Source organism: Pinus tabuliformis, chromosome Q, assembly GCF_031772625.1.
Source record: "Pinus tabuliformis cultivar Carrire ecotype Pingquan chromosome Q, CPIR1, whole genome shotgun sequence".
NCBI classification, from domain to species: Eukaryota; Viridiplantae; Streptophyta; class Pinopsida; order Pinales; family Pinaceae; genus Pinus; species Pinus tabuliformis.
The window spans coordinates 160,877,688-160,949,776 of record NC_142296.1 but is presented as its reverse complement, the minus strand read 5'-3'; positions in this window follow the sequence as shown (position 1 = coordinate 160,949,776).

The window sequence follows — 72,089 nt, the reverse complement described above, 5'->3', positions numbered from 1 at the left end:
AGCCCCCTATGTGTGAATGTGAACCTTGTGACATGCTAATTCTGCGCACACCTCCCTTAATGCACAGCTCCCAAATAGACTCTTTTATAGTCCCGCACTCTCTTTCAATTGCTTGGAGCGCTGAGGTTGTGCTTCCTACGGCTAGTCAGGTGGTCACACCACGTATGCGAGGCTTCAACTCACCTTCTGGTATAGTCCGTGGAAAATCCTCAATTGTCCTTGCGACAGCCGATGCCGTGTGTTCTATTGTATGTAGTGCACTTCCCTGGTTACCGCATTTGATGAGATGCGGTCGTAGCCATGGCAACAAAGTCATAGATTCTCGACAACAGTTTTCTAATTCAGTGGTATGATCATCCACACCTTGCTTTTTCATCCTCGGTTTATCAAAAGGACATGCTTGCTTGATTTCGTGTTCCAGCGTCTTGACCTCGGAATAAATTAAAATGCTTTTCTTCCTCAATCGTACCCAGTCTTTTTTGAGTTCGTAAAGTCTAAGGTTCCCTCACCAAATGGCTTCCTGAATCCTTATGTGTTCGACCTCGTGTAGCTGTGTGATTTCTTTATCCTGGTCTTCACACACTGTCACATCTGCAGGTGCTATCATGTGTTGATTCCACTTTGCATTATCTTCAGAAATTACAATCTCTACTCTATTCCACACTTTTGGAATCGTTTCCATGGTCAGGGTTTTGCACATGGTCCTATAGGCCCATCGAACCGCTAGTACGTGCAGGTCCCAATCAGTGTGTCTTGCCTGGTGAACCTTGTTTAGTACTTCGCACACCCTATCGAATGCTTCTCCATGGATAATTGGTAGCACGCGTCGCCTTTCCTGCTGCTGCAGTTTGTTCCGATTCTCTATTCTGGGAGTGGTGTGCACTTGTGCAGGCTGTACAGCATATGTTCGTATCCATTAGGAAAGGTGGGTGCACAAGTTGTTCCACCCCTGCTAACTGGTTTTCATTCTGAGCTGGGATTTTCCAAAGCATAGGTGCATCATCCTTCTACATCCACACTAGTCCTCAAAACTTCCTTGATGTGTTCCCCACCATTGTGCAGGCGTTGCGTGCAATGCCCACTTCAGAGCATTGAACCGTTATTGTTCTGGTACTACGCTTTCAAATTTGTTCAGGAATTCATCCACCACTGTCAACCCATCATATGTGGGTAGATCCCTTGCTTCTGTTGTCATGCAATCCAGTGATCTAACCATCATGTTGCAATTAAGCGTTGTTACTTCGTGCAACCGATTCTACCATCACTCTATCTCCTTGTCTGAATCTAAAGTGTAGGAGCTTTCGTGCTCCCATGAAATCCTCCCATTTGTAGTCGAGTTCACCCAATCCTCTTCTGGCGCAGTTATCCTGTAAATACAATCAAGATTATCATCACTATCATCATCGTGCACTGGTTCAGTGTATCGCACTCCTTCGGCAGAATCTAGCGATACTACTACGCGTAGTCACTTTTTCTCAAAGATCATTTTGCGCTTCTTTAGATTTATGACTCCATTCATATCGGTGGCCTAGTCTATTCCTAGTAGCATGGGATAGGGATTACTTTCATTGACAATCTCTATCACTTCAAAATCCGCCTGCACGCTCACACCTTCAATATCTACTGTTACCCCTTACAATCTTCCCATGGGCAAGATCTTCTGTTGGTTCGCCATTCGTAACTGAATAGGAGACCACTGTAGCACAGGTCTGCCCATGCATTCCCATGTTTGTTTTGGCAGTACATTCGCATCCAATCTGAGATCCAGGATTACCTGATCCATTTCATACTCGCCGATTTGTGCAGTCAACCTCATTTCCCTTCTTGTGCGCAATGCATGCTTTCAAAGTTTTCAGACCACGTGCAGTTCTCCTGACCCCGCACCTAGTGATAAGTTGTTGTAGTCCTTTTACTGCCTTGTTGTCATGTAATAGTTTCATTCATGTCTCCAGAAAGGTAGGGAACATTGAAGAATCCATCCCTAGTTCTAGTTGATCCTTACTACCTGAAGTGGAGGCCTCCGTGAAGCTCTTCTTAGCTTGCATGAATGTCTCCTTCACGCATTCTAAGTCAAATTCGGCTTCCTTTGTAGGAGCCTTGCGAACCCACGCACTTTCTTCTGACTATTTCACTTTATCATTGCCAGTGGTCATACTGCTCCTGAGCATCATGTTTACATTTGGGTCTTCTTTGCACGGTTCAGACCTCATCATCTACAAATTCTGAGTCAGAGGGGGCTGAGGTACCCCTTTTTTGTGCAGTCTTGCTATCAATGTAGGGCGGTCTTCTGCCTCATGATCAAATAGAGTACAGTACAAACATGATGTCCTTGTCGGGTTTGTACAATCACAGGCATAGTGTCCTAGCCCTCCACAATTGTAACAAATTAATTATCCGCGACCCCTTCCTAGTCCCATTCCACCTCGACCTCGATCGCACACCTGAAATCTAACACACACCATTCTTGCATTTGGGTCAAGGGCTCGCGTTTTGGTCCACACCCTATAGGCAGGAGTCTGATCCATCATTATTTTGTAGCTTCTGTAGGTGTGTTCATCATGGCCTACCGACCTATATAAATTACAAAACAATTGTTGGGACATCTGCATATACTTCTACAATAGATGACAATTATCCGTAGTGTGCTTTCCTCCTATTTGAAAAATTGTGCACCATAATGTAGGTGCCACGCTTGGTCCTGCCTGTGCCTCAGGTCTTAACGGCATCGACCCTCCTCCTGCCAAGTAATTTGCAAACACTGGACAGTGGTCCTTGTCATGTCCCCTGCCTTTGCATTTTATGCACCATACCTCCTCGTGCGCCTCTGGCCGAGGTGTCCTATCTTGTTTCAAACTCTGCATATATAGAAACAGATTTTGTAATTGCGCGTGGATTTGTTGGACTCCCAGACCAGGGTCTAGTATAGGGGTCTCATGTAATCTCATTTCCATCTCCAAAGCTTTGGCCTGGGTGGAAAGTTTTTGTTGTGACAACATCGTCCTTAAGTGCGGTGTCAGTGATGCTGAAAACCATGCACGGTGTTGTCCATCCGTCAACATCATGTTGGCTTCACGGATCATACCCTTCATTCTTTGCTCCAAATCCCAGGGAGTCTCACCCAGGAGCATCGCGATCTCCTTAAACTCGATGATTGATTATGTTTCTGGCTTTGGCCTGCTAAATTCCCTATTCAACGCAGTCTAGATTTCTACAATTCCTGCATTTGGATGGTCATTAGAATTCTTGATGTACCATGTTAATGCGCAATCCTGCAACGCGCTCACCGGTGTAGCCTTCTTGATATTGTCATCCACTACTCCTTGTGCTTCCCATACTGTTCTTACCATGAACCAAAATTGGTCTAGGTCTTCATTCCCTACTCTTATGAATACCGATAGTTTGATCGTACTCACCATACTGAACTGTGGTGGTGGCAGAGGTGGGGTGGTGGTGTAGGTGGAGGTGTTAAGCATAGAATTTGCTGCCTTATCAGACTGACCGTGCTTCTAGGAGAAACGTTTGCAAGCTCCTCCTTGCTTTTCCGCGAGGGGGAAATTAAGGGACTGGTTTCTAATTCTTCACTATTTCCGCTTCTATAGATCTTCCCACTTCGCATAGTCCCAAAAATTAATTGATTCACATAACGCGCTTTTCACACAATAGAATATTAATCCAAGTGTTCAAAGATTTGATATACTTACCTTGCAGTCCCTTGAGGAAACGTCGCTCCGCCTCACTGTAGCTGATGGTCGTATCTACCAAAAACTCAGTGATAAATCCTCCTATAATTTGGTCGAGCCAATGGTCCACAGCTTGTGCGATATTATCTCTTGACGCTTCTAGTCTGTGCATTAATTCTGGAGTCCACACAATTGGTTTATCGAGCCTACACCTTCCCTAACTATCTGATAGATTTGCAATCCACTCATACAGCTCAGAAGGAAAGGATGCAAAGAAAATTTTGTGGATTTCCGTATACAAGTAGCACTCCAACCACTATTCCTTAGATACTCGTGGATTTCTATTTTCCTGCACCGTGAACTCGTGAATTTTCTTGTCCAACCACTCTTCAATTTATTTCTTTAATGGATTCCACAGCATTAGACATCCCTTATGCTGATCCCAGTCCTGGCAATGGAACCATTTGTTGGCTTGTATGGCCCTGACCCAGGTTCAAAGGTGATTTAGCCAAACAAATCTCGGTACTACTAGCCCTTTTGGCAATAGTCTGCAAAGCGCAGACTAAGGTCTCACCCTAAGTAGTATGGGAGGGTGCTAGAACCAGGTTTCTGCACCTTAGGGATGTCTAATGGGCTTTTGGCGGCCGGCAGTTTGACCCTGCATGCAGGTCACTACATGCATCTATTAGTCCCTCGCAACCTGTGATGCTGCCTTTGCACAGCCCTACTCAGGGCGCGATCTGTATTATACCCAAGTTCCTCACTATTTAACCTATTATTACCCGATTACTTAACGTATCTGTGTAAGACTAGTGATAATTAAGAGTATATCCAGCAATCATATAAGTGCGCACGATAAACAAAACAGTATAAATGAATAGACTGCAATACACAAGCAGATGCACAAAATTTGGAATCAACTTCTCTTTATTATTTTTAGTTCAAGGTTACACACTCGACACCGCCCTGTGCACTCAACTGCAGGGTTCTGTGTAGTCAACTGCAGACTCTATTAGGCTTCTGCACAGTCATCTACAGAGCCTCTTCCTACTAATCCGACCCAATACACCTAGACTCTTCCTCTATGCTCTATCTCTTATCCATTCCTTCGCTCCTTTTTTTCCATCTTTACAACTTAGAGCCTCGCTCTATTTATACAATCCCATGGTCCACGAATCATGGGTAGGCCAACATGACATTCTATTACATTACAAAACTTAGGGTGGACAGCCCTATGACTCAACCTATACTTCACACTCCGCGCCAGCAATTCATGGAGTCTTACAATACATTTAACGAAAACTTGGGCTTTGAGACCAAAAACATGCTGTGGGGGGATTCGATGCCCAACACTATCTCTCTACTACAAGTACATAGGTTGACCCATAAAAAGTAGAGGTAGTTATGAGATTTGCCACTCCTAAGACACAGAGGGAGGTACATAGTTTTTTTGGGCAAGCAAGTTATTGTAGACTATTTATAGAATTTTTTTCCAGTATTGCATTCCCATTGTTTTCCCTGTTAAAAAAAGATAAAGATTATGTGAGTAACAAGTGTAACGACGATTTTACAGAGTTAAAAATGTGTGTAACGACAACTCCCATTTTAGAAGGACCCAACTAGAGTCTTATGTTTCACATCTCCACTGATGCATCTAATACAACCATTGGAGATTTTCTTAGATAACAAGAGGAAACTAAATCGTATGCCATCTACTATATTATCAAGAATTAGACCCTTGCAAAGGTAAATTATACAATGATAGAGAAGGAGTTTATTGTTGTTATTCATGTTATCAATAAATTCAAGCATTGCATTAATGGTTATCAAAATTTTGTTCATACTAACCACTCTGTTATTTCTCCTTTACTGAATAAGTAAGTCACTAATGCCAGGGTTACTAGGTGGTTGTTGTTACTCCAAGAAATTAATATTACTATTATAGATAAACATGGGAAGGACAATGTTGTTGCAAGTTTTCTTTCTAGATTGACTAATGTTACGATGATCTACCTATTGAAGATTCTTTCCCAGATGAGTATATTTTTGCAGTATCCACTTATTCACCTTGGTATGCAATCATTTCCACTTACCTTGCTGTAGGAAAGTTTCCCCATCACCTTTATCCAATTGGAAAGAGAAAAATTATTAAGAAAAATGGTCAGTACTTTTTCTTGGATGGTTATGTCTTCCACATTAGTTTTGATAATCAAATTAGAAGGTGTGTAAGGGAGGAAAAAATTCATGATATCATCAAGGCTTGTCATGATGGGCCTTGTGGAGGGAATTTTGTAGACAAGAGAATAGGTCATAAAGTGATACATATGGGTTATTTGTGGCCTACTATGTTCTAAGATGCAAGAAAATATGTGCAAGGGTGTGATAGCTGTTAGAGGATGGGTCAACCTACTCAGTCAAATGAAATATTGTTACAGTCTCAACTGGTGATGGAACCATTTGAGAGATGGGTGTTAGATTTTGTGGGACCAATTAATACCCAATATCAATAGAAGACCTATATTCTAGTATGCACAGACCATGTCACCAAGTAGGTGGAGGATAGAGCACTCACTAGGGCATGTGAACATATCATTTTAGACCTCTTTATTTGAGGAAATTTTTGCCCAGTATAGAGTGAAAAAAGAGATAGTTGCATATGTAGGAGCACAATTTACCTCTCTGCTAATACAGGACCTAGTTAGAAAGTATAAGATTCATCACCGGGTCACTTCACCTTATCATCCGTAGGTGAATGAGAAAGTGGAAAGTACCAATAAAGTTCTTGAATCTACTCTCACAGAGACTATGGAATTCCACCTAAGAGACTAGGTTGAAATACTTCTAGAAGTGTTATAGGCATATAAAACTACTTGGAGGAATAGGATTCTCCCCCTATGAATTGGTATTTGGTAAGAATCTTATATTTCCCTTTAAATCAGCAATTAAAACACTTAGAAAATTTTTGGAGGTATATTTAGAATTATATGAGAAGTGTTTGGCTATTGTGCAATGAACACATATCAGCTAGAAATATCATGCCAAGTGGCATGATAAATTTATAAAGAAGAAGGTGTTTCAGGAGGGTCTATGGTCTATGTTATATGACTCAAGATTTAAATATTTCAAAGGGAAGTTGTGCACCAGGTGGCTAGGTGATCAATATTTATGAAGGAAAAAAATTAAATATATATTTAAAATAGAAACATAGATATACAATGAAACTGAAATTCAATTAATAAATAGCAAATACTGAAAATTATTTACATGTAGAATGAAAACAAACTAGCTCAGGCAGTGGTAGCTTATCTTTGAGAAGAGATGTGATGGCTACATGCGTTTTGAATTGTCTTACAATGAGGCTCTATGGTATTTTTATCATAAAGAAATAATGAGAAACCCTAAACATTAAAAAACCTAACCCTAGGAGATGAAGTGCCAAAAGCTCAAGGGCCCCAATGGGGTTAATTCGAACATCAACTTCCCAGGGTTGTAACTTTGGAATATGATACTTTTTTGGTGCACACAATAGCCTATTAGAAAGGTCTATCTAAGGAAAAAAAAATTGACTACAAACTTAGTCTTTCACTTATTTTTCTTGTATTTAGGTCCTCGAAACCACTCTAGAAGTTCAAAACCTGGAAAATTGCCAAAATAGAAAACTACGAGAAAGCGAACTATGCTGGAAAATAGGAAACTGATAGAAAAACATATTGGGGGTCCAAGTGGAATAGGAGGGTAGCCACCAATATCCAGCTATATCACTAGGTCATTATGAGGTAAAAGTATTCTTAGACAATGGACTATGAAAATGATAACCATTGATGGGCCTCATAAATATTTTCTTGTCAATGGACACCATCTATGGTTGTATCACAAACTTACTTCTAAGGATTAATTTATCAATATTGTCTAATATGTAAGTTCAGACCTTGAAGTTGTTGGGGCAAGAGAAAAAAAAATTGCTCTCCCATCCACTTCATTCTTTTTCTATATTAAATAATAATAATAATAGGAAGAAAAAAGATGAAATAATTATAATAATAAAATGTCTAATGGTGAAAACCCCTCTGTGGCACCATTGGATGATTGTGGTGGCTGAAAACTAGCTTGCTAGTGGTCAACACATCGTTTTCTTTTTTTTGTAACAACACTCTAATATTTCTTCCTTGTCCATAAATGCTTCATTATTTATCTATTTTGTTGTTACAAATTAGTGTTTATAAGCTAATACACTTATAACAGGCTTTCATGCAACAACATTAATTGCTATAATTATTCATATCTTTGTTGATATAGTTGTGCATATCTACAAGCCACTTCTACAACTTCCTATAGTTATGTTGATACTGACCAAGGAAATCTTCATTTGTTCACCATCACATGATTACATATGGTTTTTTTATTCTCATGTTTGTTAGTTATAATTTTGAGTTGATACACTTGGTCTTGCTAAGACATAAGTTTTTCCCTCACCACATCATTCCAATGGAGAATTTCACCAACATACATGTGCCTCGAATGGAATTGAGGATGTTAAACAACATTGATAAAGTCATCACATTGTTATAGTTTCCACGTTAGCATAATATTAAGTCATTTACAAGTACACTTTTTGTCATTTACTCGCATTTCCAAATTTAAGGATGATATGAATTCATGTCACACATGCCAAGGATGACGATTACCATTAAGTTGGGGGAGGAGGTGGATCATATTTGTCATATGATACACTGTATACCTATCATAATTTAGTAATGACTAAATATGTATCATACGATACACCACACCTCTATCCCAATTTAGTACTTAATGATTAGAACCTGTTTTCATAATAATAAGCTATCGTTACTCCCGCCATTGCTCATGAAATTTGATGTGACTACCCAAAATTATTTCTAATAACTATCAATTATGACATAGAGTCAGAAGTTCTGAAAAGGAAAACATTGCTGATTCTAGTAGACCAAGTGTTAACCCTGTAACAATTTATGAGCATCCATGGATGTATCAACGATTCATCATGAACCCAATTCTACTAATGTTCTATTACACCATTTGGAAGTTTTAGATATATTTCAAAATGCAGATTGAATAGCCTATTTCGAGAGGTTGCATGGATTTAATGAACAAGTTACCTTGGAGTTTTCATAATCCCTGAATACACAAGATTTAGTGGTTATAGGATTTAGGATTGTTATCGTAGAAGAAATAATTGCTAGGGTGATGGATTTGCCTCATACAGGAACACTTTATTTTTGTAGGAAATTAGTAATCCCAATGACTAAAGCTACAATTTTATAGCAGGGTGAGGAGGTAAGAAATAAGGGAAGGGGGATTGATAGTACATCCATTCCTCATCCTTGGGATGATGCAACCTATTTTATTCAAAAATTTATCACATGTGATGGGTGCTTTGGGATTGTATTTCATACCACATTCATCTTCTTGCTCATTTGTGCAACAAGAAATTAATCAATATGAAATATTATTTGCTAAAATCGTTACAACATATGGAAAAAGTTGTATATATGGTGAAGCATCGAAAAACATGATTAACTAACTATGCACTAATGAAATTAATTATAATTGATTTGTTGCAACAACAAGAAAGCACATGGATTAGATTTATAGCAAGACTGCATGCTCCAACCCTTGAGGAGGAAAAGAGTGAATTTGAATAACAAGAGGAAAGGGATAAAATAGTGTTTGAAGATAGGGTAGGTAAACCTCCTAGGCCTCATTGGATTGGTCTTGAAATCAGGTGTACTATGAATAGGGCTCGTATTGAAGAACTAGTGGGTGTATCTTGTGGAAAATATGAAAGAACTATGAATGGATGCCATATTGAAGAGGAACCACTTATAACAAAGGCACCTAAAACAAAGGAAACCTAAGAAAGAGACACCTACAAATGTACTTGAGAAAGAAATGTATTTATAAAAAATAGTAAGGAAGAGGTTGTTGTAGAAGGCATTGAGGGCCAAAAACCCTAAGAAGGGAGTGTGAGTAACATGTATACCATTAGCTGCCCCAATGCTCAAAGTATGTGCTATTATAGTAGAATCAAAGGAACAAGAGGAACAACTGAGTGAAGGACAAAAATAAGAACCCATGATGGAACAAGAAAGTATTCCTTTACTGGTTAATTCTGAAACTAATCCTCTTAATCAATAAATTAATGAATCGATGGAGGAAAATGAAAACCTAAGGAAACAACTAGATATGATCAAGGAAAAAAATCAATTTAAGAAACAAAACATGATTAATATCCATATATGAGGTGGAAGAAATGGTGCCACTATTGACATAGCTAGAAAAATATGCAAGGATATGTAAAAAAATACTCAAGGAGGCATGTTGTGAGGAGTCAACCCATGTTTAAGTTGGGATTCAAGTGGGATAATAGGATGAGGAATTTCAAACCACTATTACATAAGAAGTTGATGATGATGATGTTGTTACACAAGAACCAATAGCCAAATTGGAGCAAGATAGAAAACATCAATAAGTTGTTCCACAAGAACCTATTAACAATGCTAGTGCTCCATAAAAACCAGTAACTAAAATAGAGCAGACTGAAAAAAACCAATATGTTGCTCCACAAGAACCTATCAATGATGATGTTGTTCCACAAGAACCAACAATTGAGATAGTGTATAATAGGATGAAGGGAAATGAAGAAATATTGTAGGAATTTGTTGAGCCTACCACTTGATCCAAACGTAAACAGGAACGCTACAACTTACATATATAATCATAAACATAGAGATGCTATAGAAAAACACTTCATTTCATTAATAGAAAAATATTGAACTATGCTTACAAACATAATTGAAATAAGATAAGTTGGGCAATGGTAACTTATCTCTAAGAAGAGATGTGGCGGTTACATGCCTCCGAACTGAGTTATAATGAGGCTCAAGGGACTTTTTATTATTGCACATTAAGAGAAAAACCTAAACAACCAAAACCCTAACCTAAGGAGATGTACACCAAGAGTTTATAGGCCCCATTGGGGTTAGTTGGGCAGCCAACTTCCCAAGGTCGTAACTTGGTCATGTTATCTTCATTTAACGTGTATGATACCTTGTTGGAAAGATCTCTTCGAGCAGTGCAACTACCAATGTGATTGACTTACAAATTGCTAGAGGAAGTTTTCCCAAAAAATGTCATTTAGGGCCTCAAAATGGCTCCGGAAGTTCAGGACCCAAAAACTGTCAAAAATAGTAAACTGTGCTACAATTAAGGAAATTGAAAAAGTGAAAGAAACAATGGTGAGGATCCAAGTGGAATATGCAGGTCGCCACCAATATCCACCTGGATCAGTCCTCCCCCCTTAACAAGCAATGGTCCCCATTGTGTTGAGTTCCTCAATGAGATGAGGAAACTTCTACTGAACTTGGTCCCTGGTGAGCCATTTGCCTTGGTGAAGGAGTTGTCCTGCTTTGAAAACTCGATATAGTTGTATCCTCTATTACCGGGTGTTCTTGATCTATGTGTCCATCATCTGATTAGTTGTGGCATGTTCCATGTATTCCAAGTTGAGCTCTGTTGATTTGAGTTGTTATGTAATGTTAGATGTGTCCAACAATGGTGGAAGGTATGGCCGAAGGTGATCTACATTGAACACCGGGTGCAGACCAAGGAACGATGGGATGTTGAGCTTGAAGTCATTGTCACCACAGGACTTGGTGATGGTGTATGGCCCATATTGGAGCAAGTGAAGCTTGTGGTGGGGTCCAGCAAGGTGCTCGTTCTGCAAATGTAGCCAAACTTTGTCACCCACGTGGAAAATGTGTGGCACTCATTGTTGGTCATGGTGTTTCTTGTACTTAGCATTAGCTATGTCTAATATATCATGGACCTATTGGCAGATGTGTTGAATGTGCTCAATGAAGTTGTTATCCCTTTCAGCTTCAGACTGCACGTGAGATGAATCTACCTGAGTGGCTACAAATGGTATGGCCACATCAATGCATCATAATGGCTGAAATCCCAACCCTACCTGAAAGGGGTTGTGGTCTGTTGAGCTATGAAGAGATCTGTTGTAGTTGTGTTGGACATAGGGGAGACTTTCATCCCATATGCGTGGATGCTTTGAGTTGTACATGCATAGAATGTGTACGATCATCCTATTGACAACCTCTGTTTGGCCATTAGTTTGGGGATGGAAAGTTATGGACTTAGTAAGTTTTGTATCAAGCATCAACTAGAGATTTGACCAAAATGCATTTAGTAATATGTTGTCTTGATCTGAGATAATTGACTGTGGGATCCAAAAGTGTACCCACACTCGGTCAAAGAAGAGCTTAGCAGTGGCCTCTGCTATGATACTCTTCTTGTAGGCCACCATGATGGCTATCTTAGAGAATTTGTCGACGACCATGAAAACACAATCGTTTCTGTGCTTAGTAGAAGGAAGGCCTGACATATAATCCATGGAGACAGATTCCCAAGGTCGACTAGGAGTAGGTAGAGGAGTATACAAGCCTTGCTTCTTGATGGTTGGTTTGGCAATGGTGTAGGCAATGCAGGATCTAATGTACTTCCCAACATTCTGACGAAGTTTCAGCCAATAAAAATACTTCTGCAATACCACCACTATTTTCTCTACTCCAAAATGTCTAGTGACCCAATTATAGTGTGCCTCCCAAATCATCTTGGCACACTCACTTGAAGGAACAAATATGTGTCCCAAGTGGCATAACAGTGAAAATTTGGAACTTCATTCCTGTTGAGGAGTGTCTGGTATATATTTCTGAATTCTTGATCACTCTTGTAAAGATGCGGCCATCCCGATGTCTCATGCCCACAGGAGTCGAGCACAATGATTAGTGCCATGACGGGTGGTTGGCTGAGGAAGTCAATGACATTATTGGTGCTTCCCTTTTTATAATTAATGTTCAAATGGATCTATTGCAGATAGGTGGACCATTTCTAATGGTGATTGTTCTGCAACTTACCTTGTGTCTGTATGAACTGTAGAGGTTGGTGGTATATGTGGATCATTGTTTCCTTCCCCATAATGTAATGCTTCCATTGATAGAAGGCCTGCACAATGGAATACATTTCTTTGTAGTAGGTGGGGTACTTTCGGATTCTGTCTAAAAGTGTCTCACTGTGGGAATCCACTGGATGCCCATGCTGAGTAAGAACTGCATCAATAGCATAGTCAGAGGCATCTCTCTCAATCTCAAATGGTTGTTGCATGTTTGGTAATGTGAGCACTAGTGTAGAACAGAGGAAATTCTTCAACTCGAAGAACACTCTTTGTTGGGTTTCCAACCAAAAGAACTTTTCTTTCACTCCAATATTGGTGACTTGAATTAAAGGTGAAGCGATATGAGAGAACCCCAACATGAACCTACGATACAAAATTGGCAAGACCCAAAAATATGCGGAGCTCTGTTAGAGTGGTTGGGTCTGGCCAATCCCGAATTACTTGTATCTTGGATGGGTCCACATGTACACCTTGCTCATCATTGATTCACCCCAGATATTGAACCTGGGTCAGGCTAAAGGTGCATTTCTCCAAGGTAGCACACAACTTATGTTGTCGAAAGGTTTGAAGGACCTATCGAATATGGTGGAGGTGCTCTTCCCAACTTTGGCTGAAGATCAAGATGTCATCTAAATAGACCACCATGAATGCATTGGTGAAGGGTCACAAGATGTCGTCCATCAGTCTCATGAAGGTTGCAGGGGCATTAATCAATCCGAACGACATGACCAACCATTCAAAAAGGCCCTCCTTGGATTTCAAGGTAGTCTTCCACTCATCAGAGGGTTCGATAGGCACCTGGTGATAACCTGACTTCAAGTCAGTATTGCTAAAAGATTTTCCCCCCTTGAGATGGTCCAGAAGATCATCAATTCGTGGGATTGGGTACCTATTCTGGACAGTGATCTTGTTTAGTGCTTGATAGTCAATACAAAGCCTCCAGGTCCGATCCTTCTTCTGTACCAATACAATAGAGCTCCCACAGGGTGATGAGCTTGCCTGGATGTGCCCTTTCTACAGTTGTTCATGAATTTGCATCTATATCTCATCGTTCTCTAGAATAGAGTGTCGATAGATCGGTCCATTGGTAGCAGCGCGCCTGGGGTCAAATCGATGGAGTGCATGACATAACAGTGTAGAGGTACCCCTACGGGTGAGGCAAAAATATCCCTATAATCCTCCATGACCTTGTCCATCTACTGTTGCTGTGCAGAGGAACCTTGCCTAGAAGCCGTGGCCACAACCTTCTTCTTGCATTGGGGGTGAATCATAACAAAAACAAATTTCCTGGTTTGGGAAATGATCTTACTGCATTTCTTTGCAGTGATAAAAGAGATGGTGGTAGGCGGGGCTACCTCCAGTATCCAGTACAACTTATTAGCCAAAGTAATAATCACATAATGATGTCTAGACTCATATATAGCATGTCACTTCCACAAGTATGGTTGTCCTAACAGTACATTAGAAACTTCAAGAGGAGCAACGTCACACAATACCTCATCCTTGAAGGGCTTGATGCTGTAGGGAAGGCGACACTGCTAGCTGACGCGAAGATCTCTTCCTCGGTGAAGCCACTCTATGGTGTATGGTTGTGGATGTTTTGTAGTCTTTAGGCCCAACTGCTTCATGACCTCTGCTGAAATGAGGTTCTTTTGGCTCCTGTTGTCGACAATGAACTACAGCAGAGAACCCTTCACCCACATCTGTAAGTGGAAGATCCGTTCCCCCTCCTCTGGATCTTCAAGCTCAATTTTTTGGATCTTTTTGGTCGCCACAGTGGCACTGGGTGCCACATCAATGATACGATTCCCTTTTTCAGTTCCCTTATCGAGTTATAATTCAGAGTCAGAACCTACGTCTGATTCAGAAGCCTTCAGCTTGACCACTAATGACTACTTTTCCTGACACTCACTTGTATTGTGAGTTGAGCTCTTATGGAACTCACACCATTTTATCGTGTCCTTCTTTGTCTTCATGGAATTTTTCTTTTCTTGCAGCTTCAGCGTCTTGTCCTAGGTAGCCCCACCTTGGCTTGGTCCTTTGTTTTGTGGTTTGGAGGTGCCTTTTCCTTACTTTGGATTCGCAGATTCAAAGTCCTACTTCTTCTATTTAAACATATGCTCAATCTTTACAGCGTACCAATACGTCGTGCCGAGGGAGGAGATGTCTAGGAACTCCATCTCATCCTGGATGTACTTGTGTAGGTAGCTGTGGTACTTGAGCACCAAATGCCACTTGGTATCCTTGATACCCAACTTCGTGTGAAGGGTATGGAAAGTATTTTTGAACTCTGGCACATCTTGGTCCCTTCCTTGCCATAGTGCGGTACACTTTATGTATTTATATTCATAGATCCTGATAGGGTAATAATGTTCCTTTATGTCATCTTGGAAAGAATTCCAAGTGGTTGCAACTGAAAACAATGAGGGTTCACTCTCATCCTTTTTTTCATAGTAGGTTTCACACCAGTCCTTGACGTGTGGGGTGGCTTTGAGAAGTGCAAAAGTAATCTTTTCCCAATTGGAAAAGCCATGAACAGAAAAATATCCTTCCAATAGATTTAATCATTTATCTATGGTGTCTGCATCTATCAGGCCTTCAAATATGGGAATATCGAAGTTAACTTGTACCTTAAAAGGAGTATCACCTCCAGAGTGGCTGTTGGATGAAGATGCATCGCCTATGGGTAGTCATCGAAGGATCTGGGAAAAAGTATCCATCATCGTGTCCCTCTGTCACTCAAGGGCTTCCTCGAGCAACATTTTGAAAGAATCTCCTACCCCCTCATCTTTATTTTCTTCCGCCATGGGAGGTCGTCGGGTTTTGTGAGGCTGATCTTGTAATGGTTCAACCAGATCAAGCCATAACTCCTTATAGCCTAACTGTTATAGACATTTTTGTGCCTTACGGCATTGAGCATGAAATGTCCATAATCTAAGGGATCCAAAGTCCCTAAACATGTTGTTCCTACCCCTAGAGGAACAAGACTAACAAACCACAGCAATTCATAGAAGTTCTCCACCTGAAACTGCTCAAAAACAAGTCAATTCAGGATCATTTTAGTGGCTACACTAGCTGTTTGCGCTGAATGTCAAAGCCAACACTGGCTACCTGCATTGAATGTCAACTGGAACACTGGCTACCTGTGCTGAATGAGAATGGACAAGTGGCAAGCTCATTTCTCAAGGTGTCAAAACCCAGGAAGCTTCCAAAATGACACTTGCCTCAGGGAATTCGACTGGTGATGAGTAAGAGGTTCCAAATCTCCAAGTGGAAGCAAGAACCTCCAAGTGGACTCAAGGACTGACAGAGGGAGAGGACACTAGTCAGATCTCAAGCTGACTCATCCTCTCTCCAAACATCTATATATGGATCTCTCCTCCATGAGATCTAGAGGCTGGAATTTTGTTATTGCAAAGAATTGTTGTTGGTTTGAGATTGGAATCATTGGGTGCTTAATGCTTTGAAGGGGGTGAAGATAGGAATTCCATTTGCTGGGAAGGAGATACTGGATTGGAGCCCTCTGGGTTGTATCTCTTCCTGAACCTTGTTATTCATCAATAAAGATATCTTGGTTTCTCATATATGCTGATGTATTCTTGATGTATGATTGCATTAGTACGTTTAGTTTATTTCTAATCCTGAACTAGCTATGAATATGAATCCATGTCTTGTGTAGTGTTCTCTTCTTGTGATCTTGCAGAAACCTCTTGAAGCTGGGCGAGCGGGAAGGCAAGTAGCTGGGAATCCTCCAAGAGAAGAGAGACCGGATCGAGGGACAAACGGAAGACACTGGTTAGTCCATCTATCTCTCTTCATTCTTAATTCATAAAGGAAGAAATATTAGAATAGCTGTCTCTGTTTGTTGCTAAGGCACTGTCACACCTTAGGTGGATAGGATCGTCCTGCATAGGCATTTTTCCCCACAAAAAATTGGCGACTCCATTGGGGAGATCTGTTTAGTCATTTTATTTGTGTTTCCATCATTGTTTGTTTCATAGACTTGACAGCAACAATCGAACTGAATCTGCTTTTCCCGGATGCAAAGTAGATAGTTGCTGCTTTGATCCAACCACTGGACTTGTCTATGATCTGAACAATGGACTCACAAATGATTTGATGATCCTTTGTGATAGATCTTAGTACTCCCTCAAAGCATCCCTTTGATTGTACCTTGCTTGTTGCTTTTATTTGGCCTGAAACAGTGAATTAAATAGCAATCTGTGACCCAGAACCAGTGAGAAACGAGAGTTTCTCCTTCAGCGCAGACCCAGTGAAGGGATTCTGCATTTCAACGCAGGTCCCGTGAAGGCTACCTGCGCTGAATGTCAAAACCCCTGTGTTGAGGTTGCGCTGAACCAGTTTTCTCTTGTGCAGCTGGGGTTCTCTGCTCTGTTTTGCCTTGTTTTGATCTCTGATTTTTGCAGCCTGTAACCAACATAGGTACCAATCTGATAACTCCTTTTCTCTGCTTAGATTCCGCCTCCTTTTGCACAAAAAGACTGTGAGTGTTTTTATGTGTTTGTGGCATCATTTGCAATCTTCCTTTGCATGAGTGAAATAATCATCCTGTAGCCCTTGATTCAGATCTGTTGATTGTGATCTTAGGAGAGAGTTCATTGGCTGTTTGCAGTTGATTATACATTTGTTTTTGCTTATTGGTTTGAGTTTGGGTCTTTTAAAGTGTCAGAACAAAAGTTTATTTTGAAAATCGTTAAGTGTTGTAATCTCTTCTACCCTTTCTGATTTCGAAAAAGTAAACTTGTTTGTATTTGTCATTTAAAAGCAAATTCAAAGTTGTGCAAGAAGCTTTCTTTGTAGGCATCAATACTAAGAAAGCGGAAAACAATCACTTGCATTGTGCATTTGCATCTTAATAGTTTGCATGTTTGATTTAGGAAAAGTGCATTAGAGTGTGCTGATTGCTCTTTGAGAAAAGATGGTGTCTTTCTTTTCCCTTAGTAGCTAGGATTTTCAAAGTTGAAAAGATAAAAATCTTGCTTATCATCTTTAGACTGCATTTAGGAATTTGTATCATACATCTCGTGGTGAACCTTGAAAGGCAAACTTTAAAAAGATCAACCTAAAATAAATTGAATGAACTTAACAATGCTTTGCAACATATCGCACAACATAGAGGTCTAGGCTAGAGACGTGTTCCGGCATCGTTAAGCCTGGTGACTGTCAATCTCGTGGATGGTGGGTGATTCCTCCTGAGGGATGATAGCGCCAGTATGGATTGTGCTCCCACGTACCGTCGTGTATATATTGGGAGACCCCTATAGGCATAAAACCTTTATCCTTAGGAATCCGTGTCGGCCGCCCTACTGATCGCAATGCACTGAACACAGCATTCAGGAAGATCGACCGCCCGTACCCTAAAAAGTATTCTGCGGTTTTGTGAAAAGTTTGGCGCACCCTCTGCCTAGAACTCCAGAGCAGTTCCTTTTGGCCTTTTTCAGACTCTATAACGGAAAAAGTCCATCCGAGCATTTGTCACTTCGGGCTCGTTAAAACATCGAGGGAGACTAGAGTCATCTTTAGCTTTTTCTCGACTCTTTAAAAGTGAAAAAGAAAGTTGTGTCTAAAGCGTCGTTAAAATTTATTTTAAACGGAACAATCACCCCTATTCCTGCGTTGATCTTTAGGTTGAAAAAATGGAGCACACCAACCAAGGAATTCCCCTTGGTGGAAATCCTAGTCCCTTCTCCTCTTGGGGAGATGTTGGTGCGCCCCACATGGCCACATTGTCGCTTCCAGGACTGGCAATTGGCCTGCCAGTCTGGCTCTTTTCAACCAATGTCGTTCAGAACACCACCATTCCTGAACAGTAGAGTCAACAGTTAGACCAGACCAGAGTTGCCAACCATCCTTCTACTTCATCTTCCGCTCCTCCTTCCTCTTCGCTTGACGGAACTGGTAAAACAAAAAACCAAGTTCCTAAGGAGAAGAAGGAAAAGAAGAAGAAAGAGAAGAAGAAGAAGGAGCCAAAAGCGACTGGGGGCAAACAAGTGTCGTTTGACAAAAATCCACACACAGCACTGACCAGGCCTAAATCGCCATGTGTCATATGCAAGGGAGACCACTTCCACAGAGATTGTCCCTGTATCCCTTGGATACTAAGGGATTCGTCTCCCCGTTTGCACAATTCGGTAGCATCAACCTCTGATAGCCATGTTGACTGCTCACCGTCGACTAGTGAAAGTGAAGTCCTAGGACAGAGAGGGAAATCTAGATTTCCCTACAAACTGTGTGAAGGCGATCACGCCATCCACCGTTGTCCCTTCTTAGACGAGGCTAAAAGAGTTCTGGAAGATCGCCCGATTTTACGAGCGCAACTTCCTCCTGGATATCAAAAACTCCTGCCAAGTCCTTCACTAGTTGACAACCCGGCTGGCCCACTCAGGTGGTCAGCCGAAGCACCATCATTGAAGATGAACCGTCTGGATCCATGCCTGATGAAAGTCAAAAGGTTGATACAGAAGTTGACCCGGTTTTGCCTTCAGAGGCTCTATCTTCGAATGATACCATCACAGAGGAGAATAAAGACGACACCGTCCAAATTCTCTTCATCAACACTGACTCTGATGAACAAGGGGGCAATGCCCCCATTCCTTTATCGCAGGAAGGAAGTTCGTCAGAGCGATATCCGGCCGTCTATTCGGTCCCACCACCAAGCAACCTGGTTGTGTCCTTTGACTGGAACCAACTAGGCAGACCCCGGTTGCCAGCAAGCATACCATTCAGAATTATCGTTCAAATATACAGAATGGTGATGGCTGGCACTATCATTGATGAGGGGGCATCTGTGAGTATCCTTTCCTCTATTGCTTGGAAAGCGCTTGGTTCGCCTGCGCTTTTGCCTGAAATGAGAAATCTATCAGGCTTTGATAAAGGAACCAGTCGACCTTTAAGGATCCTCCCCAATGTGCCCATAACATTGAAAGGGAAGATCGTTCAAATGAACGTGATGGTCGTTCAAGGACCCTTGGATTATAACCTACTCCTTGGATGAAACTATATATATTGCATGGGAGCTATAGTCTCCTCACTCTTTAGAGTAATGTGTTTTCCGCATGAAGGAAGAATGGTCAAGCTCGTAGACCAACTTTCGTTTCCCGGATCACGCATCGCAAATAGTCATGTACCATCCCTAAATGGTCTATTCACGCAAGAAGTGTCTCAACCCACGGTCCGTCCTCCTGATGAGCGCGAGTAATCCGGGAGGATATGACTGGAACCCAGGGGGCATGCGTCCTGGTCTGCTTCGGCAGGGAAACTTTGGGTATAGAGTAGGTTTCCGCGGGAGAATATGACTAGTCTGTACCCCGTCCGTAGAGGAAGAGGGGTTATTCTAGAATAAGATTCTCTTGTCAAAGTTATGTGAGTTGGTGGGCATCGTCGCTCACCTTTGTCTATTTTGGTAGACATTGTTGAGGAAGTGTTTTGTTTGAAAGATTAACGAGACAATCTTTGGGTAACCTGAAAGAGGTAAGCCTCTCTCTTTAAAACAATTGTTTTGAAGGAAAAGAAGTAGAGGTAACCTTGAAATCGTACTTTATACCTGGGGGCATGCAAACCTTTTGGAGTGCAAGCAAAGAGCGGTTATTTATCTGTTTTTTGGGTTAGCCGTTTCCTAACTTGCATAAAGAAAGGATGCGGGGCATAGCTTTGTGAGATGAAGCTCCATAAAAAATAGAATCTCAATGAGACACTCTTATCATATGACTGGGTAATCGAGCAGTTTTAGCACAAAGTTCATGCTCGTTAAAAAATAAACGCAAGATCCGAGCAGTTTTAGCACATAGTTCATGCTCGTTAAAAAATAAACATAAGACCGAGCAAATGTTTCCACCCGCATTTAAGCTCGTTAAAAAATGAACCATCCTGGTAAATAACCACTGTGAATGTAATATTATCAGCCATTGAAGCCTTGGTCGTGTTTGCACCGTCACCTCCACTTTTCCATTGGCCAATCGTCCACCTCCATATGATTGTTTACCCATTTTGAGGAACAGCTGCGAAGAGTGATTTCACCTAGCCATCCTTGTGACACTGCTGTGATTGGAAAATTCCAACCTGTACCTGGAATCAGCTGCTAACCCTGTTTATCACTCGTTCCTCAAAAGACGAGTCTTCTTTAAGCTCTTTTCAACTGACTCGTAAAATATGAAAAGATTGCCGAGTCCTTGGCCTTCCAGCTCGTTAAAGGGACAGGAAGTGCTATCCCTCCTCTAGATTTTAATCTTTTTGGACCTGAGGGATTATTGCACAAAAAGATCAAGTGCTTATTTTATTCGGCTTGTTAAAACTATCGAAAACTCATCCCTTCTGTATTGTTTTATACTTTTTCGGACTTAAGGGATTAGATGACGAAAAAGGACTTTTGGAGTTAACTTTATGTACCTTTTCAGACTCTCTAAAAATGAAAAGGGCCGAGTTATCCTTGTCATTAGACTCGTTAAAATCACTAAATAGCGACAAACTTGTCTTTAGACGAGAACGAGTTTCACTATCGCTAGGCTCGTTAAAACATAGCGATGGGCTTGCCCGAAGGGCAGGTTATAGAACAAGCATATGTTATCCTCCTCAAGCTTGACAAAAATAAAGAGGTACTGGTCAGCAATCACTGGGGAAAAATTGGGAGAAACTAAAGAAAAATTTGATGGTGGCAAGTCGCTCTTGAACATGACACTTTTCCTCCGTACCACATTCGGGTTGGGTTGTTTCATTCACCGGTCACATCCATGGTCTCGCCATACCATCCATATTTGGGGTAATGCTACCGATCCATCGTATCAGTGTCACCATATGTTCAAGAGAAGTCGTTCAGAAAAGTCAACCGTGTCCCATCCACTGCCATACATTATCCTTCATCCTTTCATGACTGCCACCCTGAATCATATGTCACAGATCGTTTTCACCTCCATTAAAATCATTAGCTCCGTTCCACGTCACTGATGTGGGATTCATTAAGGCCCTCCTTTGACGAATCGCTTCTTGTCAATATCAGCTCATTATCCAAGAAGTTGATCTAGGAACAACCCCTTCAGTACTTTGAAGCTTGCATGCCACAATGGCAAGTTTCTCACTTCCGGCGATAGGTATACATCAATGACCTTCGACCAAAAGATTTTGCGTGGTGTTCGATGCCAAGTCCTTTATTCACACCACGTGAATTGTACTGCAGTACCTTGAGGGTCATTATCATTATCGGTGATTCCTCTCGCGCTTGTTAACGGTTTACATCATTGACCGGTAATAAAGCGATGTCTTTCCATGTTCGACTTCAGAACAATTCTCACATGGATCGGCTTGTACTTAGAGTGAAGATCGAACGAGTTTGAAGACCCCGGATCTAGTTTCATCCATCCGGGCTGCAATATATATTCAGGAAAAATAAAGACATTGACATGTACATCATTGCAGCAGATAATCATCCTACTCAAAGGATGATAATTTCATCAAAATTATCAGTCTACCATCAGACGATTGTCTGTTCTATGTACAGAAAAATGAATTTATAAAGCTGAGCATGGGAATGCCCGCCTCAGCTAGATCATGAAAGCAGTATGAAAAATAATGTATTGTATTGTACCTTATTACAGGTCTCCTCTCAGCATTGGATGAACTTCGGATCCCCCTGATAAAGCATTTCGCCCGATAAACAGCCTCATACTTTAGGGGGCAACTGTTATAGACATTTTTGTGCCTTACAGCATTGAGCATGAAATGTCCATAATCTAAGGGATCCAAAGTCCCTAAACATGTTGTTCCTACCCCTAGAGGAACAAGACTAACAAACCATAGCAATTCATAGAAGTTCTCCACCTGAAACTGCTCAAAAACAAGTCAATTCAGGATCATTTCAGTGGCTACACTAGTTGTTTGCGCTGAATGTCAAAGCCAACACTGGCTACCTGCGTTGAATGTCAACTGGAACACTGGCTACCTGTGCTGAACGAGAATGGACAAGTGGCAAGCTCATTTCTCAAGGTGTCAAAACCCAGGAAGCTTCCAAAATGACACTTGCCTCAGGGAATTCGACTGGTGATGAGTAAGAGGTTCCAAATCTCCAAGTGGAAGCAAGAACCTCCAAGTGGACTCAAGGGCTGACAGAGGGAGAGGACACTAGTCAGATCTCAAGCTGACTCATCCTCTCTCCAAACATCTATATATGGATCTCTCCTCCATGAGATCTAGAGGCTGGAATTTTGTTATTGCAAAGAATTGTTGTTGGTTTGAGATTGGAATCATTGGGTGCTTAATGCTTTGAAGGGGGTGAAGATAGGAATTCCATTTGCTGGGAAGGAGATGCTGGATTGGAGCCCTCTGGGTTGTATCTCTTCCTGAACCTTGTTATTCATCAATAAAGCTATCTTGGTTTCTCCTATATGCTGATGTATTCTTGATGTATGATTGCATTAGTATGTTTAGTTTATTTCTAATCATGAACTAGTTATGAATATGAATCCATGTCTTGTGTAGTGTTCTCTTCTTGTGATCTTGCAGAAACCTCTTGAAGCTGGGCGAGCGGGAAGGCAAGTAGTTGGGAATCCTCCAAGAGAAGAGAGACCGGATCGAGGGACAAACGGAAGACATCGGTTAGTCCATCTATCTCTCTTCATTCTTAATTCATAAAGGAAGAAATATTAGAATAGCTGTCTCTGTTTGTTGCTAAGGCACTGTCACACCTTAGGTGGATAGGATCGTCCTGCATAGGCATTTTTCCCCACAACACTGATCTCACTGGGGACATGCAAAGAAAAATAGAGAAAGAGTAGACCGCTCTGATACCACTAATCCGAAATTAAACAGGAATGCTACAACTTATAGATATAATCATAAACATAGATATACAATAGATTTGAGAAGAGATGTGGTAGCTACATGCCCCCAAACTAAGTTACAATGAGGCTCAAGGGCCTTTTTATTATTGCACAATAAGAGAAAACCATAAACAACAAAAACCTTAACTCGAGGAGATGTAACACCAAGATTTTGTCGGCCCTGTTGGGGTTAGTTGGGCAACCATCTTCCTGGGGTCATAACTTGGTCATATTCTTTCCGTTTGACGTGTATGCTACCTCCTCGGAAATATCTCTCTGAGGACTACAAATACTGACTTGATTTCCATATAAATAAATGAAGGAATTTTCCCAAAAAAAATGTCGTTTAGGGCCTCAAAACGTCTGTAGAAGTTCACGACCAGAAAAATTGCTAAAATTAGTAAATTGTGCTACAATTAAGGAAACTGAAAAAATGAAAGAAACAATGGTGAGGTTCCAAGTGGAATAGGTAGGTGGCCACCAATATCCACCTGAATCACCACTATAATAGCAGTGGATACAACTCAATCAAAATTTGAAGGGTTGTTGAAATCAATATTTCTGCTCAGGGAATTAGATAAATGGAAGATATTGGAAATATCAATGAAAAGTGAAGTTATCCCTCTGAGTAAACATAAAGATATTTTTGATAATATTAATTGGACTTGGTCTAAAATCTTGTTGGTTCAGGACTTGGTAAAGATTAAGGAAGAAAGGAAATAATGAATATTGTCGGTAAGAGAATTTCAAGAAGTAAATATTTTACAACAAGAAAAGGAGTTGATGTAGAGATTGCAAATAATTAATTGAGGCATAGGATTGCTTGTCCTTCCTACCCCCTATATCTGCAAGAGAAAATATTCATCTTTAAATTAACAATAATTGAAGGGAAACAACCTTAAGTAATAAGGGAAGTTTAAGCCTTCTTGGAAACTTTCCAGAAGGCCAACTTTTCAGAGCAACATCTGTTGTGTGAGTTGTATCTACATGATTGTGGTTGTTTTGGAGTGAGAAATTTTAACATTACACCCTACATTGGAGATATTCAGCTAAGGGCCTTTGTGTCATTTGTGCATAACCAAGTTAGCTGGAAGGTTTCTCATGAAACTGTAACAACAAATGAGGGAGTTACGAAACTGCTTATTTGGATGATCCAGAACCCACCCAAATATTTTTTGTAGCATATAATAGGATATGGCAATACAAAACCATTAAAAAATGTTTATGGAGTTCAAGAACATGGTTATGAAATGTTGTCTCAAAAGCATCAGGGTGTTGAGATATAATGCACTACAAGGAAGTAAGATTAGAGCAGAAGCCTACAGAGAGGAATTAAGGAATGAGGACCATTACTAATTTCAAAATTTTGTACATGCACTTTCCAAGGCATGTTAATATGTAGAGTGTATCAGAAAAAGTGGGTTTGGTTGATATGGGACCATGTTTATATTTCCTCTCATTTGGCTTTGTTGGGTATGTGTTATATTATTTCCATGGCTGGCCCTAGAATATATTTTTTTGGGTTCAGGGCAACGCCCTGGAAAACATATCTGGGTGGTTTTACGCATGGCTTTCGTGCATGGTTTTGGGAATGATGGTCTTTTGGCCATGGTATTTTGTAGATCCAGTTAAAGGAACTACGTTTATGTTCTAATCCAATCTTAATGGATTGGGGCTTATGAATGCTTTGGCATGTATATGTGTGTGTGTGTGTGTGTGTAGTGTAACATTGAAAGGAATATAATGAAAAATCAATCTGATAGTCACGGTATTGAGATCCAGGGGAAAATCATTGTGTATATTTGTTTTATGTTCTTGCCATTGTATAATCTTTTTGTTTGAAGAATTCATTTGAAGGTAATTTCTGTACAGGTTTAAAACCTACATTTGCTATCAGATTTGTTTTAGCTTCAAGGGGATGCCTTTGTTGTTAAGGGATTTTTCTCAGGCCTATTGTAGACCTTATTCAGTGGGAGATATATGGGATCGATTCTTGTGGTGAAAGGAGATCGTGAATAGTGGAAAGATAGAGATAGAAATATTTAATGGTCAAAGTTTTAAGCTATGGAAGCTCAAGATAGAGGATCTGTTGGTGGACTGAGATCACTAGATTGTTATAGATCCAAACACAACACCAACAGGAATGTCGACAGAAGACTGGGCAAAGTTAGATCGGAAGGTGAAGAAAAAAATATGATTTTGTCTCTTAGATTTAGTATTGTTGAATGTATCATGGGAAGATATAACAAAGGCTTTGTGGATACGTTAGGGACTTTGTACCAATCTAAGTCTCTAGTGAACAAACCATTCATGTAGAAAAAGTTGTATAACCTGTGGATGAAGGATGGAGACTCAGTGATAGAGAATTCAAATTTCTTAAATACTATGGTAAGCCAGTTGTTATCTATTGATATAAAAATTTCATATGAAGACAAGTGCATTAGTTTGTTGTATTCTTTACCAGATTCATGGGATAGTCTAGTTGTTGCAATAGGTAGCAATACACCTACCTTAACGTTTTATGAAATAGTGTCATCCTTATTGTTGAAAGAGATGAGACGAAAACATATGGAGAGACAAAATGGAGTTTCCTTTGTTGTAAGAGCATTGTCCTAGAACAAAAATAGAAATAAATCCTCAAGTGGGAGATCTAAATCTATAGGGAGATATAAATATCCAGGAAAATTTATAAAGGTATGTTGAAAATGTGGAAAAGAAGGGCACTCTAAAAAGGATTGTAAACATAAAGCTACTGAGAAAGGAAAGGGATCTAATGATGCTCCTTTTACAGAAGTGAAAACCACCTTAGATGAAGGTAGGGATGCGTACTTGGATCCTTCTTCAAGTACACATATAGATCATGAGGCATGGTTTATTAACTCAGGTGCATCCTTTCACTTTACTCCCCATAGGGAGTTGTTCTGCAAGTATGAGAAATATGATTGTGGAGATGTATTCTTAGGGGATAACAGGAAGGGAAGAATCATTGGATGTGGAAAATTCAAGCTGAAGTTGCAAGGTTGAAGGATTAGAGCACTTCCTGGTGTTTTGCATATTCCGGGATTGGCTAGAAATCTAATTTTTGTAAGCGAGATGAATGGTGCAGGTGTAAAAAAAGGGTTTGAGAAGGATACCTACAAGATGGTTCGAGGAGCACTGGTATTGATGTTGGGAGTTAAAATTAGAAAGTTGTAAAATCTTTTGGGTAGCATTGTTATTGATGGGTACAATATTTTTGTGGTTCCTGAAAGTTGAGCTGAAAATCTAGTGGTCTCTAGAGAAAACACCATGTTGTGGCGTCAAAGACTTGGACATATTGGAGAGAAGGACCTTTGAATACATAATGGTAATGGTATGGTACAAGGTATGTCTAATTTCTCTCTAGATTTTAATTTATGTGAACATTGTGTATATGGGAAGAAGAATTGGGCAAGTTTCCCCTCTGGTGCCAAGAGGGAAAAAGGGATATTATAGCTTGTGCCTAGTGATGTGTTTGAACTTGTGTCAGTTACATCAATGGGAAAGTCTGTGTATTATGTATCATTTATATATGACTTCTCTATGAATACATGGGTATGTTTCCTTCGGAATAAATATATTGTCTTTGACAGGTTGAAAGAATTTAAGGCTTTGGTGGAAAATCAGACAAAAAGGAAGATCAAGGTTTTGAGGGTAGATAATGGTGGAGAGTTCTACACGAAGGAATTTGAAGAGTTCTGTAAGAAGTGTGGTATAGCATGACAAAATACTACTCCATACACACCTCAAAAAAATGGAGTTGTAGAAAGAATGGATAGGATGTTAATTGAAAAGGAAAGAAGCATGCTCAGTGGTGCGTGTTTAGGACAAGAATTGTGGGCAAGGGTAGTGGAGACTGCACGTTACCTAGTTAATAGATCACCTTCATCAATGTTGGAGTATAAGACTCCAAAAGAGGTATGGACAGGTAAGAAACCCTTTCTTTCACATCTCAGGGTATTTGGCTATGATGCATGTGTACATGTTCGAAAAGAGAAAAGAACCAAGTTGGATAGTAAATTTGAAAGGTGCATCTTTATTGGGTATAAATATTGTTTAAAAGGTTATAAGCTTTGGAACCCAGAAACAAGGAAGGTTTTGTACAACTAATATTTCTATTTAGAGAGGTAAAGGATGTTATTAAACATGAAATCCTACCAAAGGAACTTGAAAATATAGAGTTTGATTGAAGGAGGAGGAATCAAACTCTACAACATAACGAGATTTAGAAGAGGAAGAACCACAAACACCAATTTTTAGAAGCTCAGTTTGAGAGAGAAGGAAACCAGAGAGGTATATTCCATATTATTTTTGTTTAAATTTTAATTTATCTATTATTGACGATGATCCAAGAATTGTCCGGGAGGTAGTGGATTCAAAGGATGGAAAACTCTAGAAAGAGACCATGGTTGATGAAATGACATATTTGGACAAAAATGAGGCATGGGATCTGGTGGAGTTGTTGGATGGAATAAAACCGATTGAACATAAATGGGTGTTTAAGAAGAAGATGAATGAAAAAGGCAAGGTGGAGAAATACAGAGCTCAGTTAGTAGCAAAAGGTGTTGGGACCATGGTATTGTAATAGAAAATAGTATAAAATGGTGTCTTAGCGGGTCTAACAGGATCAACCACTGGATGGATGAAATACTTTTGATTTTTATTTTGTAAGATCTATCTTTATTCGAGTGAAGGGGAAGGCTCTTGTAGCTCTGTGCGTAAATACCTTGGTAAGTCTGCAACTGAGTGTACAGGCCCCTGGAGCTATGTGCGTGGGGTTTGGAAGGTTTGTATGAAGAAGATCTGAAGTAATAAAAGATATTTGAAGCAATTTTGTGTCTTTTTTATGCACTTGTGTATTTTTTGTATTTACACACAACCAAATAACATATATCTATATTTTATCTTAAGAAATCCGCAAAGATCTGGGCCTACTGTTATATGTTAATTTATGCATGATTGGATGTTTATGTGAATTTTACAACTTTCTTTAACTGAAAATCACTTAAGTTCATGAATAAGGGTTCGCGAAGGCTAGATCAGATCTGACACTGCAAAAATGCCTTAACCACAACATATAGCCTTCTGGATGTAGAAGCCTCGTTATAGCAAACCCCAATACTACGTCGGGTGAGACTGCAGCCTGCACTATGCGATTTGTTGCCGAAAGGGCTAGTAGTGTAGGGTTTTGTTGGTTAGAAAAGCTAACTATAACCATGGGTCCAAGCCCTTTCAAGCCAAAAATTGGCTCTGTTTCCAGGACCGGGATCTATCTGAGGGATGTGTGATGTGGCATAAGTGGATACCGACTAAGAAGGAAATTGAGAAGTGGATAGATCGAAAGTTGCATGAATTTGCAGGCTAGAAGAATAGGAACCCATGCTTATAAAAAGAGAAGTGGTTACAAAGGTATCTCTACATGAAAGTACAAAAAGTTTTATTTTCATCATTCCCTTCTGAATTATATGAGTGGTTGTCCAAATTAGCAGATAGCGAACCTACCTGGAAGCAAGAAAATCCTTGATGTGTGGACTCTAGAATTAGTCAAACTTCTTGAAAGATATGATTATTGTTGGAAATAATACTGAGAGGGGGGGTGAATCAGTATTATCAAGTCACTTATTCTCTTTTTCAAACCCAGATCATATACGCTACTTAAGTTAGATAAAACCACGTATATACGCAACTACAGAGAAGGAAACCCGCGTATGCAATGCAGACTTATAATTTAATTTATCTTACTAATGTTGATCATTAATTTGCGTATTAGGATCAAATAAACAGTAACCAGAAACAGTAAAATAGATCTGAAGACAATCACACACACAAGAACACAAGATATAAGGTGGAAACCCAATGTGGGTGAAAACCACCTGCTGCAATTCGTCTCTATCTTCTTTTAATTAGAAACTTCTTTTTACAATGTACTGGTGCAGTCCTTTACCAGTACGTAGGCTACAACTTGCAGAGAGCTACAACCCTCTCTCGTTCTCCAACTTCTCCTGGAAGGGAGCTACAACCCCCTTAGCTCTTGTACTAGCCAAGATACTAGTACGTAGGTGCTGGCCTACAGAAGGCTACAACCTTCTCTTTCTTCCAGGGACCACGTTTCATAAATTTTTAGACTAGATTCATGAACATCAAGAATTTTTGCATCAAAAAATCTCCTTTTCACCAATTAGAACTAAATCAAGTAGATACTTCTCTGACAGTTGTACCCAAAACACAGAAACAGTAACCACACACCAAATTTTGAACCCAGAACACTGCTGCAATAAATAGAAGCAGCTAGATCACAACTCAAAAGATATACGCTACTTCAATAACCTGAAACCTGCGTGCATATGCTTCTGTGTTTGGACCAACCTGCGTATATGTTGTTTGTATTCACTGAACTGGCATGTATACGCGCCTTCACTTCTCTGAACCTACGTACAGATCTATAAAGGATAATTCACTCTTTCAAATATTCAGACAGTAATTAACCCAGATTATCAGATTTATAGATCAAGCCTGCGCCACATATAACAGACCAAAATCATGCAAAGATACTATCATTCAAGCCTTAAGATTATAACCCATCAATAGAACTTATCCTTCTCTTTACGCTAAGGTTCCTCCTTCATTCAGATCCAGATCTGCACCATAACCCCAATCACCAATTTTTTAGATCTAGCACTTATTAGATATTCAATTAATTCAGATGATACTTTGCCAAATGATCTCCTCCCTCTTTTATAGTCTTAGGCCTTTCACAATACCACAGTCCAAAACCATAATTAAACAATACCATGGACCCAATACTTGGGATCAACACTTCTGACAAAATACCATGGTCCAAAACCATAGGTTCAAATACCAAGGACTAACTACCACAGACCAAAAGTAAGTTCTCCAACATATACGCGCTTTTCCTTGCGTGAAAGTGCGTGTATACGCATACGCACCTTTGTAACGTCTAACCCGCATGTATACGCGCCTTCGTCTAGGTGAACCTGCGTATATATCTTTTTCCTTCATTCTGAGAGCCTGTACTGAGATCTGTCACCAAAGTGAGTTGCCATCAAGGACAACACCTATGCCATAGCTCTAAATCAGTGCCACAATGCCAACAATCTCCCCCTTTGGACTTGATGGCAACCCCAAGATCCTCAAATTCATTCTCCCCCTTTGTCATCAAGGGCAAAGGGTTGTGCTCCCCCTGGGTACTTGCTGAAATCTCTGCCCTGCAGTGCTGACCATGATCCCCCTGACTATAGGCAAGATCTGCAAAAAGATGTTCTTCAAGAAGAACCATGACTTATACATCATAAAAGACCTTCCTATCACCAAAAGACTCAATACATACATCCATCACCCAACCAAGTGGGGATCATCCACCCAAACAAGTGGGGATACATCAGAAATTTACATATGACAACCAAGTACATTACATCTTCATCCCAGGCATAGTGGGGAAACCAAAATAGGCCGTTGCATGACCTTGACACCAAAAAAAAAGATACATGACATAGAGACGAAATATCTAGAGCAAGACTTATGAAAGTCACCAATAACTGATATCAGCAGCATCTGTCAATCACCATTCAGATTAGCAACCATGATTTCCTTCTGTTCTCCCCCTGCATTTGTTCCACCTGAAACCAACAACAGTTGTGAACTAGATCCAAAAGCTTCTAAGATAATGCCAATCAATGCATCATTAGACATTTATTTGCTCCCCCTGAACCTATGTCGGATGGTCTCTGTTAGACCCATATCAGAATATCTTCATCCAGCGCCTGTCCCTACTGATATCCATCAAGCCTCCATATACGCAACTGTATCTGCATAAAATGGTGTATATACGCAGATCCTCTTCATCCAACTCGTGTACACCCATTTTTCTTTGAAACAGACAAGTTTCAACAGCAAGATGATGCATCAACTACTCCCAGCTTCTGTCTGAGGTATTCAAAAGTTTCCCTAGGTAGTGGTTTGGTGAGAATATCAGTAACTTGTTCCTTAGAGGGAACATATTCCAATTTGACCTTGTGTTCCAACACTTGTTCCTGGAGAAAATGATACTTCATCGGTATGTGCTTAGTCTTTGAATGCATAACAGGATTCTTTGAAATGCTGATTGCACTTGTATTATCACATAAGATGGAGATAGGTGGTGTACAAGTGATTTGAAAATCCTACAAAGTTTTCATCATCCGAAGGAGTTGAGTGCAACAAGATGTAGCAGCCACATATTCTGCTTCAGCTGTAGATAAGGCAATCAAACTATGTTTCTTACTGAACCAGGATACTAATCTGGAACCCATAAAGAATGCACCACCACTAGTGCTTTTCCTATCATCCACGCTTCCAGTTCAATCTGCATCTGTGTAAGCATGGAGCGTGAGATCTATATCTCTAGGATACCATAAGCCATAGTTTTGAGTTCCTTGAAGATACTTGAAAATTCTCTTCACTGCCTGAAGATGAGTTTCCTTTGGATTTACCTGAAATCTTCCAACTATTCCCACTGCATGCATAATGTCTGGTCGGGTACCTGTCAAATAAAGTAGACTTCCAATCATGGATCTATAGGTTGGTTGATGCACTGCTACTGATTCATCATTTGCACTGAGGTTGCATCCTATAACCATAGGGGTACATATTGGTTTTGAATCTTCCATGCCATACTTCTTCAAAATCTGCTTGAGGTACTTGGTTTGAGATAAAAAGATACCACCTTCATTTTGTTGGATTTGTAGACCAAGAAAATATGTCAGCTCTCCAAGTAATGACATTTCGAATTCTTTCTGCATCACCAAGGCAAAGATTTGACTCATAGATTCTTCATTGCTGCCAAAGATAATATCATCTACATACACAACAAGTATTAGCAATTTGTCATTTTCAGTTTTTATATAAAGATTGCTATTTGCTTATCCTTTTGAGAAACCTTGTTGATGAAGATATTTTTCTAAACGGTAGTACCATGCCCTTGGAGCCTGTTTAAGACCATAGAGATCCTTTTTTAGTCTGCATACAAGATTTGGATCATTCCCAAGAATGAAACCATCTGGTTGCTCAATGTACACTTCTTCTTCTAACTCTCCATTCAGAAAGGCTGATTTCACATCCATTTGAAATACTTTGAACTTCTGAAAGCTAGAGAGAGCAAGGAACATTCTGATGGCCTCAAGTCTAGCAACGGAAGCAAAAGTTTCTTCAAAGTCTATTCCTTCTTGTTGAGCATACCCTTTACAGACAAGTCTGGCCTTGTTTCTAATCACTTCCCCATTTTCATTCAACTTGTTTTTAAAGATCCATTTTGTCCCTATGACATTCTTATCTTTTGGTCTAGGAACCAACTCCCAAGTGTTATTCTTTTCTATCTGCTCAAGTTCTTCATCCATTGCCTTGACCCAGCATTCATCTTTGCATGCCTCTTTTACATTTTGTGGTTCGGTGGAGGAGAGAAAAGCCAAATAGCTTGAGGCTTTTGCAATTGTTCTTCTTGTTTGTATACCTGCCTCTTTTTTCCCCAAAATTTGAGATTCTGGATGATTCTTCTGAACGTACCTGGATGGAGTCTTCTCTTCTATTCTTATCTGTTCTTCTGGTGCCCCTTGAGCTTCTTCTTCATCACAATTCTGATTTGATGTTGAAGGATAGTGCTCATCATCTTCGAGATCTTCGGAATTCACTTGCCTAGGAATGTTTCCTTCTTCATCAACCACTACATCAATGCTGTCAAAAATTCTTCCAAGTCTTTTTTTGTAACACTTATATGCTTTGTTGTGAGGAGAATAACCAAGGAGAATGCCTTCATCTTCTCTAGGTCCAAACTTGCCTAGATTTTCATCATTATTTTTAATATAGCATTTGCTTCCAAAAATTTTGAAATATTTTACCGAAGGAGTCTCACCATACCAGAGCTCATGAGGAGTTTGAGTGTTGTTCACCCGGACATTTGTCTTGTTGAGAATAACAAATGTAGCAAATGCAGCTTCACCCTAGAAAGTTGCGGGAGTTCCAGACTCATCAAGCATTGCACAAGCCATTTGTTGAACCGTTCTGTTCATCATTTCCACTACTCCATTTTTCTGAGGAGTCCTAGCTGTAGAGAATTCCCTTCTTATTCCATGTTCTTCACAAAAATAGAAAAATTTATTCAAGGTAAATTCTCCTCCTCGATCAGACCTGAGGCATTTGATCCTGAGATCTGATTCGTTCTCCACCAAGGCTTTGAATAATTTGAATTTTTCAAAGGCTTCATCTTTGTGCTTCATAAGTCCTATCCAACACATCCTGGAATAGTCATCAATGAATAATATAAAGTATTCTTCTCCTCGAGGTGACCTTTTCCTAGTTGGACCACATACATCAGTATGGACAAGTTCAAGCGGCCTGCTGGCTAATCCTTCCTTCTCAGGGAAGTTAGTTCTGGTTTGCTTACCAAACTGACATGATTTGCATATTGTATTGTCTGGGATTCTGATGTCTAGAAGACCACGAACTACCTGGTATTTGCATGCTTTCTTTATCTGTGAGAAACTAAGATGCCCCATTCTTCTGTGCCATAGCCAGTGTTCATCATTCTTGCTCAAATAGCATTGATGCTGTCCTTCTTTGAATATGTATAGATTATTTGGAGTCCTTACGCCTTTGATCACTGTTTTTCCTGTATCAAGATCACGAACACTACATCCATTTGATCGAAATATTACCTCAGTTCCTTGATCACACATCTGGCTGACACTTAATAGATTATGCTTTAAGCCATCAACATACATGACATTTCCAGCTTTGACCCTTTCTTTCAACTGAGCAGAACCTTTACCTTTTATGAGTGCAGGGGTGTCATTTCCAAAAGAAACCTTCTTCTCCTTCTCTAAGGCACTATATGACTGAAGTTTTTCTTTATCACCTGTCATATGTTTCGAACATCCACTGTTGATGTACCATTGATTTTCTTGCCCTTCCACATATGAGGCTATACCACATCTTTCTTGTTGGGGTTATTTGATTCTCCATGATTTGGCACTTGAGGCTTGCTCCTTCTGAGTTGTCTGCCGAAACCTGCTCCTGCATTCAGAATCTTCATGACTGAAATTGTTACAAATAGAGCATTCTATTTCATTTTCAAGAGCAAAGAAGTTGTTGTAGGTCCTTTTCATGCTCCCAGTCATATTCTTTTGTTTATGAGCTTCTCTAGTCATGATTGTCTTATAGGCAACACATTGAGCTACTTTGTGACCAAAGTTATGACATGAAAAACATTGGCCATTGAAGAACCTCTTGTGATTATCAAATCTACCAGCCAAATGATTGTAGTTCCTATTGACATCCATTCTTGAGGAAAATTGAGAAGGTTTTACCTGTGGCTGGTTGTAGCTTCTGTTTGTCCTTAAAGTAGATTGCCCTCGATTTACCTGGTAGTCTTTGTTCATTCTTGAGGTAAATTGTCCTTGATTTACCTGGTGATTTCCATTGGGTCTTTGTTCACTTCTCCTTGCAGCGTCAAGATAACTCTTGGAGGTAGATGGTTTCTGCTCTTGAGTTGTTTTTTCATTATATCCCAGACCTGTCTTGATTAGTGGAGACCGTTGCACTTTGATAATCTCATTTAACGTGTCATATCCTTTAACAAATCTAAGATTAAGAGATTTTGTTTTCTCAATCTCTTTTCTTAGTCCCACAATTTCACATTCTAACTTTTCATGATGTTTTTCCTTTTCAGCAAGTTGGAATTATAGAGTATCTATGATCACATTCTTCTCTTCTAAACAAATTTTGAGTCTAGAAATCTCTTCATAAAGACTTTCTTAATCTATAGCATCCATGAAATCATCATCTTCAAAAGCCATTAAGAGTTTATATTTGTTACCTTGTTCATCTTTGTCACTATTTGAAAGTCCATCACTATCTTCATGAGTGTAATAGCTTTTCTTATTTACATTCTGTTTCTTGTTCCATCTAACAGGTTCCTTCCCCTTGTCAATCTTATCCTTATGAGGACATTTGGTATCATAGTGACCGACTCTTCCACAAGTAAAGCATTTGAAAGGTAACTTACCTCGGAATCTTCTAGCACCCCGTTGAAGGTTCTTGACAAAATTTGATTCTTCTTCTTCTTCTGACATGTGTCCTGACTCATAGTAATCTCCTTTGCCTAAAGCCTTGAAGGCAGCTTCTCTCTTGTCTGATGGTCCTCCTTTCCTCATTTCATAAGAAGTCAGAATTCTGTGCAGCTGTGACATGGTAAGGTTTCGTAGATTCTCTTTTTCTTCTATTGCAAAAACTTTAGATTCAAACCTAGGGGACAAAGATCTTAGAACCTTTTCAACCACAACAGCCTCTTTTATTTCTTCACCCAAGTTTTTCATACAATTAACAATCTCATCTACACAAAGGAAATAGTTAGCCACACTTTCATCATTGCGCATTCTGAGATTTTCATACTAAATTCTGAGGGTTTGAAGTTTTGCTCGTTTTACCTGTTCATCTCCTTCATAGCTCAGAACAATCTTGTCCCATATTTCTTTTGCGGATTTATACTACATAACCTTGACGAATTCTAATTGAGATAGACATCCTAATAGAGTATTGACTGCCTTTGCATTTGTTTCATATTTCTTCTTACCAGCCAGATCTGTAGGCGTTGCTGAAGGAAAAGCGTACCCTATATCTATGATATCCCAGACTTCAGTACCAAGAGATTGAAGATAGGCTGTAACTCTTACGTTCCAATAGACGAAGTTGGTCCCATCAAAAATTGGTGGCCTGATTGATGCTTCTCTCTTGTAGTTGCTCATGATGATGGATCTTCCTTCAAGCGATCAAGCTTCTTCAGAAGGACCTGCTCTGAAACCAATTGTTGGAAATAATACTGAGAGGGGGGCTGAATCAGTATTATCAAGTCACGTATTCTCTTTTTCAAACCCAGATCATATACACTACTTAAGTTAGATAAAACCACATATATACGCAACTACAGAGAAGGAAACCCGCGTATGGAATGCAAACTTATAATTTAATTTATCTTACTGATGTTGATAATTAATCTGTCTATTAGGATCAAATAAATAGTAACCAGAAACAGTAAAACAAATTTGAAGACAATCACACAGACAAGAACACAAGATATAAGGTGGAAACCCAATGTGGGTGAAAACCACCTGCTGCAATTCGTCTCTATCTTCTTTTAATTAGAAACTTCTTTTTACAATGTACTGGTGCAGTCCTTCACCAGTACACAGGCTGCAACCTGCAGAGAGCTACAACCCTCTCTCGTTCTCCAACTTCTCCTGGAAGGGAGCTACAACCCCCTTAGCTCTTGTACTAGCCAAGATACTAGTACGTAGGTGCTGGCCTACAGAAGGCTACAACCTTCTCTTTCTTCCAGGGACCACGTTTCATAAATTTTCAGACTGGATCCATGAACATCAAGAATTTCTGCATCAAACAATCTCCTTTTCACCAATTAGAACTGAATCAAGTAGATACTTCTCTGACAGCTGTACCCAAAACACAGTAACAGTAACCACACACCAAATTTTGAACCCAGAACACTGCAGCAATAAACAGAAGCAGCTAGATCACAACTCAAAAGATATACGCTACTTCAATAACCTGAAACCTGCATGCATACGCTTCTGTGTTTGGACCAACCTGCGTATACGCTGTTTGTATTCACTGAACCAGCGTGTATACGCGCCTTCGCTTCTCTGAACCTGCGTACAGATCTATAAAGGATAATTCACTCTTTCAAATATTCAGACAGTAATTAACCCAGATTATCAAATTTATAGATCAAGCCTGTGCCACATATAACAGATCAAAATCATGCAAAGATACTATCATTCAAGCCTTAAGATTATAGCCCATCAATAGAACTTATCCTTCTCTTTGCGCTAAGGTTCCTCCTTCATTCAGATCCAGATCTGCACCATAACCCAAATCACCAATTTTTCAGATCTAGCACTTATTAGATATTCAATTAATTCAGATGATACTTTGCCAAATGATCTCCTCCCTCTTTTATAGTCTTAGGCCTTTCACAATACCATGGTCCAAAACCATAATAAAACAATACCATGGACCCAATACTTGGGATCAACACTTCTGACGAGATACCATGGTCCAAAACCATAGGTTCAAATACCAAGGACTAACTACCATGGACCAAAAGTAAGTTCTCCAACATATACGCGCTTTTCCTTGCGTGAGAGTGTGTGTATACGCATACGCACCTTTATAACATCTAACCCGCGTGTATACGCACCTTTGTCTAGGTGAACCTGCATATATATCTTTTTCCTTCATTCTAAGAGCCTGTACTGAGATCTATCACCAAAGTGAGTTGCCATCAAGGACAACACCTATGCCATAGCTCTAAATCAGTGCCACAATGCCAACAATTATAAGGTGGCGAGAGTTTTTGTTTACTGGATTGATAGTATTTTGGGTGGTTTTATCACCGAAATTTCAATAGATACATCAGTATCTTATAGCAAAGTTGAACGACAATTATTCAATGGTCCGAGAGGTAAGTACTTGAAATCATTAAAAACCTGGATTAAAATTATTTTGTGTGAAAAGGGGATTATGCCTTTACCTTAATGTTTAAAAGGGGTCCAACTAGATCTACACGAAGTGGAAAGCGATTCAGATTACATCAAGACAAATTTTTCGAAAGTGAATACAGTCCTTTATTGGGAGAGTCTGAAAGTGAAGAAGAATGAAGTAGCCCTAGTACGCCCATAGGTGCGGTGTAGACTATAGATTAGGGTACTTATGGAATTCAACATCCAACCACTCCACCTCCACCTTCGCCTCCACCTCATACACCTACACCTACACTTCCACCTCCTCCTCTGCCTTTGATATTTAGTATGGAAAATATAGTGAAAATCCTTGTATTTAGGGGTAAGGGATTAGAGGATCCCTAACAATTTTGGTTCGTCACAGAAGCTATGTGGAAATCATAGAAGATCAATGATGATGATATTAAGAAAGGACAACTAGTTACACTTCTACAGGATAGCGCGCTTACCTGGTATATCAGATACAACATGACTCACTTGACTGATTCATTGGCTAAGACACAGGATGCACTAAATGCGGAATTTACGAAGTCGAAGTCAAAAGCTTTGTGTGTGACTAAAATCAAGGAGAACAAGCAGAGGGTCAATGAATCTGCGTGGGATATAGATCAGTGACTGAAGTTCTTACTGAGTCAAGCTAACCTTCATATCTTAGATGAAAAACATAGGGACTGTTATATAGCTTCATTATTACCTCACTTTAGATTACCATTATCTCAACAGAAGATTGGGTCTTAGGATGAAGCATTGGAAATCACAATGAAGCTAGAAGCTTCGCTGATCTAGGATACAAATGTAGGATTTCAATAGATCCAAGCGCAACTAGCATGCCTGCATATCGAGTTACAGGATTTTAAGAAGGGAAAGGAGGTTAAGGCAGAGATACATTCTGAAGTTTGGTGCACAAAATGCAACGTTGAAGGTCATCATAAGGATCAATTCCCTATATTCCGAGATTATATCGTTGTGGGAGGTCCTAACCCGTTAAAGCCAGAATATTCTGTTGGATCAAGCACTAGTGCAAGTACCTGGTGTACTATCTACCAAGTATTGGGATAACATTTGATAGATCATTGCTCCGTGTTACAGAAATTTATATAGTCTCTGAATCAACTCTTCTGCAACTTCTATAAATCGGTTGGTCATGATGAGAGGAATTGTTGAAGCTATGAACTAATGATGGACGAAACTCCACTGTATAGAATGGAGGTTGAAAACTGCACATAGAACGACCAAGGCTCACCTAAAACTCATGGAAGATTTCAAGGACAGGGAAGAGGACGTGGAGGAGTTGGAAGAGGTCAGGGCTAGATTATTTGTTACAACTACAGAGAACCAGGAAACTTTGAGTGTGACTGTCATAATCTAATGCACCTGTTATCACCCTAAAAGTTTTTAAAAACTTTGGAAAGTTTGCCTTGATTCTAGTCATGGTCTTATAATAATTTTTGAGTCATCGCTTGCTTAAAGGGATAAGTGATAGGATTAGAGTCTCAATAGTGTCATTCTCATTTACAAACCCTTCTTCTAGTCATGGTGTTAAAGGGTCTCTAGGTCATTTCATGCTTAAAGGGTTAGGTCATAGGGTTAGAAGTCTTTAAGGTCATATTTCATTTCCAAACAAAGTTTGACAACCTTATTCCATGTCTTAGAAGTTTCACCTTGTGTTTAGAAGTCATATCTCAAGTCATTTTGAAAAAAATTTGAAATTAGCTACAAATCCACGTTTTCATAGCGCAGACAGTGTAAAAAACCTGTTTTGCGCTACGAAATCACTGAAGAAACCTTTTTCAGCAGAAAAAACTCTGTTTTTTGTTTTAAGTAGTCAACTTCCAAGGGGTTTCTTGAGCAACTGAAAGCATATTTTAGAAAACTGAAAGAGGTTCTTCTTCCTAACATACCTATCTACAAAAATTTCTTTCATTTTCTTCAAATTCATCACGATCTGGGATAAGTTGATGACTCAACTTGCACTACAAAATGGCTGAAAGTCATTGAGAGAAATATTCTGCTTTCTGGTTTTAGTAGTCTTTTTCAAGATCCATTTCTGGCTACATGAAAAAGTATTTTGGAATTTTGAAGGAGGTTTCCCTTCATCAAATATCCAGATACAATAACATATCTCACTTTTTTCATAAGTGTTAACCGTTGGGAGATACAAGGCTTTCTTTGAAGCCATATTTTCAAAAATCAGAATTTCCCAGTTTACACCTAATATTAAAAGACAGTTTCTGGGTAGTAGGAGAGGTATTGCAAAAACCAAAGAGATGTTTTTGTTCAGAACAGAGTGGTCTCAAAAAGCCTCCTTCAGTTTTGCAAAATACATTTTTGATGAGGAGAAAAAATCTCTGTCCAAACACCTATTTTTCAGCTAGAACAGAACAGTAAGTTACAATTTCTTGATGCAGTTTTGTTGAGGAGAAGGATTTTATTTCTTGAAAGTATTTCAAAGATGATATAAGTTGATTATTAAAGCCTATAGATATCATGGAAAAAGTGAAAGAAGTTTTGAAGACTGAATTTTTTTGAAAAGTGTTGTGTAAAAGACATACACAACAGTTTCGTAGCGCGTTACGAAACTGCTGTAGGTGCAGTTTTTGAGCAGCCAGATCAGTTATCATTATACTCCTTCAAAGGTTTTATTTTTGTATAGGTGGAAGAGAAAAGTTCTATGGAAATGATAACACATATCACTTGTCTCAAAAGGTCAATTTGGCCAGCAAATGGATTCAAAAAGCATCAATGAAGGTTAAATCTTAAATGCAGGAAACAGGCTCCTAGTTTTCAGGACAGATAAGGGATGAGTCAATAGAATCTAACAACAAGGTTAAAGGCTTCATCAAATTTGAATTCATGGAGTTATAGGTGTCAAAGAGAATGTTTAATTCCTAGATAAGGTTGTTTTAATCATAATAAGGAGTTGTACTCCTAATTGTATTAGGACTCTAAGATAGTCAGTTAACTGTCACTTGTATTTAATAGTCTATTTTAAGGTATGAATAGGTGTCAAGCTAGGAAATTCGAATTCCCCTCAAGTTGAATTAGGGAATCCAAGATTGTAATAAAAACTCTATAATGGACAAGAGGTGGAATTCCTCAACGGTTGGAAAATGGTTATAGAAAAAGACTACTTTTGTAAATGTTGTGCAGGGACTGATATATACAAAAGCAGTTTGACTTTTCTGAATCTGAGATTCTTAATGTACTTTAGTGAGCTTTATCTTTTATCTTTGATATGTTTTACTTCCATAGTCTTAATGCTTATTACATAGAATTCATGGAGGAACATGCTCTGACTTCCTTTAAGTGTTAAACTATGGTTAATTGAGTTCTTGGGTCCTATCTTTGGATGTTTTTATTCAATGGTTTAATACTTATTACTTAGAATTCATGGTTACTCATGCTCTGACTTGCTTTAAGTATTAAACTCTGATGAATCACTTTAAATACTTTCCTTTTGAATACCTTGATGTATCATTACTCAGGATTCATGCCCACATGCTCTAACTCCTATGAACTTCAAGTTATTGAGACTTTCCTAAATGTGTTACTCTTTCATTGAAGTATATACAAGCCTTAGTTTTATAAGAAGAGCTATTTGTTATCTTTATCTCTATCACTGACTCCATAGCCCAATGGTAGCAAGTCTCCATCTTTCAACCTATAAACATATAAAATCACAAACCATAGAGTTAGCCATCTATCTATATCTTTAATCAATATCATTAACCTTTGAGAGAGCCCTCTCAGGCTGAGGAGGCTAAGCCTCAGCCAAAAGATTGGTTTGAAATAGTTACACTAAGATTGACTTGATGAGCAGACTATCAGGGTCCTATTTTGGTGATAACAACACCCTTCGTGTCAATAATGTCATTAATTTGATCATGTTATAGAATATTTTCAAATCTTAATAGCGAAGATGCAGGAGAAGAAGATCCAGTAGACAAAGAAAAATATTTAAATGATGAGATTCAAGATGTGTGAAGATTACCCTAGTATCAATATTGTCATGAGAAGTGGTGTAGCCATTAGCGAAGACAAGGTCAACGGAAAAAATCCAGAATTAGATTCATAGTTCCGAGAAGCCAGTGAGAAGAATGTTGGGTTCGATTTACATAGAGAAATGAGACATTAAGGGAGGAAATAAATAATTTTATGAGTCTAGGTGCTTCTACGTCTCAAAACGAGATGCCAATAGTCTGACAAAAGGAGAAATTTGAAGATGCTATTGCAACAGAAGATTCAGATCCCACAATGTTGAAATCATTTCTGCAGGCCTGCATGAAGTTACTACAGGATCAAAAGGTAGTAGAGGGACTGCAAGAAGTGATAGATAATTATGCCAACAAGGATAAGCTATTACAAGGACAACAGACATTCAATAAGGTGAACCAAAGCAAGAAGAGAACCGGTAGGGATATGTGGCTAACTGCGTAGATTGGTGATTTCGAAATGGATCAAGTAATCCTAGACTTGGGATCTGATGCTAATGTATTGTCGAAGTAGACTTGGGAATGTATGGGAAAGCCTAAATTACAGTGGTCGCCAATTCAACTACGCATGGAGAATCAACAAAAGATAAGTCCAATGGGGCACCTTCATGGAGTAACTATAGATATTGAAGGAGCAAGGGTATTAGATGATTTTTAAGTTATTGAGATTGTCGATGATAGTAATCCCTACCCAGCTCTACTCAGGTTTGATTGGGCCTTTGACATGCATGCAATCATTAACTTAAAGAAACGAAGCATGGTCTTTGAAAATAATGAACTTCGAGTAATTGTCCCGTTGGATCTAGCTGAAGTTGTGCGATACATAGAACCAAACTATGACTATTATGAAGATGATGACATTGAGCACATCTATAAGTTAACTGCACTAAATGAAGATTGTATCAACCCTACTGTGGATGGAAGGATTAGATGGGAGAAGGACAACTCATGCCAATCAAATTCAGAAAAAGAGATAGAAAACCGGCAGAATCGATTGCCTGAGGTCTCTACACTGATATGTAATCTGCTTACAAAATCATTATGATTTGTATCCACTGAGGTATGCCAATTACCCTATTATGATGGTTTGGCTGATGTCAATATATTCCTTGACCATTTTGAAAGGGATGTGCTAGAGGAACATCAGTTCCAAGCCTTAGATCTAGCATTAAAAGCTACCCCTGCAAGATGGTGGGGTACACATAGGGATAATTTTGTAGACTGGAAGGAATATCATAGAATGATGTGATTAATATTTATCTACGTGAACACCCATCTCACTGAAAAATTGTTGTCTTGTATGGGCCTGACCCAGGTTCAGAGGTGATTTAGCCAAGAAAATCTGGGTACTACTGGCCCTTTCGGCAACAGTCCACGGAGTACGGACTGAGGTCTCACCCGAAGTAGTATGGGAGGGTGCTAGAACCAGGTTTCCGCACCCTGGGGATGTCTGATGAGCTTCTGGAGGTCCGCGGTTTGACCCTTCGCACACGTCGCTACGCGCACTTGCTATCCCTTCACAACCTATGATGTTGCTTCTGTGCAGCCCTACTCGGGGTGCAACCTATATAATACCCAAGTCCCTTGCTATTTAATCTGTTATTATTCGATTACTTAACTTGTTTATGTAAGACTAATGATTATTACAGCATATTCAACAATCATATCAGTGCGCGTGATAAATAAAACAATATAAACGTAAAGAAGGAAATGTAAACAAATACACAGAAATTAGAATCAAATTCTCTTTATTAATCTTCAATCCAGATTATAGACTCGACACCGCCCTACACACTCAGCTGCAGGGGTCCACGCACTCAACTGCAGGCTCTACTAGGCCTCTACGCACTCAACTGCAGAGCCTCTTCCTACTACTCCAACCCAATACACTTAGACTCCTACTCTATGCATGAACTATTCATACTCCTTCCTCTTCTCTTCATCCCCTTTACAACTTAGAGCCTCGCTCTATTTAGACAATCCCATGGTCCGCAGACCATGGGTAGGCCGACAGGACATTACATTACATTACAATACCTTAGGGCGGATAGCCCTATGACTTGACCTATACTTCGCACTCTGCGCCTGCAATTCGCGGAGTCTTACAAAACCTTTGACCAAAACTTGGGCATTAAGCCCCAAAACATGTTGTGGGGGGATTCCATGCCCAATAGGCCCCCAACACAATCATCGGGACTCGTCCTGAGTCACTCTACTCGTGTGACGACCTTGGCGCAAAGCCCCTCCAACTGGTCCCATACTGCTTGGAGGTCTGCAGCGCACTGTTATGCGGTTTGTTGGACCTGTTGCATGTGCTCTTCTGATGCTTCTTTGTGAGGATTAGATACCTGCCTTAGCGCATAGAGTCCCTACATCTGTGCGAGCTTGCTCTCAATATTGGCCGTAATGGTAAAGGCCTCATCAATCCATGGCTAGACGCGCACCTTGAGAAGTGCTTCTTTCTGTCTGGTGGCATCCACCCACTCTTTTAACGCCCTTGCTTGTTGCATCTTTGCCAGTAATTGGGTGAGGATGATTTTCTGTGCAGTTCCCCTGACATTATCATACTACTCCTGCAGTTCACACACCTTTGTTTCTAGGCGCTCTATGTTGGGGTCCTCCTGCAACGATGCGAGGACGTCAGAAGCTTGGTCCAACATACCGGTACAGTCCTGCACTGCCCATCCAATTTCTTCCAGTCCTGTTTGAATCACGCTAACGTGCTGCTCTTTAACTTCCGGAGGAGTGGAAGGTTGCGCCTGTTAGCGCTTGAAATTTCACCTCAGGCTGAGAAAGGCAAACTCCAAGGCAACATCAAACCACTTAGCCTCGTAGCTAGCCCTACGGGGCAGGAGAGGGCTCTCTCCGGTATATATCTCGGAAAAGATATTCAAAGGGCGGAGATAACCAATAAAGAACACTGATTTTAGGCTAGTAAACTGATAAAAGGTTTGATTTGAGATTTTTAGGATTTTGGTGGAAAATCGGGGAAAGGCAATTTTGGGTGCGGGGATTGGACACAGTTTTCGCAGGGGGCTCTTTGGGGCAAGATAGGAGACTGTATTGATGCCTTTGAAAGAGTTGGATGGATGAGAATGACTGGTGAGGAGCTAAGGAGAGCAAGCAATCACCTTGAATTCTCCTTAAATAGATGAAAACATTGATATTAAGCAAACTTAAAAGCAGAGCATGGCAATCATGAATTCTACTTTAACACTTCATTTGCCTAATTTGCAGAAGGAAATGTAAGAAGATGATTCACATAACAAAATTACAAGTACAAAGAGAAACACACCATCAATACATGTAACCACAGGAATCCCAAAAAGGACTGCAAAACCCTGGTCCTTCTTCCTTTGCCAAAATTGCAGAGATACAATGAGTAATACAATAGAAGCTTTCTCCCTCAAGAGTCCAACCATGAAAATGACCAAGAAAGTACATAATAATCTAACATATTTCCTTACCTCTAGGGGTCGAGCTCACTATCCTAGGAGCTGTTTCAACCAATTCTAAACTGAGCACTGAAAACTAGGCAGTCAAAACAACTTGCCTTATAAGCTAGGAAACCAATTCATTCATTAAATTTTTACCTATCTTATGAATGAATCTTCTAGAAGAGATAAATGAGTGTCAAAATATCATAAAATTACATCATTTACAACAAGGAGGATCAAAATCCACTCCAAAAAGTCAAATCCAGTCAAAACTGTGTTTTGCTGAGCTGTAGGTGCATTTCTGTGAAAATTGCCCAACGCGTAGCGCCCTGATTCTGAACGCGTAGCGCGCCTTTGGAGCAACTTTTGAGGCACTTCTAGGTGTCCAAATGAGGCAAACGTGGGATTTTTGGAAAGGTATGGATCTATGCTTTCCAACCCAAGTGGAATTTCTGAATTTGGTGTCCATTTTGCCCTCCAAAATTTCAATCTCCCAAGACTGCTTCCTGTGTGTCAAAAAAGTGGCAGAAAGTCATTTTTTGCTTGTTTTTTTGACCTTCTGGAGGCTCAAAACATGGTGAAATTTCTTGGAAATTGCTGAGCAAGTGTATTTTTGCATGACATCCAAAAATTCTGAGTTTTCTTGAAATGGAGTTGCCCATCTTAAGGGTCGCGCGCGGCGCGCTACGCGTTGAGGGCAAAAACCTGTGTTTGGCACAAAAAATTCAAAATTGACCAAAATTGCTCCAAATTTTTTGAAATTTGAGCTGGGGGTGTCTCATCAAGTACCATGCTCCTTCAAAGAGGCTTCGGCCAAAATTTGGAGTGGATCAGGACTTTTTCTCCATTTTAGTGCTTTGCTCAACCTCCTTGGATCTGGCGATTGTATTTTTGACATTTCTCTAAAACCATGACACCTATGTAAAAAGTGAAGGAGGTTTTTCTTCTTTGGCATGTTGTGGACAAAAATATCTCTCAGGTTTCCAAAATGCATCTTTGATTGCTCTGAAACATCTTTTGAGTGAAACTTATCCCGATGTGTGAAACAAGGAATTTTGTCGAAATGAAGCGAAATGAAGGGGATAAGAGGCTTCTAAATTCTTGGGGAAATTTTTGGAAGTAGGGAGGGATGTTAGGAAGCAGGGGAAAGTGGAATCGTGGAGATCGAGTGAGGGGAAGGGGTCCAAAAGGGAAAAACACAGGCCCAACCTAGAAAATTGCCAAGTTGTAGCAAGAAACTAGGGTTTGTGTGAAAATGAGGAATTTGGTGAATCTAAGGGATGGGAAGCATTTAATAAGGTACTTTAAGGATAGGGGAAGGTGTATGAACATCAGGATACAAGTTTTGCCGATGATTTGACCGTCCAAGAGAAATTACCTCCAAAACCCTAGGAGAGGGAAATGACCTTACCTAGGCGCAACTGAAGCATGAACAAGGTGTAAAATGACTCATTAGAACTTGACATGATTATGACAACCCTATGAATGATGATAGACTCAGCTGAATAGTGACATAGATTGTCATTTGGGCAGTTTTGAAAAGAGTGAAAGAAAACCTTAGACCTAATGCCTAGTGACCAAATTTTGCTTGAAGACTCACTGAAATGACAAAATTTGACCTTGACACTCTGAGACCACTTTGTAAGAGCATATTTGATCACTGGAGGAAGGCTGGAAAGACTGACACTAACATTGGCTCCAATGGGGATGGTAGCTCCTTGGAGGTGCCAAGAACGACAGATCTTTGGAAGAGCTAGACAGTGCCTTCATCCATTGGGCAATGGAGTCAAAAACTCAAGCTGAAATGCATGACTGAAAACTGATGACTTGACAACACAAATTGACTCTCACTCAACTAAAAACTGACTCAATACTTAAACACAACCGACAAACTGGAAATGATGCTCAAAGGGGAGCTTATTCATCACAACCTACTCTAACAGTTTCATTCATCACCTGATCAAGTGAAATGAAACAACCAGTGCAACCAAGTAAGTATTCCATCTACTGTTCGAATTTTCCGCAAGTGCTCACTTATGAACAACAAGAGAGAACTACTGAAAGGCAACTCCCATGACAACTTGGAAACAGATCCATTGAATGATATGAATTCTCTATCCGCCTCCAAAAACACTGCATAAGGATCTTGAAGTTTATGCATACTGGGACTTAGCTCATCCAATGGATTACTTCCCTTCTCCTCATACCATGAATGCAAACTTTGATCTGAGCCTTGTGATGAGACCTCTGCTAAAGATGACAAAGAAACCTGCTGCCGGATCAAGTTCATGTTAGCACATGTTTCAAGCTCACATGTAGTCAATGGAGAAAGACTTTGACTGCAAGCCTCATCCAAAACATCAGCTATTGGATCATGAAAAACTTGAAAAGACTGCTGTAATGTATCCATTGAAAATGTATGACATCCTTCTAGCTATTCATCTTTTTCTTGAGAGATTTTACGAAGATTTTGCCTTATAAACTGAAATGCTTCGAAACAAAAGGGTATAGAATCTTCCTGTATCATCGAATCATGTATTTCATCTTCCACAGCTTCATCTGTAATCTTCCCTTCAATTTCATTTGGTGGTTGCAAATCTGATGCTACAGGCTGCTCAAGAATTTTGTTGTCTGTCTCATCCTCAACATTAACACTGAGAGATTGCTGATTTGTTATAGGCTGTCCATTTGAAGATTTACTATGCAATCTACCCTTCAAAAACTGAAATGATTCAAAACAGAATGGTACGGAGTCACCTTGAATCATTAAATCATGTGTGTCCACTTCCAAGTCTTCAGCTGCAACTTGACAATCAATGGCTTTCTGGGGTTGCAAATCTGAATATGAGAAGTCTTGAACAAAATTTTCATTGCTCTCAAGATGATTCAAATTAAGACTTGTTGACATTTGATTTCTGATTGCATGATAGTTATCTCTGATGAACTAAAACGAATCAAAACAAAAAGGCAAAGATCCTTCACTTACTTCAAACTTTGATGCACTTTCCTCATCAATGTCATAGCTAATATGTGATGGCTGAACATTGTATTCAAGCTGCTGAAAATAAACCTTTTCCTCCCACAAACTAGCTACTTGTTTGATTGCAAGATTAGCTTTTGTTTGGAGAACATAATCATCATCATACTGATCAAACTGAGGTAATTCATTGGTATAAAACATATCATCAAGCATGCAGGTCATATCAACAGTTCTTTCTTCGCCAAGGTGATCTACAAAACAATCATGATCAGATCTATGACAACTAGGATAAGAAACAAAATGTTTTGGATCAACAACTTGTTCTTCTTCAATCAGCACGCCATGAGCTTGAACATCATAATCATTTCTCGCGTTGATCTTGTCCATCATCTTTTCCACTGCACTTACCAAAATCTCAAGCTTCACCTCTAGAGATGTTGATTTTTCCGGATCTATGTTTTTCATCTCTTCTTCCTTCATCCTTGCCCTTCGGATCAACAGATGAGCCTCTACATTTACTGCACTGTTTTGCATCTCGTGAAGTGTTGCAATATTCCTTTCTCTCAGCTGAAACTCCATTTCCGGATCAAAGGCACCCGGATAGTGCAAGAGAGCAGATCTAGGAGTAGGTCTTATATCAACTGGCATCGAAAAATAAACTTGATTAAATCTGGCAGAAAATTGTTGTACTGTCTCCCCTGGTAGTCTTTTCAGCTGATTGTACTCTTCTACAATCAAGAAAAGGTTCTGCCCGATCATCCACCTGTCGAGAAAAACTTTGACAAACTGCTAGAAATCTGAAATGCTTGCATCAGGCAGGGCTTTGAACCAACTCTTCACTTTGGCTAGCAAAGAAAGAGCAAAAAGCCTTATACTAACATCTTCGCTATCAACTTCAAAAAGGTCTAGAAAAGACTCAAAATTCTGCACATGTTGCTCAGCGTTGACATTCTTACATTCACCGTCAAACCTTGGAAAGTATAGATCATAGTTTTTGGGGTTAGCATGGAGAACAGAAGGTAAAACAAGAGGTTTATACCGATCTGGAATTTTACAAGGTGTATAGCTATGTACAACAGGTATAGAATCAATCTTGGTCTCTTGAGGTTCATCAATATGAAGATGGTCATCACAAAATTTAGAAGAAAGGTCTTGATCAAGCTCAAAGGTATGCAAATCTTTGGTATTTACAATCCTCAAAGGGAAAGAATCAACTGCAGGCCGAGGATCTCTTCTCAAATACAATATACTTTGCAAAGCCTTCTTGACATTCTTGGGAAAAGAGAAGAAATAATTTATGACAAAGAACAAAATGTCTTGGATGAAATTCCAACTTGAGTACCGGATCTATCCATGTTGTCCTTTCATGTTTTTGCTGGTCGGGATCATCCTCCAGTCGAGTCTTTGGATCTGATTTCAAAAATGATTTAGAGTCGCCAGGTGAATGATTTCAGCCTTTCAAGTGTCTGATTGTTGTCCACCATCAACAATCAGATCTGAACTTGATACATGTACTCGGGTAATTAACAAGTTGGATGTCATGTTTACAAGCTAGACCGGAGATTGACTGAAGCAGCGTTTATCTACTACCACTAATGCAAAGCAAAAGCATCTCGAAGGCTACCTGGCATAACTTCAGGCTCCGTCTGTAGCTTATAAAACAAATGACATCAACAAGCAAACCATTTGTTCTCCCCAATATGGTCGCCAATATGTTAGCGCTTGAAATTTCACCTCAGGCTGAGAAAGGCAAACTCCAAGGCAACATCAAACCACTTAGCCTCGTAGCTAGCCCTACGGGGCAGGAGAGGACTCTCTCTGGTATATCTCAGCAAATATCTTCAAAGGGTGGAGATAACCAATAAAGAACAGTGATTTTAGGCTAGTAAACTGATAAAAGGTTTGATTTGAGATTTTTAGGATTTTGGTGGAAAATCGGGGAAAGGCAATTTTGGGTGCGGGGATTGGACAAAGTTTTCGCAGGGGGCTCTTTGGGGCAAGATAGGAGACTGTATTGATGCCTTTGAAAGAGTTGGATGGATGAGAATTACTGGTGAGGAGCTAAGGAGAGCAAGCAATCACCTTGAATTCTCCTTAAACAGATGAAAACATTGATATTAAGCAAACTTAAAAGCAGAGCATGGCAATCATGAATTCTACTTTAACACTTCATTTGCCTAATTTGCAGAAGGAAAAGTAAGAAGATGATTCACATAAAAAACTTACAAGTACAAAGAGAAACACACCATCAATACATGTAACCACAGAAATCCCAAAAAGGACTGCAAAACCTTGGTCTTTCTTCCTTTGCCAAAATTCCAGAGATACAATGAGTAATACAATAGAAGCTTTCTCCCTCAAGAGTCCAACCATGAAAATGACCAAGAAAGTACATAATATAGGCAATCTAAAATATTTCCTTACCTCTAGGGGTTGAGCTCACTAACCTAGCAGCTGTTTCAACCAATTCTAAACTGAGCACTGAAAACTAGGCAGTCAAAATAACTTGCCTCTATAAGCTAGGAAACCAATTCATTCATTAATTTTTTGCCTATCTCATGAATGAATCTTCTAGAAGAGATAAATGAGTGTCAAAATATCATAAAATTACATCATTTACAACAAGGAGGATCAAAATCCACTCCAAAAAGTCAAATCCAGTCAAAACTGCGTTTTGCTGAGCTGTAGGTGCATTTCTGTGAAAATTGCCCAACGCGTAGCGCCCTGATTCTGAACGCGTAGCACGCCTTTGGAGCAACTTTTGAGGCACTTCCAGGTGTCCAAATGAGTCAAAAGTGGGCTTGTTGGAAAGGTATGGATGTATAATTTCCAAAACAAGTGGAATTTCTGAATGTGGTGTCCATTTTCCCCTCCAAAATTTCAATCTCCCAAGACTGCTTCCTCTGTGTCAAAAAAGTGGCAGAAAGTCATTTTTTGCTTGTTTTTTTGACCTTCTGGAGGCTCAAAACTTGGTGAAATTTCTTGGAAATTGCTGAGCAAGTGTATTTTTGCATGACAAATCCAAAAATGCTAAGTTTTCCTGAAATGGAGTTGCCCATCTTAAGGGTCGCGCGCGGCGCGCTACGCGTTGAGGGCAAAAACTTGTGTTTGGCACAAAAAATTCAAAATTGACCAAAATTGCTGCAAATTTTTTGAAATTTGAGCCGGGGGTGTCTCATCAAGTACCATGCTCCTTCAAAGAGGCTTCGGCCAAAATTTGGAGTAGATCGGGACTTTTTCTCCGTTTTAGTGCTTTACTCAACCTCCTTGGATCTGGCGATTGCATTTTTGACATTTCTCTAAAACCATGACACCTGTGTAAAAAGTGAAGGAGGTTTTTCTTCTTTGGCATGTTTTGGACAAAAAACTCTCTCAGTTTACCAAAATTCATCTTTTATTTCTCTGAAACATCTTTTGAGTGAAACTTATCCCGATGTGTGAAACAAGGAATTTTGTCGAAATGAAGCGAAATGAAGCGGATAAGAGGCTTCTAAATTCTTGGGGAAATTTTTGGAAGTAGGGAGGGATGTTAGGAAGCAGGGGAAAGTGGAATCGCGGAGATCGAGTGAGGGGAAGGGGTCCAAAAGGGCAAAACACAGGCCCAACCTAGAAAATTGCTAGGTTGTAGCAAGAAACTAGGGTTTGTGCGAAAATGAGGAATTTGGCGGATCTAAGGGATGGGAAGCATTTAATAAGGTACTTTAAGGATAGGGGAAGTTGTATGAACATCAGGATACAAGTTTTGCCGATGATTTGACCGTCCAAGAGAAATTACCTCCAAAACCCTAGGAGAGGGAAATGACCTTACCTGGGCGCAACTGAAGCATGAACAAGGTGTAAAATGACTCATTAGAACTTGAAATGATTATGACAACCCTATGAATGATGATAGACTCAGCTGAATAGTGACATAGATTTTCATTTGGGCAATTTTGAAAAGAGTGAAAGAAAACCCTAGACCTAATGCCTAGTGACCAAATTTTGCTTGAAGACTCACTGAAATGACAAAATTTGACCTTGACACTCTGAGACCACTTTGTAAGAGCATATTTGATCACTAGAGGAAGGCTGGAAAGATGGACACTAACAGCGCCCTCAGCCGTAACTTAGCAATCTGGAGGTTCAGCTCCAGTTGTACTTGCATTGTTTCCTCGCACGCGCTTCGGACTCCACTTACTGGACAGTGGATCCGCATCTATGTTGGTAGGTCTGTGGCGATGGACAACTCTGGGATTCGCCAGCATGCTCCATCAACTGTTTGCATGATCTGCTGGTTCTGTGACACTAGTTCATCACGCTGCAGGCTGAGCTGTTCAATGTTGATCTCCTGCTCACTCATCACCTGAATCATGCGGCCTGCCCAAGCGCAGAGTTCCACTATTATGCCATCCTACAATCGGTACAATGTGTCTCGTGGAAGGGCAGCAAAATTAAGGCCAAGTCCCTCGATCCTGCTCACCGTGGCTCTATCGTCCTCATTCTCTGTTGTTAGCACTCCTTCCAGCAGCACTATGGTGTTGGCCATCTTTGCGCGTAGCAGCTGCTCCATTGCTGATGTACTTGCTACACCGTAGGTGGCTACAGTTCCATCCTGTGTGGGCTGCACCTGTAGTTCCTGTAGCTCCACCCCTAGGGCCTCCAACACAATCTACTGCTCTGACATGGCTTCTTGGAGCGCTTCCATGGTGACCTCGTGAACTGTGTCACCTATGTCATAGAGGTCACCTTCTGTTAATGTGATTTGGTCAATGGCCAATTTGGATGCCTTGACCTTTTTTCGTGGACCCGATCTCTCTGTGGTGTGCAGCCTTTTCAGCTGAGTGGAAGTTGTGTCCGAGTCCGCACCTTCTTCGGTGTCCTCTGCTCCCTATCCTGTGGACAAGTGCTGGCCCTCCTCATCCTGCATTGTGGTGGCCCCCGTTGCCTGTGCTGGTGCTACTTCTTCGACGGCCTTTGCCTGCTCCACGACTACCCTTGCTGCCTCATGGACAACCCTTACCTCCGCGGCCGCTTGTTCATTGTGCCTTTTCTCAACCAACTTTGTGACACACAACTTGGCTGCATCCTTTTGTTGCTATGTTGTTGTTCTATCCATCTCCGCCAGATCCGGGGCACGCCACTCGGGGGGCCATGATTCTAGCACTAAAAAGATCACATCATCAATGGCGATGAAGGGTAGCTTGGTCCATTGTTGCGCTGGGTCCTTACGCACCTTGATGTACACATTATGCATGTCTACCTTGAAGTCTGCAAAGCTTCACAGACTATTGTACATGGTGGGGGACAGGCGTGGCCGTCTATTGATCCACATCCAGATGCTCGCTTCCATGAGAACCCAGAAGATCTTGGTCTCGTGAATCCGCTTTGTGTCCTTGGTGTCCAAGAGAGACGCATACTTTGTGGCCTTTGGTAATTCATGTTCAATGCTGGGGAACTGATTTTCCTCGGGCAGTTCCCCTGTCACTAGTAAAATGGACAAGAGAAACCACGCATAGTGGAAGGTCTTGTCCTACTCTTGGGCTTCCTTGCAGTTAGTCAGGAACTCCTCACAGAGGAACTCGGCCCAATGGAATTGGACCCCCTCTATACATTGTTTTGCTAGCGCAACTACCGACACTTTTTATAGCTCCATTTACCACCCTTGGTATTTGTGATGCTTGGTTTTTGGCCTAGGGCAACCCCTCCTTCCAGACTTGGTCCAAATATTTAAAAAAAAGTGTTTTATTCCCTGTACGCTACTTTTCCCTGAGATAAAAGTGTGTACACATGGGTTAGTCAATACCCAACCCACGTATATGTGTTAAAACACTTAAAAAAAATAAATTTCCTTAATTATGGGTGGAGTTCACAGGTTTCACCTATTTATTACCTCCTAGTGCCCATGGCCCAACTGTTTCTCAACTGTTTCCCAACTAAAAAACTAATTGGGAGAAGTATAAATAGACTTCTATGGGAAGGCCTTAAGGAGGAAAGGAGATAGAATTATTATACTGAGATTATCCTTGGCTGAGTTTGAAGTATACCTATGCTTCAAGCACTTCCCCAAGTTTCAGGAAACCCGTGTTTCCTTGATTGTTGATATTATCCCTCTTGCTTGAGATATCATGGTATTGGTTATGGAAGGAGGCTGTTGAAGACTGGGACTGGATGGATCTAGAGGACGGTTCCTCTTGGAGCTAGAAGAAGAAAAATCAGGTGAATTCTCTCCATGCTAGTTATAGTTTTCTACAATAAAAAGAAGTGTTGTCTTGTTCCTGAGATTAACTGTGTTTATACATCAGATAGTGTTCTAATTCTTATATGAATGTTATTTTGATGTATGACTAATCATTTGCTTATATGATACAAAGTTAATTTCATTAAAATGATTTATCTATATGCTGCTATGTATGTTCGAATTGGTTGATTTGCATATTCAAAGATCATCAGGAGTTGCAAAAGGTTTGAACCTTGCTAGAACTACCCAAACAAAGGACATTCGGGTATGGTCGCTATCACATAGTTTGTTTATATAAGCATGTTGCTTGAGTTGTATGAGTGTTTCTTACTGTAGTTTGCTCTTGCTCCGTTGGGGTTCAACCCAAAGCCCTAGGGTACTTATTCCCATAACAGAATTGGCGACTCCACTAGGGATAACAATCTTGTTGTTCCTAGTTTGGGTTGTTCAGTGTCAATCAGGGCTCAGTTCTTGGTTTGCTTGCTGTGACAGTATTATTTGGTCCAGTAGAATCTTAGACCATAAGTCTGATCTTTTTTATCTGGCTTTGTTTTTTCTTTTTCTTGCAAAGCTTTGTATTCACATTTTAGTTTGTTTACAGTAGCGTACACACGCTAGTTTCTGTGAAGTGAACCCACATATACGCAAGTTTCCTTTATCATAAGCACATGTACATGCCTCTATGCTTGAACACAGTCGCGTATACCATTTTTTTCATTGTTTTTTCAAATCTGTCTACCCAGAAGGATTTGTTTCTTGGTCTGTTTGATCTTTGAGTGGTCAATTTTTGTCTTTAGATTTTTGTTATTCTGCGAGCTTACTGTTTTGAAATCTCTTCCACTTTGAAAATTTTTGGCCTAGGTTTGCTTTTAAGTGAGTTTTATGATTTTTGTTTTGGCACACAAGACTTCTTACAGAGGTTCTTGATTGTTCTGGTCCTCTAGAACATCAAATTGTTTTCAATCTTAGTGTCAAACTCAGTTATTGGTTTACTTGCTTTGCTTTCCATCATTTTGTGGCCTTATACCTTCTCTTTCTTTTTAAAAGTTTCTTTTTGACAAATTTGAAAGTGATTCTTTCATGACTTCTTGGTCAGTTTGTCAAAGCTCTTTGTTGTTGTTTGGGTCGTTTAGTACAAGTTGAAGGCCTTTTTGTTCAAGTTTTCATTCGTTGTTGAATTTGTAACTTGCAAAGTTTCCTTGTGCTCTTCTTTTGGTCTTTGAGTCTTAAGTGGCATTTAGAGTTCTTTCTAAAGGATGTTTTCATTGCTTCTTGAAAAAGAAAAGTTCTTAAAAAACATTGTTTTTGTTTTCTTTTGCCAAGTTTGATTTTGATTTTTTTTATTTCTGAAAGTGAATTGTGATCTTTTTGTATTTGTCCTTCTTGTTTGGAGAAGATTTTGTATTCAAAATTTGTATTCTTTTCAAACACTTAAGTTGGCTTATTAATAGTTATAAACAATTGCTTTCATTATTTTTAGAGTAATTTAGGATCTTGTATCTTCATTTACACCTTGCATTAGGGTAGTTTTGCATTAGTAAAGCATCAATAGTCTTTTTAGTTTTTGTGTGTGTGAAGTGTCTTTTAATAAAAGAAAAGAAAACATTTTTTGCTTTATATAAGTTTCGTAGAACCCAAGTAGAAGTATATTTTCATCGAAGAACAAGCAATTGCATTCATATAAGTTAGTTTTTCATTGATTTCTTTTGTGTCATACAAACACCATTGGTTTCATTTCCATTTATCCCTTTGACTTAAAATAATAGCCATTTAAAATCAAGCACTTAATAAATTAAACTAGAACTTTTGTATTGTCATCAGATTACACCAACAAGTTTAGGTTTATTTAGGCCCTTGGATTAGGCGAGAGGAGAGTTAACTGTCCAAGGCTGCTCTAAAGTGTAAAACATAAAAGTTTGATTAAAGAGCGAAATCCAATAGCATTAGGGAGACTAAGAAAGCTCCATGACTGGGAGTTAAGCACGAGGGTTCATGAAGATAAGGACGAGAGATACCCCCTCTCTTACTTGTCAGATATGACTTTGTGACCATAGTTGCCTATCCTAGGGATCCACACAGGTGGCTGCAGAGGGGAATTTCGTGGCACCTGAGGTTGACGTTGCATCACATTCAGTAGTACCTTTGGAAGGCACACTTGCGAAGCTTAGGGGATTGCACCAGAAAAGGTTGTTGTGTGGAGGTTAGCGTAACCACCTATGATACCTTCGCTAGTAGGCCTAGGGCGTAATTACCCCAGTCTATTTTCGGAAGGCCCTTATTATTAACTTTCTTGTATTTTGGTGTCTAGTCCTAATCACCCGGAGTGGAAATACTTGGAAGTTGTTTGATTGCTAATATCTTTAGGGACATTTTAGTGAGTGTTTTGTGCTCCTAGTCGGCCTAGCTTTTAATTTTCTTGAGTCTTTAAGTAGATTTTGTAAAATAATTCAAAGTGGCTGACCGACCATCTCGATGGTCTCGAAGACTTCGTGGGCTTTCACCTACGAGTCTAGAGCCTTCTCCTAGAAGGCGTAGGAGTGATTCTGCCAGTGGTTTCCAACCAGTGGCAGTAGGCACATCAAATATTGATCCTCCACTTGGGGGCATTAGTTCACAAGATAGACCTAGTATTACTATAGAGTTAAAGAGGAACACACCAGTTCTTTCTTGAGTACTCTTCTAGTCGAAAGATAGTATTGAAGTAGAAGAGCTTTCAGAGTCAGTTGTAGCTCTGAATTCTCCTCTCCCTCTTGATCATCTAGACGTTTTGCTATACGTTGGGACTCCGACTCACAGGCCTTTAGGCCTAGGTCCACATACATCTATCCCTTAGATGACCACTGCTGGAAGCATGGCATCAACGACGAGTGTTGCGAGCATGCAGACTCCCATATCTGTGCAAGGGGGAGGAGCTATTTCCATCCCTTCTAACACTCCCAGCACATCTATATTTGGGTCTACTTCCATTCCGTCGATGAGTGGAAGTTATCAGCCTAATGCATCCAGTTTTGGATTTTTCCCTTTTGGAATGTCGTCTCAGGGTATTCCCTCGGTTCCTTTGAATATACCATCAATCGCCTTTACATCCATGATGAGTGTATCAGCTTCTTTTCAGGGTTTCCCATTTTGAATTCGTCATATACCACATTCCAATCCGATAGTAGGGTCAATGCCTTTTCATTTTACAAGTCAAGGTAGTAACCGCTTTCAGAGTTGGACAAACCCTGCGATTAGTGGGATAGGAGCTGGGAATCAATTTTTTGGCCAACAAGGGAATGTTATGTATTCCTTGGTTAATTCATTTCAAAGTTTTTCACCCTTTTCTAACACATGGAACCCTTATCAGGGGTTGTCAGCTCCTTTCAATACTTCATTAGGGGGTAACTTCACCGGTTATGGAGGATTTTCCGTTGGAGTTGGTCAAGCTCTGAATTTTGCTGGACCACAAGGATCACCCTTTGGTTTAGTAGGCTCTACAAGTTACTTCAGGCGACTTGGTGCCTTTCAAAATCCAGGTCATTCTTTTCAGACCCGTGGGAACCCCGCCCATTCCAAATGGAATTCCCAAGGTCCTCCACGACTTCCTTTTCTGGCCAAGCTTAATTTTCCAGACTTGACTAAATTGACGAATGATCCAATTATGGAAGAATGGTGAATATCCAGGAGACCAGGTGACCACATTCCACTTATGGTGCTCATCCAACTCCCTGATAGATGATTCGATCAGGTTGAGGTTATTTCAGTGCACCCTAACCGGGAATGCAGCCAAATGGTATATAGAGTTTCCAGGGGTCACCTTTACTTCTTTCGCTGATTTGGCTAATATTTTCTTGAACCATTTTCAGTTTCTTGTCTGCTATCAAGCCAGAACTGAGCTTTTGGCCAATTTTTATCAAGACACGACAACTCACATTTCGGATCATATCCAGGAATGGAGACGAAGAAAGAGGCTTATCAAAGCCGAAATTCCACCAGAGTTTCGTCTCGAACGATTTTTCAAATCGTTACAACTGGATATCTCTAAGGATGTTTCTCTTTCTGGTGTTTACTCAGAAGAGCAGGCTATTTTTTGAGCCCATCAATTAGAACTGATATATTCTTAGTCTAGGACTCTTCAAAAAATCCTACCTGACACTCCTAGATCCAAGGTTGATTTAGCCAAACTGAAGCCAAGCCCTCACGCTGATGGTATAGTTGGATCAATTGATGCAAATACGGTGAACCTCTTGAACCAATTACAATAGTTGTCTCTACAAACTACTTCTTCTAACCAGCTAGCACCATCCACACCTTTGCCTTCCCAACCGACCTCAATAAACGCCATCCAGACTTCTAATCCCAAAGGAAATCAATAATCCGATGGGAAGAAGAAAGGACGAGGTAAGAAGAAGAACTAGGAAGGGAAGGGTAATGCAAACAATCCTGGAAATGGTGTTGGTGAGGGTAGAAAAGAGTCCAAAAAGAAGGTTAAATTTCCATGCAAGTTATGCAATGGAGATCATTTGACTCACCTCTACCCTAAGATTCAAGATGCTCAACGCTTGTTAGTGCAGCAAGGGTCCTCTAGCTCCCGAGCTAACCTGACTAACCCTTTTCCCCAAGGGTAGCAATTACTTGCTGGCGCGAACTCGAATGTTGGTACCTCTGCAGGGGGCAACCAGGAAGGGGAAAATTCCTCAAATGTTTATATGATGAACTCTCATGTCGGCATTGCCACACGAGCACATGATTATGGTGAAACGAAAACATCTAAGGCCAAATCTATTCCTGAAACCACAAACCCACTTCAAATTGAACGACCCTATGTTGAGTCTATACCTCAGATACCAAAAGGTTCCGCAAAGCGCTCGAATATTAACCCTAATGTTAGGGCAGCCCAGAAATACTCCATTGTAGAAGATCTGGCTCAAAGTCCTTGTGCTACATCTGCATTGGAGGTACTCCTGTCATGTCCAGCTTAGAGAAGTTCTTTGCTTTCTGCAATCGAGGCAGTGGATCCAAAAAATTCTTTAGTGCTCACTTTTGATATGTTGAATGTCAAAAAGAGACTTCCTCGCCATATGGCTTTCCAGATAAAGTCTACTTACCGAAAAACCAATATTTTTCGGACAGTTATAGATGAGGGAGCTTCCACATGCGTAATGTCTATGTCATGTTGGAAGGCCATTGGATCACCTTCAACTGTTCCTTCACCAACTCTCTTAACAGCATTTGATGGACATTCTCATAGGCCACATGGAATTATCCCGGCCTTTCCTATATGTGTTGGAGGAAAGGTCGTTAATATTGAGGTAGAAATTGTTGATGCCAACCTAGATTACAACCTCCTCTTAGGAAGGAATTGGATTTATGAGATGGATGCCATAGTTTCATCTTTATTCCGCATCCTCTGTTTTCCTCATGAGTGGAGAATATTTAAAATTGATCAGTTAGATTATTCTCCAAGTGATTCTCATGCAACTTTGGATTCTACCATTCCATTGGTGGATAATCCATGTCAACCTATAAAGAATTTAGGAGTTGGGATGTACTCTTCCTTGATAGATGTACTTGACCTTCCCCCTCCTACAGCTAGAATCGATGCAATTTCATCCTCTAAGGAGCCTTCACGGAAAGAGTTCTTTCAAACTCATTATTTTTCAGACCCTTGGACCTTACCTTCATCTACGACTACATTAGATGGAGAGCAAGTTGGTGGAATAGCATTTCCCATGTCTGCAGCAGAACTTAGATATGAATCTATCGATAACTCTATAGACAACCATCCCACTCCTTTCTCAGAGAAGGAGTTAGATGGTGATGTGGCTCTAGTTTGGACCATTGACTCTACTTCTGCTCTGGATTTCTTAGATACAATTTTACCATCTGATGAAGCAATTTTCGAAGCAATGAGGACTTTAGATCGACCATGGGAAGATTTACATCATTGTTCATATTTTCGTCCTCCTTTGCATGAAGTTGAATCTAGGTTCTCCAGTCTGCTTACTAGCAATGTTTGTATAGTTTCAAACCCTTTGACTCCAACACAATTATCTGCCGAAGGTAATATGTCAGTTAACTAAAGAATTGTACCTATAAACATCTCTAGGAACAAGTTGGCGGAGCCCCTAGATGGGCTCTACCTTAAGAAGTATTTTTCTTAGCTTCTGGCTGAGAAATTGCTTGTTTGTATATATTGTATTTTTGTACATATTTGTCGAGCATTTTGTGATATTGACATTTTTTATCTACTTTGGCAGGTGTAGATGGATGACTTGGTATATTTCAAATTTGCCGATAGTGCTAGTAGGCACACTCGAAATCTCTCTTCCGCAACTTGGGTGATTTATTATCCATCTGGCCAGTTGATGGTGTCGAGGGGAGTATGTATTGGTCTTGCTTCAAATAACATTGCCTAATATACTGCCGTTATTAATTTACTATCCGAATCAATTTCTTATGGAATTGATTCATTGGTAATTTATCTTGACTCACAATTGGTAGTGTCACAATTAAATAACATTTATCAGGTTTGTGATCCTTATTTATATCGCCAATTTTTTATAGTGATAGTGTTGCAATGATCATTTATTTATATTACATATGTGCACATTCCACAATCTAAGAATTCATTAGTAGACTCTATCGCTAATCAAGCATTCGATTGGCATATCAATCATTCATCAAATTAAACAAACATCAAAAATTTTGATCTGTATATATATCATCAAACCGCCTGTGTATAGATAAAGTGTTCAAAAAAAATATATACAAAATTGGGAGGAAATTCCCATAATCATGTCCAGTCTGTATATCGGCTTGGCTCAAGATCAGCGGCTAAAAAGTTAAATACTGCATTGGCTACATGCCAAAGTATGTGGACCCAGTCCCGTGGTACTCCTACCACGCAGCGCTACATATCCTCAGGCAGATCCTCTATGGCTATCATCGATACCTAGTGAGTCAATCTCACCAAGTTTCTTTGAACTGCATATAGGACCTTCTCTGTCTCAGCTGTTGCCTCTTTAGCACCTCTTCCATGACGCCTGTGCCTCGGAAATCCATCTGTTATCACTGGACCCACATCTGGAACATGGTCATTTTGTTAGTATTTTGTCCCATCAAAAATATTTCTAAGTTCATTTCATATTTTAAAAAGAAAAAAATCTTAAAATTTTACAAAAACTTAAAAAATTGTTACCTATGTCTCCCCATGCTGCGTTTGGTGGCAGCACCAAGTCTGGATCTCCTCGGAAATCCATACCAGCATACAGGTAGTCGTCGACTATGATGATCTGTTGGTCCCACCAGGTGAAAAAATCATCATCGAAAGTCATCCTAGGCATGTCCCCGCCTCCAAGGCATTTCATCAAGTCAGCCCATCTACCCATCCGAGGATCTCGCGGGCTGCTGATAGAGACAAATACCTTGGGACGTAGCCTGGGTACCTCCTCGAAGAAGTAGGAGCATAAAATAGTCCCATATCCAAAGTTCTTTGTCTGGCCCTTCTAAATAGAGGTCAGCTAGCTCTCCATGTTCATCAAAAGAGGTGTGCACCAGTCGAAAACCATGGTTAGGCATTCCACTGCCAGGCTCATGGACACTCGTGAATCCTGATGCAATGAAGTTGATCCGTTTACCCTCGTAATGGTAAACAACAGAATCCTTAGAGATAAACTATCCACATGTTTGATTGGAATCTAACTTCCAATATTTTCCGGGTGCCCAGGATAGTATATATGTACATAGTCTTCTACTGAAAGACTACTCCTTGTCCTGTTGGTCGAATGCACAACCTCCCCTCTTTGGGAGAGACCTGTAATAAAGTAGATGTCTTCCACCTCAATTCATAGAGGCATCTAATCTATCATGAAGGCATCATCCTCTACACTCCAGTAGTGGATCAACAATTTGAGCAGGCGTGTGTTGGCTTTCATGTTCGGCATTTTGAAGAATTTCAATAAGCCGCACCCTCTCAATGCATCTAGTGCATTTTGGTCATTCATTACCTCATTTTCAATTGTGGTATGCTCTCTCTCTCTCCATGTGATGGTCATCCTGAAAAAAATGAGTTTCAACTATTAGATTTTGTGTTTGAACTTCAACTCGTGTACACACGGGTTCCCTTTACACACAGTCGTGTGTAGGGTCGTCGTATACGTGGGTTGATCACATCCAACCCACATGTACGCAGAGTTGGATTTTTTGGCATGAATTCCCACGGTCAAGTCTTAATGAAAAATTCTAAAAACTATCACAAAACATTGCAAGAAAGATTTGAGGGTTACTTGATAACTTTGACGCGATTTGAACGGTCCAATTCTTCAGAGGCAAGTTTGCTCCTTTTTGATCCACAACTCTTTTCCAAACAGAAATAAAAAATTTATGAGTCCAAAAGTCAATATATAGCTTTGAAATTTCAATTTTTTTTCTCAAAACTTGATTTTTCATCTCATGAATTTTTTGACTTGTGGGCTTGGATTGTCGAGAATGGGTTATTGTTTCAGGATATTTTGGACACTTCTTCGAGATCTTATTTCGGTCCCATGACCGTTGACCCGTCATGGCAGGTATCGTTCACTCACCAGCATATAGGTTAGGGAAAACCATATTTTCCATTGCATCTTACATACTAGCCTCCTTTCAGCGATACATTAGCCATAGGGTCAACCCCATCATGTCTTGGTTATAAAACCATGTTCACTCACCGATTTTTAAATCATGATGCGATGGTAGAGCCATTCTTTACATGGGCATCGTAGTTAGAACCTCACTGACATTGGTTGTCCATGATGTTATACTGAGTAGGCTCAGGAGTCCTCTTTAGTAATTCCATGACTTGTGCATTGAAGACACATTCTCCTTGCTTCTACGCTTATTCTGGCCTTATACCCTAGAGGCTCCATTGTGTTGAGTTGTATTGCTGCATTGCATTTTGACTATTTGCACCTTTTGGCCTGCAGCCGACTTCACTTGGACTCGTGTTTAAGCCACTTATTTGACCACGTCTTCTACAAAATCAACCATGCAATCACTTAGCTTCTACAACTTGAAACATCCTTTGACCCATGGAAGGAACATCCCTTTGAGTGTCCTTGACCAGTTTCGCCTCCCTGCATTGAGCATAGGGTTGTTCCCATCCCAGGAGCTAGATCATCTGTTTCTCTGGCACTCATTCTTTCCACTGTACTATAGCATTATTTTATTCTTTTTCTAGCTTAAATAAAAAGACAAAAAAATTATATATTCCAAAAAAGAGTGATAATAGGACAACATTTCCATATATTGTTGGCAGCTAGAGTCAGTTGTGTCGCCCTTGAACAAAGCACTCAAAAGAAAGTCTCTCCTCCATTTTGGGCGGGATTTAGTCTGACTTAGGTATGCCTTAAACTTGTTATTGAGTCAGTTCTCCTCTGATTGGTTACCTCTTCCAATCATATGGAGAGTTCACTCGTGCCTCTTGCATGATGAACTTATACAGAGCTATAATATGCTGCGATATAGTCATCATTGAGTCGTGCTTTTGTTCAAGAGAAGTAAGCCTGAGTCGGCCTCTCTATGGTGTCTCTTGACTTATTTTTAAGTCGGCCATCCCTGGTTGGCAGTGTCATGTTTTTCATCACATCAGTTATATTGGTCCTTTGCTCGTGCCGGTTTGAGAAGGTTTCCATTGAATTCTTGCTAGTGTTGGGCAGCGGATCCCCCCACAGTATGTTTTTGGGGCTTAAAGCCCAAGTTCTAGTCAATGCAATGTAAAGATTCCACGAAGTACGGGCACAGAGCGTGAAAGTCTAGGATGAGTCATAGGGTTGTCCGCCCTAAGAATTGTAAAATAATGTAAAGTTGTGTTGGCCTACCCATGGCCCATGGACCATGGAATTGTATAAATAGAGAGAGGATCTAAGTGTAAAGAAGTGTTTTTTGGGGAATAAGTAAGTAGATAGATGTGAAGGCATGGTTAGAGAATAGAAATGGATCTTAAGTGTATTGGATCGTAGTAGTAGGAAGCGGCTCTGCAGTTGAGTGCACAGAGGCCTAGTAGAGTCTGCATCTGAGTGCGCGGACCCTTGCAGCTGAGTGCGTAGGGTGGAGTTGGGTCTGTAATAGAACTAAAATTGAAAAGGATTATTAATAAAGATAAGTTGGATTCAGAATATTGTGCATTTGATCTATATGTTTGATATTATGCATTAATTTTTATCTGGTTATTTCTATGCACGCACTTGATAAGCTTTTGTATGAATGTTTATGTATGAAAATATTCTATGTAATTAGCGAACAAAACCTAATTAAGGAGGACTTTGGTAATTAACATAGGTCACACTGCGGCCAGAGCTGTGTGAAGGCAGTAACACAGAACACAACGTGCCTGCTTGTGCGCATAGCCCAGTAAGCACTGAGGTTGGATCGCGTCCCTATCGCCACATATAAAAAATCCCCAGAGTGCGAAAACCTGGTTCTAACACCCTCCCATACTACTTCGAGTGAGACCTCAGTCCACACTCCATGGACTGTTAATGAAAGGGCCAGTAGTACTGGGATTTGCTTGGCTAAATCACTTCTGAACCTGGGTCAGGCCCCACGTAGCCAATAAATGGTTCCATTCCCAGGACCGGGATCTACCTAAGGGATGTCTGATGTCATGCCACTGGAACCCAACAAAGAAGGAAATTGAAGAGTGGTTGGACAATAAGATTGACGATTTCGCGACACAAGAAAATAGAACTCCTTAAGTATCTGAGAAAAAGTGGTTGGATCGCTACGTGTATATGGAAATCCATGAGATTTTCTTTGCATCCTTCCCTTCTCAGCTATATGAGTGGATCACGAAGTTAGTCGATAGCCAGGGTAGTTGTAGGATCGACAAACCAATAGTGTGGACTCCGGAGTTAGTGCATAGACTAGAGGCATCAAAAGATAAGATTGTGCGAGTAGTGGACCATTGGCTCGACCAGATAATAGGGGGATTTATCACTGAGTTTACGGTAGACATGACTGTGAGCTACAGCAAAGCAGAACGACGCTTTCTCAAAGGACCGCGAGGTAAATATATTAAGTCTTTAAATACTTAGATTAAGATGTTATTGTTTGAAAAGAGGGTCATGCGAATACATTAATGCTTGGGACAATCCAGAGTGGAAAGATATACAAAAGCAGCGAAGAATTAGAAAATAGTCCCTTAATTTCACCTTTGCGAAAGAGCGAGGAAGAGCTTGCTAAGGTCTCTCCGAGAAGCATGGTCAGTTTGATAAGGCAGTGCATTCCGTGGTTACCACTTCCACCCATGCCACCACCTACTTCACCTCCCTCACCTCCATATCCACCCACTCCACCTCCACAGTTCAGTATGGCGAATGTGATCAAACTACCAGTATTCAGAGGGGTAGGGAACGAAGATCCAAACCAATTCTGGTTAGTGGTAAGAGTAGTATGGGAAGTGAAAGGTGTCACAGATGACAATATTAAGAAAGCTACATTGGTAAGCATGCTATAGGATCACGCGATGACATGGTATATCAAGCACTCTAACGACCACCCAAATGCAGGAATAGCGGAAGTCCAGATTGCGCTAAACAGGGAATTCAATAGGCTAAAGTAAAAAACACAATCAATCATTGGATTTAAAGAAATCACGATGTTCCAGGGTGAGTCTCCCTCAGATCTGGATTAGTAGCTAAAGAGTATGATCCATGAAGCCAATATGACGCTAATGGACGGAAAACATTGCACATGGTTTGTGGCATCTCCAACACCGCACTTGAGGACAACGATGTCACAACAGAAACTTTCCACCTAGGCCGAAGCGTTGGAAATGGAGATGAGGTTGCATGAGGCCCCGATACAAGACCCTGGTTTAGCAGTTCAACAAATCCATGTGCAACTGCAAAATCTATGCCTAGAAATGAAAAGTTTGAAGCAGGATAGGGCACCGTGGCCAGAGGTGCACGAGGAGGTATGGTGCATAAAATGAAAAGGCCAGGGCCATGACAAGGATAACAGTCCAGTGTTCACAAACTACTTGGAAGGAGGAGGGCCAATGCCGTTGAGACTAGAGGCACAGGTAGGGCCGAGTGCGACACCCATGTTATGGTGCGCGATCTGCCAGATAGGAGGAAAACACAAAACGAATAATTGTCATTTGTTGCAGAAGTATACACAAACTCCCTAGTAGTTGTTTTGTAATTTATGCAGGTCGGTAGGCAACGATGAGCGCACTTGTCGCAGCTACGAGCTAATGATGGATCAGACCCTAGCCTATAGGATGCAGACAGAAACGCGAGCCCTCGACCCAGCTGCGAGGATGGCAGACACTAGATTTTAGGCGCGAGGTCAAGGAAGAGGAGATGGGACCACGAGGGGGCCGCGAACAATTAATTTGTTACAATTGTAGAGGACCAAGGCACTATGCCCGTGACTGACGAGGATATCTTGTTCGTATTGTGCTGAGTTTGATCATGAAACAAAAGATTGTCCTACATTGATCGCAAAGATGCACGAGAAAGGGGTATTCTAGCCTCCTCCGACTTAGAATATACAAATGATGAGGTCTGAACCACACGAACAAGACCCAAATATAAACATGGTGCTCAGAAGTGGTGCAACCATGGGAGAAGATAAGGGGAAGCAACCAGAGGAACATACATGGGTTCGCAAGGCTCCTGAAAAGGGACCTGAGTTTGACTTAGAATGCACAAAGGAGACATTCATGGAAGCGAAGAAGAGCTTCATGGAGGCCTCCACTTCAGGTAGTAAGGATCAACCAGAGCCAAGAACAGATCCTTCAATTATTACTACCTTTCTGGAGACATGCATGAAACTACTGTGTGAAAACAAGGCAGTTAAGGAACTATAGGAGCTGATCACCAGGTGCGGAGGGGCAGGAGAACCGCATGTAGTCTGGAAATTAGGGAAGCATGCCTTGTGCACCGGAAAGGAAATGAGATTGACTGTGCAGATGGGTGAGTATGAAATGGATAAGGTGATCCTAGATTTGGGTTTGGATGTGAATGTGTTACCGAAGAAAACATGGGAACGCATGGGCCGGCCTGCGTTACAATGGCCCCTATTTAATTACGAATGGCGAACCAACAGAAGGTTTTCCCCATGGGGAGGTTGCAAGGGGTAATAGTTGATATTGAAGGCGCGAGCACACAGATGGATTTTGAAGTGATAAAGATTTTCAATGACAACAATCCCTATCCTGCGTTGTTAGGAATAGACTGGGCCACTGATATGAACAAAGTCATCAACCTGAAGAAGCGAAAGATGATATTCGAGAAAAGGTCACTACGCATAGTAGTCCCATTGGACCCAGCCGAAGGAGCACGCTACACTAAACCAATGCACGATGATGAAAGCGACGATGAACTGGATTGTATTTACAAGATAATGGTGCGAGACTAGGATTGGGTGAATTCGACTGCAGATGGGAGAATCTCGTGGGAGCACGAAAGTTCCTGCACTTTAGATTTAGATGAAGAAGTAGAGTGTTGGAAGAATCGGTTGCACGAAGTGACAACGCTAAATTGCAACATGATGATTAGATCACTACGTTGCGTGACAACAGAGGCACGAGAGCTATCGACATATGATGGATTGATAGCGGTGGATGAATTCTTGAGCAAATTTGAAAGCACAGTACCGGAATAGCAGCGGTTCAATGCGTTGAAATGGGCACTGTGCGCAACACCCACACGATGGTGGAGTACACATCAAGGCAAGTTTGAGGATTGGCGCAGATGTAGGAGGATGATATGCTTACGGTTTGTAGGCCCCCAACCTCGAACAAGAGTTTGTCAGCCAGGGTGGGGTAGCTTATGTGCCCACCTGTCTTGATGGGTACAGACATGTGCACCCGCACAACCCGAACCTAGGATCAAAAATTGGAACAGGACGCAGCAACAGAAAAAGCGATGCACACCACAACTGTTCCACGTAGAAGCATTCAAGAAGGTATACGGAATCCTGAACAGGGTTCACCAGGCGAGACAAAATGATTGGGACCTGTGCGTACCAGTGGTCTGATGGGCCTCTAGGGCCATGTAGAAAAACCTGAGCATGACGATGATTCCAAAGCTAAAGAGTAGAGCTGAGACCATAGTTTTGGAAGGAAGGAATCTTCACACAGTAGCTTCCACAGTTGGGACAATACGCGAGGAACTAGATGAAGAAATTAGGCAGTTACAGGAAGCCATTTGGTGAGGGGGCCTTAAACTTCGTAAACTCGAAGAATATTGGGTACGGTTGAGGAAGAAAAGCATGTTAATGGATGTAGAAATCAACAAACTAGAAATCGAAATCATGCAAGCATGTTGCGTCGATAAAGTAAGAACGACAAGACAAGATATGGGAAGCCATACTATTGCATTAGAATATTTCCGCCGAGAAATTGTGGCTCTACTACCATGGCTGCGACTGCACCTTACGAGACAAAGTAACCAAGGGAGAGTACTGCATCAGGAAGAACGCACGGCACTGATTGTCACGAGGGTAATTGAGGAGTGCCAGCGGACTAGGCTGGAAAGTAAATTGAAGCCTCGCTCAGGTGGTGCGACCACTTGATTATCCGTAGGGAGCACAGTCTCAGCGCTCCAAGCAGTTGAAAGAGAGCACGGGACTATAAAAGAGTCTATATGGAAGTTGCGCGATAAGGCGGTTTCGCGTAGGATTAGCATGTCACGAGGGTCGCGGCCACGCAGAGGGGGCTACGCTGCCATGCAGATAGGTTGGGAAGTGACCGTTGATGTCACTGTTCATGACAAGGTGTCCAATTTAAGGCAAAGAGGAGCAGTCGGCAGGCAATTAAGACACAAATTAAGAGCTAGATTTGAGACGATCTGCCACCAAGAAGGCATTAATGACTCAGAAGTGGGGGGAAGGATCAAATTCAAATTCAAAAGATGCTATAAAACCCCCAGGGCTAGCCACGAGACAACACTTGGTTATTTGAGAATTGAGAAATTACAGAGCATTGAGCGCCACGTATTCTTACCACCTTCAAGTGTATATATGATGATGACTGCTAGAACAAGAGTTCAATTTCCCAAAGTTATCATGGATTCCCTTATGGCCCATGAGGAGCCTAGAGAGGTAGTAGCTATGCCAGAAGTTCCAAAATCACCACAAACTCTGCGGCCATAGAATTATAAGCAGAGTATGGGCCCAGTCTATGTATCCCTAATGAACCCATGGTTTGGCAAATTGTCAATGGCAAAAAATGGAAAAGTCATCACCGTTGAATCAGACGAGGAGGAGGAAGACTTGCAAGCTCTAATTGCTCAAATTGAGGCGCAAGACGAGGAGGTAGAGGATGTCTCACCAATGCCTTCTGCAACAAAGTTACCTACGTACATCCCCCAATGGAAAGGGAAAGCCAAGATACCAAAAGATTTGGAGGCCATGAAGAGTGCGCTCTAGACCCCGCTCCTCCCCGACAGTATAATGTTTGAATTTCCACCTTTGGGATGAATATCGACCATGAAGTTCAACAATTGGGACCTTGCAGATAGTGAGAAATTCCCACACCTGCCCATGGAAAAGTTAATGAAGAAGAAATGGTTACACGGTGTGGAGAAGGATGGGTTACTCCATCTGCGGTGGATACCACACTACCACCATGCACCCATCACCATTTTCGTCATCAAGCAGCTGCTATCCCTGGTGCATGATGGGTATCTCTGGCTGGAGGAGCCTATTCCCATCACAGCTGACCTAATTCACAGAATTTCTTGCCTACCTTTCAAAGGACACGACCCCACAACCATAGTGGGTAAAAGCAGTGACTTGGACCTCACAGAAGCTATGAAGACCAAGTACAAATTGGAGAAGAAAAAGTGGGGGTATGCAATCACAAGCATTAAGGACAAAGGGGTGCGCGTAGCCACCCAGCTGCTGGTTGGTAAATTGATGAGGAAATGTTGCGCTAACAAAGTGCCAACATCTGTGATTGCGCTGGCAGAGCAATACGCAGAGGGGGTCTAGTTTAACTGGGCACAATTCCTCTACGAGGATTTTTTGATGAACTGTAAGGAGGCCCAGGAGCAGGGTAAGACCTTCCACTACGCGTGGTTGCTCTTATCCATCTTGTTGGTTGTAGGGAAGCTGCCAGAGGATAGCGAGTTCCCAAGTATTGAGGGTGATCTTCCCAAAGCCGCGAGGTATGCCTTGCTTTGGGCTACAAAAGATGTGAAAAGGATTCGTGAGATGAAGGTGTTCTGGGTGTTTATGGAGGCAAGCATCCGAATTTGGATCAACCAAAGGCCACGCTTGTCTCCTACGATTCATAACAGCATGCAGAGCGCAGCAGAGTTCAAGGCAAATATGCATAACCTATATATCCGGGCACGTAAGGATCCAATGCAGAAATGGGTGAAGCTTCCGTTCATTACAACGGACGATGCGATCATTGCAGTAATGGAGTCATGGCCTCCGGAGTGGCACGCCCCGGACTTGGTCGAAATGGAGAAGGTTGCAACCCAATAAAGAAAGAAGGACACTAAGCTACGCATTGCATAACTGGCTAGAAAAAGGTACTGGGAACAAGAAGCAGCTGCACAGCAGAAGATGACTGATGCAGCAGCAACGACACAGATGGTAGAAACCACAACAACACCAACAAGAGAGCCAAAGGAGAGCCAGCAGATGTCCACGGGGCAACAAACTGGGGAAGTGTACAGGACAGAAGAATGTGTGGACCCCAGTTCCACATCAACCCAGCTCAAGCAGCCGTGCGACCCTGAGAAGATAGCTCCCAGGAAGAAGGTAAAAGTGACAAAGATGTCCGTTGACCCGATTACGCTCATAGAAGGTGATCTGTTTGACATTAGCGAAACGATTTGCGAGGTCACGAAGGACACACTCCAGGAACTAAGGATGGAGGAGAACACTATGTTGGGGGTGCTTAGCGCACAGTTACAAGGCTTACAGGTACAGTCCCCCCAAACAAGTACAATGGCTCAGTACATCGCAGTAGGAACTGCTGAGGCCGAATAGAGACTGCGCGCCCGTATGGGAAACCCTTTCGTATTGCCAGAAGGTACACTAGCAGCAACAAGCGAGGGTGACTGGGCTGCGATGAGCAACACGAAAGGTGTTAGCTTGACCTTGGCCACCCTACCACATGAAATTCTATACCAACTGTAGGATGGGTCATTGCAGAGCTCCGTGCCCGGGAAGGCCGCTCGATCCAGGTCCTAAATGAGCAGAAAATCAACATGGACCAGCTCAGCCTCCAACATGATGAGTTGGTTGCGTAGGCTCGTGGACTGGAGCAGGCGATAGAGGATGCATGTAGGAGCATCCCAGAGTTGGCTGTGCTGGTAGAGCTACCAGCAGCAGAGCAGGTCCATAGATTGGTAGCCGAAGTCTGCGA